The sequence below is a fragment of the Anopheles merus genome, chromosome 2R, assembly GCF_017562075.2.
Source record: "Anopheles merus strain MAF chromosome 2R, AmerM5.1, whole genome shotgun sequence".
Taxonomy (NCBI): Eukaryota; Metazoa; Arthropoda; class Insecta; order Diptera; family Culicidae; genus Anopheles; species Anopheles merus.
This window is the reverse complement of record NC_054082.1, coordinates 15,732,915-15,805,003: the sequence shown is the minus strand read 5'-3', so window position 1 is coordinate 15,805,003 and position 72,089 is coordinate 15,732,915.

Sequence of the window (72,089 nt, the reverse complement as noted above, 5' to 3'; positions counted from 1 at the left end):
ATGGTTGCAACAACACACACAACGAGCGCATCGCTTGACATCGGTTTGACGAAGGACAACAAACACACACACGAAGGCACACACACTCATCCCGCCGGGCCACAACAGCTTCCGGTGCCTTTGGGTGGTGACGGATGCTGGTCAATAAATAAGCGGACTGCAGCGGATACTAGCATCGGCATACGGTGCCGGCAGCATAATTCCTACCATATGGCAGCGCATAATCGAAGAGATTAACACCGATCGACACGAGCGATTGGGCGTTGAAGGGGACGACGGCGACAACGGCGACAACGGTTCGGGTGCCGCGGCAGCAGAATCTATTAGCCATCATTAATGCTCGCAGCGGCCGGAATCGGGACGGAAAGGAACGTTTGTGGCGTTCGATTTATTAACACCCGGCTCGCTGGAAGGTCACCGGGCAGGATGACACTCGGCGCGGGGTGCTAATAATAATATTTTTGCACCTAATTGATCCTAATTGCAAGTGGAGGGGACGTTGGCGCTGGACGGCAGGATGAGACGGAGGGCTGTTGCATCAGCAATAGATTAGATATGCAAATCAGTAGCAGTAAGCTATCCATTTAGGGATGTTTGCGTGAATGGGATTAATATGTTTTGCTTGAGCGATAATGAACAATTATTTCAATTTAGTGCGCATTTCTTAGCTACTGCGAAAAAGAAACTACTTGTTAGCGCCTAAATGGATGCAATCAACTAAACAAACGCCGAATAAAAATCACTTAAAAAAGGGATAACAGACCCACCACAGCCAAGATGCAGCAAAAACACGTGTTTGAGCAATGTATTCGACAGCTCTTGAGCAACAATGTTATCTCACTGGCTGTCCACTGCTCTAATCATCCGTTTCGTCTTGGGCAAGACACATTTCACCTGTACTTTACAAACCTGGACCTTTTCATGACAACCGAATCCGTGTAATCCGTATCAGAAATCATCAATGTTTTTGACATGTTTCGAGTACGCCGGTATAAATCCAAAAAATAAAAGAAACCCAAATGCGACCCTTTCTAGCCAGTCCACTCTCACAGTCCCGCTGGATGATTGATCTGGGGAATAAGGTATTAAGATGAAGCAGTTTAAAAAAAACTGTCCGGCGCCATACTAGAACATTGTCATCATACCTTAGTGTTGTTTCTTCTTTTTGCTTCCTAAACCGAGTGGACCTTCTTTTTTATCCTACATTTTACAAACAAACTCCCCGTCCCTTAACCCGAAGGCTAAGAATACCCAAAACGGATTTTCTCAAACTCAAACCGCTCGCGCGCCGTCACTCGCATTTAATCGATCATCCATCCCCCTTTCACGGCCTGTCGAATGTTCTTAAACCACGCAGCAGACGAAGGCGGGGAAGGCAGGGGTCCCTTGAAATCCTCTTAAACACGACGACGTTGTGCGACGTGCAGCCAGCATGTGCAGCCTTTGGTCACAACACGTAAATAGAGAGAAGAAAGCACGAAAAATGAAAACAAGCATAATGCGTAAATGACGGCTCCAGGAAAACGGGCACGCTCGGTCATGTGCGTAGACGGTTGGTTTGGTTTTCGAGAGGCAGAATTTTCGTAATTTTTACGCTTCGCCAAGCCTGTCTAAGCCTAACCGGAAGTCAGGAATCGGAATGCAAAATAAATAACACTGTGGACGGAAATGAAACTGAGCCCGGGCGGCTTAGTGGAGGTTCTTTTTTTGTTACAGAGAGGGTTTTCTTTTAGAGGGGTGATTTTGTTTGTGGCAGTTACAGTTTGTTGCAAATTGCGTGCTAAATAGCTGCGCTAGAGTTGTGTGCAATGAGGAGATTTTAGGACGCTTCTAAAAATTGCAGACATGCAAGGCTCTAGAAATGTTATTATTTTCTATTTGCTACTTCATACGGCGTTAGATCCTCGCGCGATGAACTCCATTCTGAAAGCAATTTTTAAATTTGAAGCAAATTATTAACTCCCCAAGAAAGGCTCCCTATTCATCACCGCGATTCCAAACGGCGACGAACGCGCTGGAGGCTGGCCGGGAAAGTAGGTTTGCCAATAAATGGCAATAAGGTAGCGACTGGAAGTGATTTTCATTTTTCCCTCGCTCGACCTCACATCGCCCCCAAAATTCACTTAGCTCACATCCAATTTGGCGCACACAGAGCCGTTCTATAGAGAGCGTCGCGAAAGGGCTCCATAACCGGGCTGCCAAGCAACGGTGCTTTTGAATGTATGAAGACCTCGCCAAATTTATGAAGAGAGCCCGCGCGCAAGCAAATTATTGCCCCATGCCGAGTACTTAACCGTTTTGATGGTAAATTGCAAAAAAAAAATGTGAGCCAAATTCATCGCAAAAAAGCTTTGCTTCAAATAGATGAAAAAAGGCCCGTCCTTACCCTTCCCGCGACTTCCCCTAACATTTGTACGGAAAAGCGCTATTCGATCAAACTCATTCGAGCAAAGCCTAGACACATTCGCTTGATGCGTAGGCACCCGGGCCTTTGTCAAGTGTCCCCAATGACGAGACAGAGAGAGAGAGAGAGAGAGAGAGAGAGAGAGAGAGAGAGAGAGAGAGAGAGAGAGAGAGAGAGAGAGAGAGGGAGCGAGAATCCTTGAAGTATGAAAGGCTCAGACCAGGAGAAATGCCGCACACACAGACGCACGGCACGATTGGCATTATAATATTGTATACGCCAAACGGGGCCATACACGGGGACACACAAAAACATCACTCATGCATACCGTACACAGTACGCCAGGAGAGGTTCAATTTTCATAGCATTTGCCGTGTGTGAGTCGGTGTATGCTGCTTTATTTGTCATACTATTCGGCCGGCTTCCCATTTTGCCCAGCTTTTCCCCCACTCTACGGTGGCACGTGTCTAGTGGAGTGTAAATTTCGTAAATTGCGTACACAGGAAAATTGAACCTTTTTTCCCCGGTGGTTTTTTTTCTTGCCATATATTTTTTTCCTCACTTGATACGTCTTTCAAATTCAACCGTAAGAAAATCACGACCGCTCTTTGGGCTGCGTGTGTGTGGTTTTTGCGTCCCCCTCCCCCCTGACCCCCTCTGCAAAAGGTATACAATCAATATTGGGATAATGTATTGGCACGGTATATTTCCTCCGAGTATGGCAAGCTTGTTGATTGTGCGGTGTGCAGGAAGGGAAGAAATGGTTTTGATTTGAAGTACGTTTATTGATAAGAAGGTAAATTTTGATTCTCACCGTGCATACAGATTCATCTTCTCAACACGGTTGCGTGATTTAAGGTCTGCTGCTGCTTTTTCAACGAACAAAAGCGTGTCCCTTCTGTGACTGTTTGGCTTTGCATTAAAAGCGAACAATTTAAGCACAATATTTACCAACGAGAACAATCGCTTTCCATCACCGGTACACGCTGCTGCTAGCTGTTTGAGTTGAGCGTCTCTAGAGAAATTGTATAATTTAACTGCTACACGCGTGTTGCCCAAAAAACACTCGGCAGCGCAAAGTTTTTAATCAAAATCGCACCGTCCCATGGGGAGCAGGCGTACGGCACGCTCTTGCCTACACCGAACGCTCGGCAAAAGCAAACAAATCGAGCTGTAAATCCGATGATGGGAACTCAACCAACTATCAGATGGCGGCGGCGGCGGCGGCGACGGCGTCGTCGTACTGTCGTGCTCCCTTGATTGACACAAATGTGTGCTCAATTATTTGCAGTAGGATTCCGATTTCTGTTGCAACCGCTGCAACCGCTGCAATCGCTGCACTTGGTTAGGGTGCCCGCTTCCCGGGACCTTCGAGCCCCGTCGCTTACAAGGATCACGGCGAAGAGATTCGGAAGCTCATTAAAAGCGTACCACCGCGTACGAAGGGGATGGTCCCGACCGTGTCTCGTTGTTTTGCCTGTTTGCTATTTAGTGGAGTGCAAATATTTGAACAGATGCTGAAAATATCTCGCCTCTCCCGTACCGGAAATCGGGATGCGGGACCACAGCGAGCAGCTTGCCTGCTGCTCAACGATTTGCTTACGAGTGAGCCGATGTTGCGATGCGTGTTTGCTGCCGGTTTGTTGACACCGGGATGTCCTTTGGGTTTCTTGGTGATTTTTCAAAGCGCGTTTTCCGAAAACTCCAACAGAGACGAGCAGCAGCAGCAGCAGCAGTCGGGTGTTTTCTTTTCGGGTTGGAGAAAAATCGAATGTTCGAAATTGGTTCCGCGTTCTCGATGGGGTTAAGTGTGTATTGTGCTGATGATGATCGTTGCGAAAACGTCGATGGCACAGATCGATCGAGGGTGGCGTGATTTGGGCGGAGCCACACGACGACAGCGATTCGTTACGTGACACCCCGTGCGATACTCATTTGCGTCGTTCCGTGCCAGCGTGTGGCAGATTGCCAGCCATCCCGGCGAGCGGTGTAGTTTGAGCAGCGTGAAATGACATTCGAAATAGGAAATAGCTTAAGCGATGTTGCAGCACGTTTGCGCGGGGGTTCGGGGCACCGTTTGCTGTTTGATTAGCGAAATGAGCTCCCGATTGGATGAGTGTTTGGTACATTGCGAATGGTTTGGAAGCTTGTCTCTTATCGGGGTTTGTGCAATGTTGGATACAGTTACAAAGGTACAAGATCTCATTGTAATAAGAAAGCGATTTGTGTGCTGGTTATTCATTAGTTTCTTTAAAATTAAATTTTAATCTAGGGTAAATGTACCAATAGTGGTGCAATTTGTGGTGGTACAGATGTATTTTATTGGATTTAAAGTGTCAGGAAGGACAATTTCTGAATATTTTAACCCATAACAGTTGGAATATATTTTATCTTCGCAATCACAACCATTTTTATCATGAAACACATAAATTTTACGAAAAAATACATATTTTTGTGACTGCTTGGTTTTACCTATAATGGTGGTATGGTTCCTCTATAGTCGTCGTATTGTGTTCCTATAGTGGTGGTAAACAAAGATGCCTTTAAAACAGTGTATAATATCAATGGAACTTAGTTTTGAAGCTGTTTTCGAGTGAATAGTAAGGATTACTGCGATAATAATGATTTCTTTTGTAATTTGATCGTAAAAGATGTATGAATTTGGTTGATGAAAATATTGACTAAAGTACTGAATAACACCTGTCGTCAACCCATACCCAGAAGAGTTTGCTCGATTTGAAGTCGATTTTTCACTCAGCCTAATAAGCGAATTTTGGCCTTTGTTTGGTAAATTACTCACAGAAAGCTCATGTTTGTTGCTTATTTTAATGAAAACAGTACGACATGTCAAAAATGTCGTCGAAAAAAATCTAACATTACCTGTTTTTATTGATTTTAGAACTATGACCACTATAGGAACATACCTGTTTGGTGTACCTATAATGGCACTATCGTAAAAAAACACTTAAAAATACGTAAATATGGTCAAAAGCCAATGAATTAGAATAAATTAATATCATTTGATAACAATTATGTAAAAAAACTAATAACTGGGTTGTTATGTGGTCATTTAGAACGTTAACAAAAATATGAGTATCGTTATGAAATCCTAAGGATTTTGGAAAAATGTTGATACCTTTTACAAAATAATGGATTTTTCGGTCACTAAGAAACGAAATGGATACTAAGGCATTTTTTTAACCAAAATTAATGAAACGATAAAATATTCAATTTTTGATATCGCTCCCTCCTATTATTACAGAATGTAGTGGACAAAAGACTAACTACTTTACTACTAATATCCTCAATTTGATTTAAACAGACCGAATTTGAAAGGAATTCGAACATCTGGTGTAAAGGATTACTGCAACGATGTATCTCAAAACATTCATCAATATTCATCATCATCCATTCCCTTTTAGAGCGTGATGTAATTCTTGGATGAATCCTTAGTAGATAATAATAAGCAAAAAAATAAATAAAATAAAATGCCTTGCAATAGGATATATTAAATATCATATCTTAAATAACACGCCATCCTAAAACGACACACAACAAATCACACAATCGAACCACCGGAAGACCAACATTATCGACGCAATAAATCGTCCTTTTTCCGCAGCACACCTTGGACGGTAAACCATATCCAAGCGAAGCGAAAAACACAAAACTCCTAACAGCTCTATTGACCACCGTTGCTTTCCACACCTTTAAGACTTTCTCTGGTTCTACTGATGCATGAGTTCATGCGAACGCGTTGCGTCGAACGGTGCGTATCCATTTCCCCCCGCTTGCCACAAGAAACGGTGCAACTATTGGCGGCCAAGCCCAAAACGGCGGCAAACGAAACGAAAATGAAGCCATCAACCCGATTCCGGTGTTTCACTGGTGGACTTTTCTCTGGGATTTCACTCTGTAGCAAAACAACAAAAAAGAGCGGCGTTGCCGACAATACAAACAGGTCACAGGAAGGGATATCTTAGCGTTGTAATCCGGGTGACTTGGCACCTTTTCGGCACCTTTCCCATAAATTGTGCCGTTTTCCACGAAGGCACCAAGGGAAGGTAACGGTGGTCAAAGAACGGAAAAATAAATTAACTCAATCCCCGGGTCCTGGGCCTGGTGCGCGAGCAACAGCGCCCACTGCACAAATGGCGTGCACCAAAACAGGTAAGAGACACACACATATACGCTGGTCAGTATCTTCCGAGTCCTGGAGCTGGAGTTGAAGGATCACAAACGGTTTGTAACCCCCTGTACCAATGTCACTTAGGAGCTCGTTATGTTAACAACCTTACAACTTAATAGAACCTTCTCACACCAGGACGACGACAGTCCACAGTGCAGACATTAAAGCGAACCGGCGCCAGCGCTCGTCGTTGGTTGGTGCGTATTTTTGGCCAGGGATTATACCAAACTTCGATCAACACTCGTTCTCTCGCTCCTGCCAAAGAGGTTCACGCGTTGGGCCGAAAGTACTTTTTGCTGGGGGTTAGGTTTGCATGTTTGCTAGGTGTTTGGCACCTTCGACGGCACCACTCGTAAAGGGCCCGAGCTAAAATATGGGCCCACATCAATGGCAAGATGTATGGCATTATTTTATTGCCCCGGTTCAGGAAACGCACCAACGATCCCTGTCACTTGGAATCCGGCTAGGTAGCCTGCGCTACCTACGTCCTTTGGTTGCCGTTTCCCATTAATTCTAGCTGCCACCATTATCTAAACGCAAAACGGGGCCAGAGTTTCGGAAGAATTTAGCCGAGTGGGAGCGGCCGACGCTCTCGCGGGATATCTTTTGCAGCACAGCACTTCCACACATTGCGTATGTCCGTGTTGGGCCCGCTGGTGTGTTACCTGTGTCCTGGGCGTTTGATGTACCAAGTGGTCTGATCCCGAGGCACAGTGGGATGGTTTGGGTGTGAAAAATGTCGGCTTTTGCGTTATCTCTGACACCGGTCGACGGGCAACACTGCTCTTGTAACACCATTGACAGGGACGTCGGATTGAGCTGGGGCGTGTTATATCCTTCAATCGTTAATTAGTGGAAATAGATCGAGGTGTTGGCGCAACGCAGGATCCTTTCTCGGTATAAGAAGAGGAAGTTTAAGGAGCTACCAAGAAGTACCATTTCTCATATGTACAGCGGCAAGGTAAGGATAGAAATAAATAAACTGAAGCTATCAACAGGTTAAATTTGCTTTAATGTGTCTAAGAATAGATAGCAACGCGTGGGAGCCGGAAGACATCGAAGACATTAGCATATCTTAGCGATTAATATCAAACACTAATAGACACTTGGAGTTTTGTGAACAACAGTGTACACCCGGTATGATTACAGAGCCATCTCAATTGCCTATTTCACCTCGAGTGAACTCCTCCAGAAAAGGCTCATACAATAGCATTTTGCTCCTCCTTATCCGGCTGAAACACAAAAACCTTACAATTGCCTCATTTTGAACTGAGGGGTTATTCTGAGAAAATGGGCGTTTACTTGATTCCCCAAAAAATACCGAAACGCCACAGCTTTAACTCAACTGTACTCGCACTGGCACAAACAAAAGCAAAAGGGTGGAGAGAAACATAATTTTCTGCCCCGTTGTGTTCCGCTTCCCGGCCCAGTCTTGGCTGCATCTTGGCCGCACTCGGGTGTTCGTTTTCCAGAGAGACATTAAAACAGCAGTCTAATTATATGTTGCTGGAATTCGAATCACATGGTAGCGGGCTGGTATCCTTTCCACGGTGCACACACAAGTCACGGGAAAGCAACAGGCCAGGGCAGCGGGCTTAATGGTTTCGGTCCGAGAGGTAATTATTCAATTTAACGCAATAGCCTTTTGGCGAATGATGTCTTAATTAGGGAAACGGGTCAGCAGACAATTCCGCAGCGGGCACTGGCGATGCGTGCTGCCCAGTGGATTAGCTCATAAAACAATGACTCCTAGTGGCGAGTGACTTCTACAAAGCGTGTGTGTGTGTGTGTGCCCGTAATGCGTTAAATGCATGCAGTCACGGAAGCGAAATGAAGACATTAGTTTGCGCGTGGAGTTGTTCGCTTCTGACCCCTTTTGCTGTGTTTTTCTTTCTTGTGCGCGTCTGGGCGTTTGAAGGCGCCAACGATGATGGATATCTTGTTTGCGACGGGATCAAATCTAATGTGTCTTTATTTCGGCCCAACTGTCCAGCCTCTCCAAACGACAAACGTCGTCTGCGTCACCCGAAGGTCATGAAAAATGTATCAACTCCAAGGGATGATCTGTGTCAATGTCACTCAACTAGACGCATCTATTATGCAAACGATCTAGGTGTATGTGTGTATCCAGTAACGTCCTTGCTATCTTTCTCACTCTATCTTCCGCATTGTCGTGCAAAAATCGGTGTTTGTTGGAATGTGTTCCTTACACAAAAATGCATACAACTAAGCCCAGAAAAAGTGTATCATCCATCTCTTCCACTTGCCCACGATCTCGTTTTCCCAGCTATGAAGGCAACCGTATGAATAATTTAAACTGATGACACTCCAACGCAACGCACAGACGCAGATGGTTCCCGCGAAATGGATCAGGATCGGGATCGGCAGAGAGCGAAAGCATCTTTGTCCTGTCGGGTCGGGCGACGCAACGGTTGACCGAGTGGGAGGCCAACGCCCATCGAGAAAATCTCGCGAGAACGCCACCGCCATACTATGGCAGTTCCTGGATGAATGCATATATAAAAAAACCAGAACGGTTCCCAGTAGCGCCGTCGCCGTGGTTGACACGGGTTCTGGGACATAAATTTTATGATTGACAGGTTGATTTAGTTAGCCCATTTCAGGGTGGGGGGAGGTCTGGTACGCTATGCCTAACCTTTGCCTTTTCTCTGTCTCGGGAAACGTTTTTGCTTGCTCCCTCCTCCGGACGTGTCGAAAAGTTTGATAAATATTTATAAACGGGACGGTTTTCCGGGAGTTTTATTTCGAACACTTTTTCGTTGGATGATGCTCCATTGCTCCGTTGGAAATCGATCCTGCACTGAAATGGTCCTTTTGGAGCCATTTTTGAGAAATGTATGGGATTGGCATTGTAGAGATTTGATGTTTAAACGGATTCTTCACACTAAAACCTTGAAATAGAACTTTCAACAAAGTAAACTTCCAGCAAATCTGAACTTTATTCTTAACTTCCCTTCAACGAAAAAGAACCAAAACTTTCTTCCTTGGAGAGAAATTCGAAACCAACCCACAAAAGGACGACACTGAGGGTGATAGTGATGCGGATGAGGATGATAATGATGATGATGGGCAGCTCCTGGCAGTGAACGCTACTGTCTCCGGTGCGTTCCGGTGCTTCAACTCTTCGGCTGTGAACGGGAGCGTGTAATTAAGATGTGCAGTTACGGGCAGCCCACAAAACTTATGCCGGAAAAGGTCGCACCCAAGGAAACGTCTCCCCCGATGCACAAACTGCCAGATGATAGTTCAATTTCATTTTGACAGATTATTTAATTACTTTGCGGTTGACGTGCTCAGCTGCCCGATGGCTTAGGGCATTCGAGTTTTCTTTACCGCACTAGCCGGCAGGGCGAGAAGAAGAGGCCAGGGTAAAGTCCTGCCGCTCTAAGTCACTAGGAATGGCACCTTAAATTGCTTCAGGTCATTAATTTTAATCTTCAACTCCCCTCGTGTTCGCCAACGATGGACACAGATCTTGCAAACGGTGGGGATATGATAGTATTGTCGAATGTTTGTTTCATCCACCCCGCACTCGTCCACCGAGGACAAAACGAAGGTACGAGGTACTGATTGAACCGGAACCGGAACACTTTGAAGCATCGATAGCTTTCGTAGCCCTCTCGCTGTCCTCTGCTGGCGATTGCTTGGACAGGAAATGTCATCTTGACTATCTCGTCGTCCGACAGCTCGTCGGGGTACGCACGCTGAAGGGGCTACTTAAGACTTTGGCCCGGTCAGCCATCTTGCAAACTAATTTACATTCCACTCGTTCATCGCTCTCCGTCTCCTCTCCGCTGCTCTATTCCAACATTGGTTGTGTAACATTCGTTACATACACTTCATTCAGTGCTTGTGTGGCACCGGTTGGTGAGACGAAGATGCAATCTTGGCCGCTGGATGCTGCACGATGCAATCAACGCACTTCATTACTGGAAGGGTTAATTGAATAATAAGAGCTCAGGAAGCGCATCAGCACCACCGGCGAGCACACGTGCGTGTCTTGCAAGATGGTCCGGCATGGTTTCGGTCCAAAGTGCGTCCAGCATCTTTTGCTGCTAGTTTGATCCAAATTTGGCTTTGATCTTTTGTGCACGTCTGGCTTTTTGATGTATGCTTTATCATCGCTCGAGATTTAATTATGTTTCAGCTCTTTCAACAGGGTTGAAGAAGTGGCTCCTTTATTAATAATTGCATTAAGGGATAGGAATGGAAAAAGACGTCTGGTGGGTTCACCTCGAGCCGATTGAATGGGCATTGCTGGTGTAAGTGTAATTAAGAGAGATTTTATTGCATTCTTTGTAAAAGTGTGCCACCTTCTGTGGGCAACGCAAATACCAGGCAAACCCTCTCTCCGAATCATCTCTTAGGCAGCTTTCTCGAGCTTATTTACATCTTCCTCCGGGGACGTCCGGGCAAACGCATATTATCGCAGCTGGGCAGCCATAAATACATACGTTCTCGTGATACACCTATCCCAGCGTGATACATCCCGTTCACAACGCCTAAACGCACCTGGAGGGACCAAATCCGGCGGAGATCACGCATGCATTGTGTGCAGTAAGCAACTCCCTTGTCCGCCCTCACCACCCGGGACACGATATCGCTTGTCCGGCGCTCCTAATAATGGTAGTAATAATGATAATAATATAACTCACAACCGGCAACGCAACCCTGGCTGTTTCTCTGCATAGCGTGGCTGGCTGCTCGCTGGGCTCGTTATAGGCTCGTCGGTTGCACACCATGCATCCGTTAGTCGGTCCTGTTGCGGGCAGACAGGGTGCAATACTGACCGTGCCAGAAATGAAACGGTGCATAAACATTCTAATAAAGTCATTATTATTTATTATGAACGATCACCGATTTCACTCCCTCTGCGTGTGTGTGTGTGTGTGTGTGTGTGTTTGTGTGGCAACGGGCAGAAAGGTTGGTCGCTCTCGGTGCAACATTTGCATACCGATTGGTTTTGCGCCTGCCGGCGGGCAGGGAAGGGAATGGATTTCAATAACGACTATACCAGCTCGGTTTTGGGGTTTTGGTTTAGGGCTGGTGTATGGTTGCCCAAGTGCCGGTGTGTGCTTGTACACAACCAAACACACACACAGAGAAATATGCAACCAACACGGGTGTCGACAGTTGACACCGATGGAACGAGCCCCGGCGGGTGAAAGCATCGAGCATCCATTCCTCCCCAACTCGAACACTCATTATGTGTCGATATTTTGCGTGACAAAATGAATTTTCCGGTAATTTGGTCAGCGGGAGACGACTCCGCCCGACCCAGTACGTGTAAATTGGACGCGTGCCCCCGTACCCGTGATCGAGCCGACCGGATCGGATTAGCGACAGTTGCGCCAGTTGCCAGGTGCCGGCCCGGTCATGCAATAGCTAACGATGTTTGCGTGGGTGATGGAATTTATTATTTTTATACACCATTTACACGCTATGGCACTTTTTTTTGTTTTTTTGCTAGTTCAGTCAGAACCAAAGCATAACCAAATGGTGTGCCGGTCGGTCGCTCGAAAACGGTTATTCAATTTTGTCCGCTCATTGTTTTGCTGAGCCTGGGAGAGCATTTTATTTTTGTAGTTATTTTTCACCCCTTTTCCCCTGTTCGCCAGTCCCCACCGCCACCCACAAATGCGATCAATTTCCGCGCAGTTTGCTTACAGCTGCAGTTTAGCGGGTGGCAAGAACCGGCGCGGCGGGTACGGTGCAATCAAATCAACACAAAAATGGCATTTGTCCGCATGGATGCTGTTGGAGCAGTATCGGGCAGCATAGAGAAGGCGCTAGGGGGCGGGAGGGGGGAGGGGGGGGGGATGTTGGGCTAAAAACTGAAGCGTTTAGAATTGTTATTTGAGTACGGGTCGTTCGGGACCCGCGCGTCCCAGGGCTGAGGGCTGCAGTAAATGGGCAAATAATTGAATTCCCGGTACGGTGGTGTTCATCAATCAGGCTGGGATAAACAGATCGTCGCATTACTATAATGGCGCGTGTGTGTGTGTGTGTGTGTGTGTGTGTGTGTGTGTGTGTGTGTGTGTGTGTGTGTCTCTGTGTGTGTGTGTGTCTCTGTGTGGAGATCCATTTTGCGCTTGAGTGCTGTTTTTACAGCTTATTTGCATATGAATAGATGCTTCGCCCAACCACTCTCGCATAAACAACATAATGTGCTTATGAAGCACAGCGCATTTTGAGCGCTTTTATGCAGCAGAGAGAGAGGGAGCTGTTTTTGTGCTGCATCACTGTGCGTAATTAGTGCGAGGTTCGAACTGAACTGTTCAAATAAATAGCCGCGGTGGAAATAATGAGCTTAGATGCTTCAGATAAAACCCTTTTTCTTTCAGTAATGAAACAATGGACGGGTTTTAAAATACTTTATTGCATAAAATTCTTTGACATTGCGATTTTAAAACTCCTCTGCGAGATCATCAACCATAAAACTCATCATAAAATCCTTTCACACACTCGTTGCGCCGTATTGCATGTGCATTTGTTAACCGAACACATGTCACACTCCAGCCAGGCTGTAGCCAACGCGAACTTCCATCGCGATCGATACGGTACGGTTACCTTATTCAACCCGCTAAAAATCTTTATTAAGCCGCCGCCGGCGGCCATTCGGTAGGCCTTAAGATGCAGCGCATCTTCCTACGGGATGCGCCCGCCCTATGCCGCGGTGCTAATGAACATGTGTACGGACACGCGGACAAGGCGAAGGAATGCACCCACCCGCATGCAACATGATAAACGGCCCACGAGATAATCCTTAACTTTGCAATCAACGAAAACGGCCGCCAACCACAAACGCTGCAGCAATGCAGGCCTGTTTCGAGTGAAGATTCCTCTTGCTCCTCTCGAGGATGATTAGTGCACTTGCGGGCAATTTGTGCACACGCTTGATAATCGTTGGATTATTTATTTTATGGACATAAGAATTTAGCTGAGGTTTGATTGCAATTGGTTGGAACAAACTAATCAAACACTTTTCAGCATATCATTTGCGTTGGATGTTAAATTGCCGTTTAAAAAAATATACAAAAAAAACAAGCTCTCTACAGAGCGAAAGGGAAGAGCTCATAACCACATAAGTGGCGGTGAGGGCCCGGTACACTAATCAACATCGCACCGTTGCAATTGTTGCACTCATTGTACGGCAATCATCACGGTACATAAATTTTGATGCTTCAGCACCGCGCGCGCTCCAGCGACGAACGGTGAAGACGACGACCGCGCGCTGGAACGATGCCAACGTTCTGATGTCGTTTCCAGTTTCCAACGTACCACGCGACCGTCTTCGGACGCACACACACACACACACACACACACACACACACACACACACACACACACACACACACACACACACACACACACACCCAGGCACACGGTACGCAAATGCCGGCTAGTTAAAGGTAAGTAGTATCACATTCCACAAAGCGACGATGACGGCAGCCTTTTGGCTGTGATCTCGTTAGCCCATCGTGCCATCCAATGGCCCCGGGGTTGCTCTCTAATCGGACCAGAATTCTATCCAAGGGCCCCCGGAAGCGCCGGTCCCGACACGTGGGCGTTTGAACCGATCGCAAAGGCGTTCGCCAAAGGGCCGCAAAGGGTGGGTGAGGCTGTAGTGGGAGCAAAGGCAGGCCCCGATTATTCGAGAAGGTTGTTTCAATTTAACGAAGCAAATCACCGCCCAGTGGTGCGTTGGCAGTTGGCAGAAAAAATGGTGGCGTGGTTACTGGCTGGTGGACGGGTTGAAGGAGTTGACCCACATTTACGCCTTCCGTTAACCAAATAAATAATGATTAGGACTGGGCGGTAAAGAATTGGAATAGTTTCAATCAGGGTTTAAGCTTGAGGGAAGTGTGTGGGGTAGCGGGATAGAGTTACTCGACTCGATGTTTTCCGTTGTTGGTAGACAATTTATATTTTTGTAAGGTTAAAACCATTAACCCTCTTTTTCAACAGTATTTCTTTATTTCAGTTAATGGTGTGATTCTTCGAACCAACAGATTCTCTACAAACATGCAGTACAGTGTATGCACATTTCATATGTGTCAGCTACAAAGTTTCGATACAAAAATCTTTCGCCCGGAAAGTAAATAAAAACCTCCATCAAACACCGTAATTTCAGGGAAAAAATCCCCAAAACGACCATTGACCAGCGCGGAAAAGGCGCACAGCGTGGATGGGAAAATTAATGTGCGAAATAATCATTCCACGTTACAACGACCATCAATCTCCGGGCCGATGCGTGTGTTGCCGAATGTGGGTGGAATGTTCTGCACTGTCCAATCGTTGCACTCGGCCAGCCCAGCAACATGCGCATTTCCACCCAAGCTGGGTACGCTGCGTACAGGAAGGAAGGGAAAACAAAAACAACCACCCCCAACATGCGGAACCTGGCCGAACCGATATTGGTTCCTGTGTGCCGGGGACATTGTGTTGCAGGCTTCCAATGGAGTTGCAAAAAAAAAAACGCCCATGCACATCCGCACGCACAGACAAATGGCTCCCAATGTGCTGCGCAACATTAATGGAAAAGGATATGAAATTTTCGAAGCGCTGCAAGTACAAAACCATTAAACAGTAGCAAAAAACTAGTACTGCAGCAACAATGAAAAGAAAAAATGGGAAAAACAATGCCAGTAAACGATAAAGCCGCTCCAAACGCTACAAAACGTCTCCGTTACAGCGTGCCCGCGTACGACACGAGCAACAAAACCCGGACGCAATGGTAAACCAAAAAATAGCATTAGTCCTCGTTTATTATTCACGGCTGTGTTGCAGTGGAACCGTGTAGTCTGCTGCCGTTTCCACCCACCACCATTGCACCATTTTCCAGTGGTATCAGTGTGTGTGTGTGTCTCCTTCATTAGTTCAGCAGGTGCAGGTGGTTCGCTTCCCAGCACAGCGCAGCCATAATGTGACTCCGTCCTCCCGTTTGGCCCCGGAAAAAAAACGCATTCAAACCCAGAACAGTGCCGGCCCAACATTACGTGGCGGGATGGGGCAGGAAATTGGCGCGGTTGCACGGTGTAGGCTTAATTTAAAAATTCAGTAAACGTGACCCAGGATCACGGACTTCCGGTCATTCGGGGCTGGTACGGGCAAAGTCCCCGGACCATCATTCATCGATGCAGGCGATGAGCACTGACTGAATTGGGGAGAATTGGGGACAATGGATGCTGGGGTCAATTTTTTCACGCGTAACGGTGGCATTTATTTATGGACGAGAGAGTGAGAAAGAGCATGAAGCTTAATAATGCAGTTTCGGTGAACTTTTTTTTTCAAGAAAAGTTATATTAATCATGTACAACGTTGAGACAATAGGCAAAAAAGCTGACGTTGTGTTCTCATCCATTTTTCATATAGATCTGTGCGAGAATTGATGATGAGGAGCTGTTGCTTTTATTTAAGTGCATAATTATGTGTATCTACTTACTAAGAATTATAATTACACATTGCTTAAAAGTTTCTCAATTTCACGGTCGAGTTGAGAACATTGTACTCAACCCGCATTGTGGAAATCTATACGCTTACTCATGACACTGTTTGACGGGTTGGACAAGGATATGTTTTTCGAGGTACAGTTTGTGATCCAGCAAGCAGCAATGCGAAAAAGCTTAAGATAAATAAACAAAATGGGTAAACCTTTAAACTTTTCACGAAATTTTAGATTGAAGAATAACATACACATTCCTACTAAAACATAAACTTGATTGTTTTTTTTTATAGATTGCTTATCTTTGAAACGTTTATGTCGGTCCCTTCAATTGAGCTGTCACTTGCTAGTGCTCATTTAGGAAGTGGCTACACTTCTGATTTATTAATGAAGCTTGAAGGGGTCCAATAATTCTCTCTCGCAGCAAAGCCACCATCAAAGTCATCAGAGCAAGACAAATCGGTCCCATAATGCGTTTTCTTCCTCGCGCCGTAAATCCAGTGCGCGCACGAGAGTGACCAGACCGAACAGCGCGGCTCGTGATGGACAACTCCTGCACTACACTGCACTACAGGGTTTTCCAGGAGTTCTCATAGCTGTGGGACACTTTATTGACTGCTTCTTACGTGAAATGAACTTAATGTAAGGTGAATTGGACTCTATAGCACCCTTGTTGGACAAATCCAATAGGAATTTCCAATAAGAGCTGTCCAAAAAAGGTGCCATAGAGTCCAATTTCCATCATATGAAGTTCATTTCGCATAAGAAAGAGTCAAGGAAGTGTCCCACAACTATGAGAACCCCTGGAAAACCCTGTAATGGTACTGAGATGAACACACAACCGTCCGCAAACGGATCTCCACACACATACACACATTAGAGCTGTAGCTGTCCGATTTGTCATAGCCGCTAGTGGAACTGGCCGAGTGGCTGGGCAAAATCTGGACACTTTGTAGTGTACCGCCGTGGATGAGATTTTACGGTCGCGAGACAAATAAATCATTTCGTTAAATATTGTGTTGCTCTTGGTTGTTTTTGTTTTTGTTGTTGCCACCACTCCTTTTGCTACCGTTTCTGATCGTGCACCGTCGTGCAGTGCGTCGTCTTGCCCAGCATGGACACATAAAGCACTTGACTGTTCTGTAACTGCGACGAAATGGATCATTTCAATCTCTGTTTGTACCTTGTTTTTTTTTTTTGCTCGTTTCTCGTTGCTGTCCCTGAGTTTGCCATTTCCCCAATCTCAGTATAAACACAGCAAACGAAAGCGAAAACGCCAAACCTCCGCCAAACGCCGGCCTCCCCGAAGGTTTTGGAAAGAGTAATGACTTCGTTTGACAGGAGTAATTGAATAAATTATGATTGAAAGATTTTTATCACGGTGATAGATTACCTAGGAGTCGGTCTCCCTTTGCCCCGGTTGTTTCCCACACTCTGGCGACATTTTGAACGAGACTTCCCTGCGTGACATTCGAGCCAAGCGAAAAAAGGGGTTTCCGATATCAGAAATTTTTTTGGATGTTTCCGCGTTTTGGCTGTTTTTCTATTGCTTCTTTTTTCATCTTTTTTTTTGTCTTTTTTTTTTCGAGGGATCAGGATTTGGTGATCTTTTTTTTTCACATTAAGTCTCGGTGGCACTGGAGCTCTTTAAATGGGCCTGCTCCAATATCGAATGACTCTTTCTACTGCATTGAATTTAGTATTTCTTTTTTTTTTTTTGGGCTTTTTCAACTCTTAAGAAATTCAACCCCCAACGACAGCCGAAGCCTCACGCCCAAAAACTAGCATTGGTGTGGTTGTTTGCGGCGCCATTTAAGGAAGCAGCCGGGAGCCCCCGGCCATCGTTCCTACAGGGTAGGGGAGCTACAGCCAAAACGGTTGAAATATAAAGATTGATTATCGTGTGCCGCGTGTGGCGGGGCGAACAAACTGCCGGACAGGTGATGCTGTTATCGATAATCATAAATTTAGATCAAGATCAATAAAACAATAAAACGCTTTCAATGCCGTTGACCGATGCCCCATCGCGGCGGTGGTGGTGGTGGGCGAAGCGTTTCAACGCGTTTGCTCGCGCGCTAGCTTTATTTTCATTGTTTGCAGGAGAGGTAAAAATCATAAATTTTCATCCCGCAGGCAAGCTTTTGAAGCTGTGATTTAACAAGCGATCGAAACGAAATGCCATTTGCTGGGGTGGTGTATTAATGGTTTGATTGACTCATTCAATAAATAAAATTTTTCCTACGAAGAAAGGGACCCCGTCGGCCTGCACACGGTCAGCGCTTTAATGGGTCAATCGGAAGATAAAAAAGAAGAGATTTTTTATCTACATGGTGGATGTTTTGACACACACAAAAAAAACCCTATGAAAGTAGAACATGTGTCAAAGTGTAGGGAGGTACGGGTGGAGCAATAAATTTCCAAAACATTCTTACTACATCGATAAACAAACACCTTTGCCACAGGGAGAACCCACTGTACGTGGGTGGATAGAAACACAATATTTAGAAAATAACGTTTCACTCCATCGAAAGTGCTTTCCGTAACGTTTTTGTGTATGATTTGTATCACAAGTTTTTTCTTCCACTCTATTTTCACCAATTCGCTTTCAACTCCAATTTGTGTGGTGGCAGAGTTTTGGCTACCAATAGAATTTGAAACCTATTTACTTTGCCATTTGATTCACGATGAAATGATTAGATTATTGATACAGTATCGTCCATCGGTCCATTAGGCCTTTCCCGCACACTGTCACTGGACACTTCAGGGATAGAGCGCTGCTGGATAGGATGAGTCGTTCCATCGTTCGCTCGGAAGGTTCCCCCCCCTAATGTTCGATTATAGCACAGGACCAGCATTTTGCAGCAAACGCCCATGTATTGACCACGACGGGGAAAACCCCGTGTAACATGAATCGTGGAAAATCGAATTTCAACTGCTGCAAAGATCGTTTAGTAAACGGTGAAACATTTATCAGCATGTAAGCTACATTGGGTAGTGAAGGTAATAGGGGCAGGGTCGAACGTCGAATAATAATGAGCTCACATTATCCGTCAAGCTGTTGTAATGGGTGTATTGAAGGACACATTTAGCGTAGCGCCTCTTTTGATGTATCTGTCAGTATGTATGCAAGTTGGTTGCTTGTAGTAACATCACAAAATGGAATTAATAAAAGCTGATAAAGTTTTAACGACCAAATATGCGTTTTTTATGCGTTATCATCTTTGGAAGTTTTGAGCTAAAATTGAACTACCCAAAAACTGTCACTTGATAGTTTTATTGCCATTGCTACTAGCCACATTAAGCAGATCCGACCATCATAAGCGGCTATTTTCACATCATAAAACAACTATAAATGTTTACCTTTCCTTGCCAGAGGCCCGAACGGTTGACGAACGGTTCACTGCGTAAGGTACTTTAGGCAAGCCGTCTCCGTAGCCTACAGGTAGTTTGGTACAGCTGGGACAAACATGCCGATCGGCCCTATCAGCTGCCAACATCAGACCACCGATCGTACAAGATCATTCTAACGCAACTAGAAGATGTAAAGTAGCACCTTTTGCGGGTCAACCACCATCATTTTCATTGCTATCGCTTGCCCGTTTGACGCCAAAATTTATGTCAAATTTCCTTCCTTTCTAGTGTCTGATGGAATGCGGGTCCCATCGAACCCATAATCAAAGGCCCGGCCAAACACGACGCGCTGGGGTTGTTATTTCCGTTCTGTAGTTAAACAACAAAAAATGTTTATTAGAAGTTAAACAACGTCCGACGAGGATGATGGTTGCGATAAAATAATAAAACAACGGATCCCTGTTCCCTTCGCTAAACCGCGAATGAGGTGCTGCCAGTACACGAAACAGCTAAGAACGTTCAAACGCTCACCCCGTTTTGACTGATGATTATAATCATTATAATAGGACAACCCCCCCTCTCTAACACGAAGATAAGACGAACCTTACGGACCCGCTTCGAAACTACTACCCGTCCCACATCATCCCAGAACGTGAAAAAAGACAACGGACAGTTAATGGTCAACACCTGCTTCGAACGAAGCCGGAGATCCCGCGGGGGGGAACCCGAACCAGAAGGCAGAAGAAAATGACTCAATTTCAATGCAGCTCCCTGGGCTGCATGTTGTTTGAGCTTGAGGTTGCAACTGCACCGAGCCAGCCGTGCCAGCATGATTTGTTTCGCCGCCGTGTGCCACTGGTGGTGGTGTATAATTATCTCTCCAGCAGGACGACCGTTCCCAGCTTTGAGCCATTTTTCGGCCTGTCTCGAGGATTTTTTTTTTTTTGTTTTCGGTCAGCAGCACCATTTCCTTCCTTTTGTTCAAAACGCTCCAAGAACACCATTAACCTTTCGTTTGTTTTTCTTTCCCAAAAGGTGCGAAAGGGCCAAGCGAGGATGGCTTGGTTTTCGTATCAGCACCGGTGCAGTGCAGCGCCGATGAAAAGCTGACGAGTCACTCATCGTCATCAGCAGAAGCATCCTCCGCATCCACCCTCGGCTGTGAGGATCGTTAACGTCCTGCGGAAGGTGGGTATCCTTGTTTCCGCTTCCGAGTTTTTGGTCTCACCGGTAAGGCTACATGTTTGCTCAAGTGGAAAATAATCCCATCCGAGGGGCCGAGTACACGCGTTTTTGCTCCCTTCACAATCAAAACCGAGGAACAATCAAACGGTCGAAAAGTGTTTGTCATTTTTGTCCCAGAAAAAAAAACGAGGATATTGCACATGAAGCTTGAGAGTTCGTTTAGTGAGCGTGTACCGACTGTCTTCCCCTGAGTTTGATTCGCCCAGTCCTGAAAGGTATTTGCATTTTAAACAACTCTTCGCAAAGACACACCCTTGTCCAATGAGGGACACTGGGAAACAGTTTACAGCTTCGAGCACAGCGCAAACAACAGAACAGACAGCGTAATGTAAGCAAACCGATTTACCGGCGGCTGTACAGTAGCTAAAGCCAACTTTTTAATGCCGGATCAAACGATTATCGTTTCGCTGACAGCAGCGTGATTGTAGAGGGATTCTGAGGCGGTTCTTTCGAACCCTGACATCCCCTTGATTGTAATGATCTTTAACGAGGATTTATGACTTTTAGTTACAGAAGAAAACGGTATTAATTCTCTTTTAAGGCGCACAGGAGCATGCCGATTTTGAAGCTGGAATCAGAATCGATTAGTGACTTTGTTTCTCTTTTCTTCCGTGTGATTTCAAGCTTAGAGTTTCAAGGATCTGGTCTTGGTAGCAGTGTAATTTTCCGTGTTAACTATAATTCTAAATCAAACTACGGTTGCGGACTGTCGATTTCTTACTTGTCCATATGGTGTGCTTAAACCGGATCTATATCAATTTATCTAATTATGTTTCAATTTGCTTAATCAATGCATCCGATTTGAGAGATCAATATTGTTTCAGTACAAGTCGATCGAAAAGGATCGCTTTACATAGCTGAGTTCCTGTGCTTTCGCTTGTTTGAGATCCGGAACTGGTAAAGGCATCAATTCTGGGGACATATCCTCGTGTGGGATTTAGATAAGGGTTGAGATAAATAATCCCACATAAGATTTAGATAGTGATAAGCATGCCTGTTCCTATTATATTCAAGGCCTTACTTGTTGCTCTCGTAGTCCCAGTTACTACTCTGATTAGTCCTGCTGATTTTAAGTACTATACCCCTTTTCTATTCTTCTCCAGTCTCTCTTTTCCGCATCTCTTTTCAGAATTACGATTTAGTGTCAACTAGTGTTAGTGTCATCGTTGATTCAAGTCCTGTGTCTGACCTCAGCTTTGTTTTGTTTTAGTTCCAATTATCTGGAACAAGTATTCAGTGATAGAACATCAGGAAGAGATTCAAAAGTTTAGATAGTGAAAAGGCTAGGAGCTGCGTCTTACGGACAATAAATTAAAAAAAAAACTAAGCTCTAATCACCAGGAATTCTGGATGCATGTACGCATTGCAGTGCAAAAAAAATTAATGTTATGTCAAAAATGTAGTACCAAACTTATCACAAAACTGTATATTTTAAATTGTTTAATGACGTCAGACACGATTCCACGGCATACAAAATAAAACAAACTATTTTCATCAATTTTATGAACGAAACACTAAGTTGAATCGGCGTTCAAATCGAAGCCTACAATCACACCGTCCTGCTGGCGAACTCGATTGAATGGATGCATTTTTCGAATGTTTCATCGACAGAGCTTGACAAACCGGCACTTTATTATCCCTCGAAGCACTCCTTCGGATCAACCTTTCTGATATTACAAACCAAGCTCTCCTTTACTGCCAGTCCTGCTGGGAAAAGCGAATGCGCGAAAGAAGCGCAAGAAGATGGTTCTGCAACACCAGTCCGCGTCCGTGTCCTACATCGTTAACGATCCATTCGCGTTTCGTCGTTTACATTTCAGCGCAACCAAACGCCCGTCTTCGATTAGATGGGCGCCCTCTACCTGCACCACACAAAACACACACACACAGAATCGACAGAACAATAAATACAAATAAATTACATTAATTCCGCTTAAATAGCGCAATATACATATCATTTGGCTGTGGCTTCGGCACGGAAACGGCCAGCCTGCGCTCGCGTTTTGCGAGTGAGTTTTTGGTGTTTGGCAGCGCTTTTGCAGCCTTGTCGGTGCCTCGACTCTGGTCGACGGTGTGTGCGCCCAGCGTGTTCGAGCACCGACGAGTCCAGAGTGACAGGAAGTGTACCATCACCACCACCACCGCAGCTTTGTTTCCGCGCGTTCCGGTCTCTCGGATGCCACGATTCAACCAGACACAGATTCTCATGCAAAACATTCTCATGCTCGCGTCTTTGCTCTGTCAGTTCGCGCGTTTCGCGAACCCTTGATGTGTGTGTGTGTGTGCAACAGTTTTACATGCACCACCGCAGTTTGGCGGCGGCAAAACCCCAAACCCAGACAGCAGGACAGACGATAGCACAGGCTGGGCCGACAGGGGAACAACCGCTCGTAAACATAAATAAAAATACGAACGTTTTCAGCAAGTCAGCAACTCAATTTAGCGAGCACAAGAATGAGAGTGATTTAACATAACGACATAAATATTCTGGCGGCCCGAATGTGTGACGATCGGCGCTGCACTCACGCTGCAGGCCCGCCGTCCGCCGCCGAGCCGAGGGTGCACCGTGTCGGACGATGTGTCAGAATCGGATTCAGATTCTGCTGACGGTTTCCCGGACAGCGAGACAGGGAGGCGGTTAGGTTGGGTTGCGGTGCGGTTTTGGCCTTTGCCAGTAGAACGACCAAAGCCTGCCCCAGCTCGGTCAGGGATTGGGAGTATCGGCTTCAATGGTTGATGCTGCAGAATGTCTTTAATTTTTACGATAATGTCAATGTGGTCTGTTCTCCAGTAGATACACTTTTTAAAATGTCCAAATGACATTTGAGGCTCAAGTTTTTGGTTAACGCATAGGAATTAAACATTTTTTATTAACAAATTGTGATTTAACTGTATCTTACGTTTATTTAATATTGAACATAAAAAAGAGTTTGAAAAACAACAATTTTCGGGGAATACTATACTTAAAATGTGTTACAGAATCGAATTAAAAGTGCAATAAATTATAGTAGCAAACTAAAATGCAAGTTTCATGGAAATTAATACACTGTAATATTAAACGTTCAGTTCGTCCTATTTATTAATGATATTATATTTGCGCTTCCAAATCAATGTTTGCTTATGTATGCGGACGATATCAAGATTTATGCGATCATTAGAAAGAATTCGGACAGCTGGACACTCCAGCACAGCCTAAAAAAGTAAAAAAGACCCTATTAAGCGAGACTATAATCTTGGCTCGTGGGTAATCCCACGTAACATAGAAACTAAGGACCTCGATACTATTATTGACTCGTCATTCTCCTTCCGTCAACAGTATTCGTACGTCATCGACAAAGCATATCGGCAGCTTGGTTTTATTCATCGTCTGACATCTGATTTTAATGACCCTTTCTGTTTAAAACAGCTTTTCGTCACCTTAGTCCATATCGTCCATAGCCGTCCTCTAACATATCAAACTAGACGGCATCTTCTAGGTTTGCAGTCCTTAGAGAGACGTAGGGAGGTAGCACAAGCAGTTTTTGTAGTAAAGATAATCGAAAGGCGAAATTGATGCTCCCGAGCTTCTTCTTAAGATCAATTTGTATGCTCCTGACCACGCACTACGTCCTCGGAATTTTCTGATCAAAATAGACCACCGGGCCCGTACTTACAGAGGAGCTCATGATCCATTTACCTCAATGTGTAAAGCTTTCAGTAAGTTATAGCAAGTAAGGTTATCTTAAGTTTTATTTTATTTTTAATTTTGCAACAGCTCCTGCGTGCGCAGGCGAAATTATGTTCAATAAATACAATAAATAAACGTAACAGGAATAAAACATTTGAACACAAAAAAAGATACGAGCACACCTTGGCAGTGCTTTCGAATGCAAACAAAACGTTCCACGGAAGCATTAAACATGATCCATTCAATCATCCCAACCTGCAATTGATTGTTATTAATCGTTATTTTGAAATGTATTCACAGAATATCCTTTACCTTTTTTGTGACATGTTGGAACTAATTAAACTAAATAGTCAAATAAAGGTATTTGTTATCATACCAAATATTGCGGCATAATAATATAGAATTTTTTCAAACATCAAGCAATGTTACGGGTCCGTGGGTCTCGCAAACGCGATTATTATTAATTGGAAAATATTTATTTAAAAAAGCCGTATTTATGCATTTCTCTACGTTTAAAAATGTACAAACTGAACTAGTGTATGAAACAAACCATTCTTGCAAATAATATTTGCTTGCCATTGGCGAATTGTTTGTTCAGCAATAGTTTTGACGCTATTATTGATGCCATTGGTATACATTTCTTGAAATATACACCACTACATACTGATAGAAATACAGTTTTTATTTATCCAATTTACAACCTTCAGCATTACCGCTTCTGTGGAAAACATTCGCTCCTTTTTTAAAGCCTAAACCAGCAGCACTGCACGAGGACGTTCGCCTATTGCAGTGAGTAATTTATTACTATTTGCTACAACAAAAATAGATCCATCCCACACTTCTGCAGGCAGCCAATTTTATTTATGGACCTCCTTATCGATACCAAACCAGCTGTCTTCGGGTTGAGTCTATCTTCACCGAACACCTCCTCGCACACGCACACACAAGCCCTTACAAGCAAAAGCAACTCCAACGTCGTCGTCCTCCGCCCTCCGAAGTCCGCTGATAACGCAACATAATTAATAACGTTTATCATACGCCTCGGTGCGTACTGACGCGGGCAGCTGGTCTGGAAACACGGGCCACCGACGCCGGCAAGTGTAAAGCCGAACCAAAAAAAGACGAAGGAATAAATCGCTATCGGAAATGTGACAGATTTCACTCCGCACCATATGGGAAAGGAAAAAGGCAGCCCACCGCGCGCACGCAAGGGCTGGCAAACGAGGCATATTGTTGGCAGGTTTGTTACGATCTTCTTTTTTGTGCTTTGGAACGGTCGTGCGTTTTTTGTTATCGTAACTTCTTTTGCCAAGTGCCAAATGTCACGAAGCGGGAAAGAGGGAACGAAATGAGACGAGGGCGCCTCGTACGCTTGGGCTACAAAATGGATACTAAACGGTTTTCGCTGCGGTGACTGGCACACAATGGTGGAAATTGGCATTCGTAATGGACTTTCATTTTTCACCATCGATTTTCCAGCGCGCATAGGCTTTAGGGCGGTGGCGATGGCAAACCGGTTCGAATGTCCTTAGCCAAAATCCATCATGTTCGGTTTTCGGGGGTGCTGCCGTCCTCTACCAACACAGGCACACACACACACCAACCGTCCTCTGAAATCCTTTCGGCGTAGGGATTTCCCCTGCAGCAAAAAGGGGTAACCGAACGGGGGAAAGGCTGCGAACAAAACTAAAATTAAAGTGTCAAACATAATTCTCAATCATTGCATCATTTCATTTCGCCGTCATCCCCGCTTGATGCTGAACCCTCTGCGTTTTTGTTGGGGTGAGCACAGGATTTGCCGTGTGTGTGTGAGTGTGCGCGCGCGTGTTTTCGGGTAGAAGATAAACAGCGCAGTGGTTTCCCGATCGGAAGTCAATGTGGCCCAGTCGGTGAGTGTGTGTGTGCGTGTTGTTTGGGAGTTGGAAAAATTCATTTCCCTTTCTGTATCGTGCTCACTTTCCCAATCATCATCATCATCATCATCATCATAAGGATTGACGGTAGCGGGATTGGTGTTGATCATGAAGCTTCGGTTAACGCAACCCGACCGAGCGCGCACATGCCAGTGTGTGAGCTAATCAAAAAATCAAGAAATAATAAATTACTATTTTCACCCTTCGTTTGCGAGAGTTCGTTTCCCTTTTCCACACTCACCGTGCAGAATGGTCTGTTTGTTTCCCTGTGCGTGCTACCATTTCGTTAACTTGTACCATCATCCTTTGGCTTAGCTCTCTTTTTTTTTGTTGGTGCGCATTTGGTCCCTTCGTCCAAAACGAACCCAACGAACGGGAGTTGCTTAGTTTGTATCGCTGGCATGCCGGATACAACGCCAGTGAAATGAAATTATTCTTTCACTCCATTTGCTGCGTGAAAGTATGTCTACAAACCGCGCGCGAAAGAATCCTCCGCTTTTGAAGGGGCGCAAAGAAAGGGAGCAGAGAGCAGCGAAATCGTTTCAAAATTCAAATCTAGCTCGGGCGAATGAAACAATAACATTATTACTAGTATCAGTGAGATATGCCCCTCCACCGGCTAATGGTAGTGTGCCGCGCACCGTTCCAGCATCCCCGTCCCCGGTCTAGCGAGTCGCGCGGAAAGCAATTGCTCGAGGGATGCCGTAATGTTTAGGGTGTTAGGCTTTAGGCGCCCCGCCTCATCTATCGTGCAACACTCGACCTGCTAATGCCACCTCGGGCTCACTACACTCAAGCACATCCGGTTCGACACCTAGTCAATTCCGCCCCGGCAAGGACGTTTGTTGAATGAGCCTCCAGAGGGTGAGCGGCGAGTGTAATTTTGAACCTTTGTTGGAACGGGCAATAATGGTGAGGGTTTGTGTTTTTTGTTCGCACTTTGTCTCCCTTGCTCGCTCTGTCTCTCTTTCTGTTGCGCTATTTTTCCATCTAGTTTTTGACAAACACACGACATACACAGACTCACTTACTGAAGAAGAGAGCTCTTCGTATCGTCGAGCCTGGCCGGGGCATTGATTGTGGCAGGGGTGAGCAATTTTTTGCTCATCTGTTTTTTTTTTGTTCTTACACTTTTTTTTATTAAGCTGGCCCTTTCTCCCTGCACGCTGCTGTTGATGTGATGGTTTGGTTTTTCAATCTTCCTTAGTCGGTTTATGAGGTTGTAGTTGTTTTTTGTGTCGGACCCTTTTGTGTTTTTTGAGGGTGTTCGTTTTTTTTGGGGGTTTGTTTCTACCGTAGTCGTTAATATTGTGCACATAGTGGAAATGTAGCATTAGCTGTACCGCCGTACTACTTGGTTTCGGCGAACGGCGAACATTCCCCCGTTTCGTTGTTTTATCTCTTGCACCTTGACGCACGAGACCGGAACAGCGAAGGTGGGGGAGCATTTTAGGGCAGCAGAAGAAAATGTTGTAATGCGATTTTATGCCCTGCCTTTCTTTCAATGGACTTGTAGGTGTAGTGTGTTGGGTGCAGATCAATTTACGTTTTATTTTACTTGTGGTGCTCGGAAAGAAGCTTCACTAGCAGAAGTAATCGGAAACAGGTTAGCCAAAAGGGGTGGGATCGAATTAAATTTTATGAATCTGTGATAGGATTGGAATGTTCAATTCGCAATTGTCTAGGAAGTGTAAGGAAAAGTTATATGATCATTGTTTACGATGTAATTGCACATAAATAGAGAAACTCATTTTATTTGTTTACAGAATTGTTTCGAAAATAATGATTTAAATAAAAAATATTACTTGAATATCTTAATGTATTCAAACTCAATTATAACGGAGCAAGTTAAACTAAACCGTCCAATTGTATTATCAATAGTAGATTATTAGTATTATAGATAGTAGATATAATTTTATCATCATTTTAGATTTTATATTAGTAATTTTCGTTTTATGGGCTCATCCAGTTTTTGATACATTTTTTAAATGAAATTGATGGTTTTGTTTAAAGGTTAATGCATATAAGTTTGGTAAAACGATATTAATGAAGCTGAAAATGTGTTTGTTATGAAGAATTTGATTTATTATACAGTATTGTGACTGTATTTTGACAAAATAATTTTCGACATTTGATAATATCTACATTACATATATTACTTCATATTACAGGCTTTGTAAACTGATGCCTCAATCGCCCTTAGTCGTGGTTTTAATGATGGATAAGCATAAAATTATCCTAAAATTAATTGACTGCCCAAATAACTATAGTTCAAATCTATACTGTAACTGTATATATCCCTACACTTCCCACAAATTTTTAACAACCGCATTTCAAAGCAACATCTTTGCAAACATTATTACCTTTTACTGCTTACCAATAGGCTCAAAACGCACCGAAGCACCGGCACTTGCAATCAATAAGATTTTGCCCCCAAAAAAAACGATAACGACGCAACGGTTGCGGACGAAATTGGACCGTATCTTAAAACAGAGCGTCCAAAAAGGAGAAAAAATCAACCACACCAAAATACACCGAGCCAGCCACCAGTCAATTTGTACCTTTTGCCCAAACAATTGTGTAAATGATGCGTTCATCCAGAAAAGAACCGCAAACCCCGCAGGCCTTATATTCCACCCCGGTACTTGTGCCTTCGTCAGTGGAAGTGTGTCACCTTCGGGGCGTAATGCATAATAATTCGGCTACATGTGACCAAAGCCAATTTCAAAGCTGTGCAATTGTGTTGGACTCTTCCCCCGGGGCTGCATCAGTTCGCAAACGTTTCTACCGATTGAAGTGCAAATCTCTTGCCAGCGGGCTTTTTGTTCGTGTTCCGTTCGTTGAGCAGGATGCGGCAGAGGAGTGAAACAGTTCTTCTCTTTGATTCAGTTCTGTTTTTTTTTTCAACCACACGTACAAGAGGTAGCGGGTTGCGGGAGAAAAAAAAAGAAGCTGACACAAGTCGTCAGTTTCTCATCCGGCAAACAACTGATTACTTCCTTGCGTATTGATTCCTGCCCGAAGGCCAATCCTTACCGTTGAGTTGCTTGGAGAGTTTATCAGTATGCGAAAAATAGAACCACAGGGCATAGAGGCTGAGGGGCTTCTTTAACAGGGTAGCAAACCGCTTGCCAAATCATGGATCACGGTACACACCAAGCACCATGCACCATTAGCCCCGAAGCACTCTATTTCTGGTGCGCCTCGGTGCGGGCAGAGGATCTTGCGAGAAATTACCATTCACCACAACGGCACGGTCTGCGGGAATCTGGCGTGGGGAAGCTAGTATTGCCCATTGTTTTGCTGTGCTGACGAACCGGACGGCGACTTTGATGGGGATGCATCGGGCAAGATTGATTTCTTTGACCATATACGCGCGCGTCGGCTAGCGCAAACTCCAACGGTCACAAGACAGACCGATCCAAAGACGACGACGACGACGACGACAGGCACTGTTTTAATATTAATCCATTCGATTCAAAACGAATCGAACACATTATTCATAAGACTTCCACTCGGCTCACAATCCGGACTCCGGCTCCAGGCTAAGGTCAGCTATGAAACGGAAAATCATTCCTACAGCCACAGCCTTCAAAACTTGCTTCCCAAACTCCCGCGAGGATGGGTCGGCCGCTCAAACTCGAACAAGCTGCCGTAGTTTATAATCCGTTTCGCAAAACTCTCCGGGTAGAGCCGTACGTGGCACACGCAAAAAAAAGGAAGAAGCACAAGCTATGCAACTACAAGAAAAAGATGTATTTATGATGAAAGCACTGATAAATGCAAATTTCGTCCGCCTGCATCCAGCATTCTTCAAAGGAACTTTGAAAACGAACTTCTCCCGCGCGGTAGCATTGCTTGTCTTTCGCTCGTTTATGCCATCTTAACCGCGGCAATATTGTGTGTGTGTGGCTGTGTTTGAAGCAAAACTCCCCTGAGAAGAAGCATCCTAGGCCACGGTGGTCACTGAACCTGGGAAAAAGCGGACCCCGGGACTCGGGATGGATGGACCGCTGACATCTTGAGCGGCCGATCGATTTTGCATTTTCCCAGCAAACCCGCTCGAATTCATGAGCTCTCGACTTTTCATCATCATCATCATCGCAGCAGAAGGCATTGTATGCAATACGAGGGCTGTGGAGTTTTGCCTTGCAGAATATACATTTGTCTGCTTTCGTGTTGCTGCCGCACTCTTTCCCCCGCCAAGCCGTGTGCATTCCTTCCAAGGATGTTTGCGATGTTGCACGGCGATGCTAGGCGAAACAAGTTAATAAACAGGGAGAACGAAAATACCTTCCCTTGCTCCCAAAGGTACAACACCGTTGGTTGCTTTTGTTTGTGAGAAAGGGGGAAAACACACCAAACATGCTTCCTTGCAGTCCTTATTTTTTGCCAGTGTGCCGAGAACAGAGCCGAGAAGATTCCCTCCTTGCTTGCCACATTCCACCAAGCTACGCAAATCACTCTATAGCCTGCTGCCATAAGGAATGAACCTCTTGGGGTTGAATCTAATTGAATTTAAGGTTCGGCGCATTTTTATCACCCTCACTCACCACCGCTCGCCCTTCGGCCTGCGCCCAACTGCGGCGCACTGCACATCGCGCAAACCTGGCTAGTCCGTAAGGAATCGAGGTCTGTTAATATTATGTTTATGCAATCCTCTTGAGGAATTTGAATAATTTATGAAAACAATAGCCGGGAAAGATGAGATGAGAAAGATGCTTTTCCTGCACCGCTGCTTCCCGCGGTTCCCAGCCCGGTTCCGGTTGCTGCGTGGCGACGTTTTATTGCGTTGCTGGTTGCTCCTGATAGTTTCAAATTAAATAATAATATTTAGCTCAGCCTTGGGAGTGTGCGGCCTGAGACTTTCATCTCGACGAAAAACAATAGTAGAGAGGATCAGCATTGCAAAAAAAAAAAAACGGAAAGAACGATAAAATGGAGAGCAAGGATTAAATTCGCCTCAAAGTATGCAACCAGCATGACAAAATTGTCACAATTGGGTTTAATGCTAGCGACATTCAGTTTCAGGCTTGAGTTACTCTTTATTGTAAGACAAGCAAATTGGAAACTACCATTGCGAATGGAATGATCAACCCTCTTCTTGAGGTTTTTTAGTTCAAATACATGTTTACACGTTGCTGTTACTGGAAACACTACTAGGCAATGCGATAAGCTCAGAAATAAGGTTGATTTCGGAGGCGCCATTCTGCGATTCCATTCTATTCTTCTAAAGCACCACACCACCGCAATGGGAGGGTGAATTGACTTCTGCTCTAATAATCCTCCCCCCATCGTTCGTGTTATTTCCACTCCCTGAGAGCCTCTCTAGCACACCGACACTCGCCAAAAACCCTATCATTAAAACCATCCCCCCCACGAATAACCATCCAACCAGAAACCATTCATCATAGCAAATGGTTTTCCGGACCCTGGAGCCGCTGGAACTATTGTGGCGTTCGCGTGCCCCACCCACTCGCGGCCGTGCTACAAGCTCACGAACAGCGATCCCATCGCCTTCCGACAAACAAGATCGCTTGTAGTAATTACAACCGGAAGTGATCATATCGCAAGATCAACGCGATGCCTCGGAAATCGTTGAATTCAAAAAAGTCGCGCTACGAATGTTCAGGCCCGGGAACCGCATACAAACTCCACGGGTAAAAGGATGTTGCGGCACCACAAAACGGGCAAACTCATCGCGACCCATTCACGGCGATTATGTTCCGTTCTGGCACGGCCCAGACGCCACCGGACGAAATGGCTCAATTGGGGTACGCGGGAGAGTGAGTGTTCCATCCCATCCTGCATTTTTCTGCGGCGGTGGTGTGTCTCAACCTGTGCCCGAAAAAAAAAACAAAAGAATTAACCTCAATTTCATTCGCTTTCGGGTTCGTCGCTGCACCATCTTTTGGGTGATGTCTCGAACCGTTTTTCGACCACTTCAGTTGTGCAACCGAGCACATAAATTATCCGGTAGTGGGAACCGGGGAGCCTTGTTGCGGGAAAGCAATAACCACACGATGAGCATTAAGCAGACGCTGGCGTATTGGACAACTATTCCCAGCGACACACACACACACACCCGGGCGCGCCCAGCAGATGAGTAAGCAACATATAGAGCGACAATTTAATGTGGGAAATAAGCGGATCGTCGGAAGGAGCGGTTAGGACGAACATGGCTGCCATTGCGCCTCCGTCGGGTGTATCCGCGCCAAATCTCTGGCGAGGCACACCCGCCCACAGCGTCCCACAGAAGCAACAATTATGCTTACCGTGGGCTGTCGTCGCGTAACGCCAACGATGACGCTCGCCGGTGAGTTGATGGAAAACAAATTTGTTTGTTTTTGACCGTCATGCTTTTAAAAGAGAGTGTAAGCGCGAGTAGGAGTGTGTGTGTGTGTGTTTGTGTTTCTGTGAGAAGGTGTTTCCACTGTAACCGGAGCCAGAGCCGCATGTTTTCGGTGGTGAAATGGAAAATAACAATCGCCACAGCACGCCGGGAGAGTTTTAATGGTGGTTCGGGTGACGTGACGTCTGCGGGATGTAAGAAAATGGTCTAAAATTTCGTCTTTCGGCGGTTGAAGCGAAGGAATGTGCTGTATAATAATGGCAAGCAACGTGGAGGACAAGTGTGGGATGCCTTTTGTGCGGTGTATTTTTAGCATTTTTGCGTCACTTACATGTTTTGCTACGTTCATTTACGATTTCGTATCGTTTCTCAAATCTTTGGACAATGAATCGTTACGGTAGATCAATGAAGTATTAACAAATAAATGTTTTTTTTTTTTATAAAAAAAAATCCGTCCCATTTTTCTCAATTCAATTCTTGAATTTGTATTAAATTTCATATTCAAACTGAATCAGATGCTCGCTAAAGTGCCAGAATATTTTGTAACATAAGTTTGTATAAATTCAATTTAAATATTATATATTTTATCACCAATTTCTGATTAATTTTTGATAATTTTTTTGGTATAAAAAACCCAGTTTTTATTTACTTCATGTTTTTCCAATGAAAATATTCGAAATTTGCCATGAATTATAATGTTTTTTGTTATGACAATGTGCTCTTATAGCCGCTTTTTCAAATATTCTCCTCATAACGCAATGTCACCTTTGTACTGAACTGTCATTTCTCACCAGCACGGATAAACGGAAAGCCGGATAAAAGGTACCCGTATAAACGGCGCTCCACTGTAATAGAAAAACAGAACCAACGCTCCAACATCTTGAAAAAACTCAATACTGATACGTATTGTAATATTTTTAACCCGCTCCTCTTCTCTGTATGCATCCTTAACCCCAGCTCAACGAACTATCGTTTACCTTCAAACATGTTTATTGTTATGCAAATCGTGTACCATCCATGATTACACTTCTTCAAACATCATAATCCAGTTTGCAATGGCCGTCCCGAGATGGGCCGCCGTTTGCTTATCCTTACGCGCGGAAAATGGGAAAATAGAACAAAAACACATCCCTTCACACCAACACTTGGATTCATTTTGCAGTTTTGCGCACACACATACAAACACCAACAGTCCAACAGCCGACCTGCTATCTCCGTTTACCTGATCCGAAGCAACGCCGGCCGTACGGAAGGAAAAGTGAAACTGTACGCTAGACATTTCCCACACCCAAATGCACACCATAAAAACAGGACTAATAAGTGCGCCGTGTACCGACCGTGCCATGGGTTCACGGTGAAAAAGGGAAAGTTGATTCATGTTTCGCTTGCGCTAACGCTTTCCAGCCACCCAGCCCGATCGTCCTTTCCAGGCGGGTCAAACTAGGTAAGCTGTGTGAGCTCCTTTCGTCAGTCCCGTTGTTTCTACTCAGTTCCTTCCTAGTTTTGTAGACTACCATTTTGCCGACCGGTAGTCCCCCTGGATGTCTCGCGTAGTCAGTGGCCCTTTTGTCCCCCTTGCAGCCCCTGCCCGGTCGGGGGCATTTGCATAACAATTCGCAATCGTTATGCAGCGCGGCAGGACGTCTTTGTGTTATCTTGCCGTGCCGTGCCGTGGCAGTGTATGTGTGGGGGGGGGGGGCTTTACAGGCCCGGGTTTTGTTTGTACACAAAACACTAACCTATTCCCCAAGGGAACGGAACGGAAAATGGGGAAATTTTGCCGGCTTTGAAAGTGAGTTTGTGACTTTGACGGTAAGTTTGGGCGCAGGCTACTGTACGATGCCATTTCCAACCAGGGAGTTGGTAAAAATTGGGGTCGACAATTTATGTTTTCTCACATCCCATTGTCTGCCGGGTGATTGCGCAGACGATTGTGCACTTTTGTGCGGTGATGCGCATTTATGACGTCCCCGTTTCCCCCAAGTCACAATAAAAGAGAGTCGTATTTGCGAGGATATTTTAAACGGCAACCAGCATCGTTAGCTAAAGCACAATTTAAACACTCATTTCAGCACACCAACGGAACCGATGCTGGTTTAGATTAATTTCATAGCTCCGCCGATTGTGCAGTTAAGACGCATCACAACCGATTTACAGAATCACCTCCAGTGTCCTCGCGGCCAAAGCTCTCGCTACTTTTAAAACGCCACTGCGGGCCGCTGCGAAAGGCAGCACGATAATGATCTTTTCTTACCTTTTCGGTCACCTTTCGGGCCTGATAGCTCCATCATTACCGTCCAGCGCTGGGAGATTGGGTCCAGGTGCGCGCCGTCGATTCTGTCTGTCTTCGGTCGTATCGCTTAATCTTGTCGCCGCAGAGCGATAGTGGCCGGTCGCGCGTCGGGACCCGCGGAACCAAAACTCGCGGAACCCAGTGAGCCGCGAACCAGATTGGCAGAATAATCACGTCACAAACTTCTGGGACAGTTTTTGGGGACAGAAAACGCTGCCACAATCTTGCCGGTTCAATGCTGTTCCGTTCGTTATCGCTGATCGTTCGGGAGCTCTTTTTCAGACCAGTCAAACTAAATTAGCCTCGTTCTGCTAGCTGATCGCAAGCGAGCAGCAACCGAACAAATGCTCCCGAGCGACGTGAGATCATCCAACTGTCATCCCTGTGATCCTTGCCAGCTCTGTTGCTTCCGATTTTGTGCTGGTGAGTCTCCCCACGCTCAAACGAGGCGTTGAGCTTGGAACCTGTTCAACTAACGATCACCATGCAAAGAAATGGCTTCGGAAAGCGAATACAAATAGCCTCATTACACCAGCCACACACACACACACACACACGCGCTCTTGGCGAGGGAGAAGCGCGGGAGAATAAATTACACCCGATTCGATCGAGACCGATCGATACGATCGGTTTCGGTGCCCGGGCCTTCTTCGCCATCTCGCCACATCCAGATCCAGTCGCCCGATAATCAAACCGATCATCGAAGGCACCAAGACTGTTTTTGCTGCGCGGGAATGGCCCGATCGCTACTACGCAGCTATCGCCGATCCCGATCACGTCCTAACATCTTCTTTCACACACTATTCAAGATTCGCAGCGATCCACCGTCCAATGGGAGTGTGTAGTAGGGGCCCATACGGGGAATCGTTCGACCGAGTACTTAACAAGTTAATTAGTCAAACTCGGGCTGGTGTGCGCGGTGTATCGTGAGCTCATAAAATTGTACCCTCTTTCCCAAAAACAACCAAAAAAAAAAAGCGGCACGATCGGAACCTGCTCGAAACGTTGGTGATGGCTGATGGCATCCAAAACTGCGCAAGCGAGCGAGAAAATTAAGAAATAAAATTAAAATAAATTTGAGCACCTCGTTCTGACCTGCGCCACTCCGCTAATGGGTTCGGCAGGATGGAGTTTGATGAGGTTCAGCTTCCATCAGAACCTCCCCCCCCCCCAGAATGGGGAAAAGGATGGAAATGAGGCTCATTAGGCAGCCGTTTGGCAGCTCGTTTCGTTGGTGCGTTAGTAAAACGGGCAGGTTTCGTTCGGTTTTGTTTTATTGCTGTTTTTGCTTCGTCAATTGGCGATTGCACACACCAGCAGCAGCAGCAGCACGATGTATTCGGATGTACGACAGATTTTAACACAAGCTTGCCTCATCCTGCAATGTTTTAACTCATTTTCTCACAAATGAAAACAAGCGTCCGGCTGTCAGATTTAACTCTATTAGATATTAGCCAAAACGTTTTCAAACGGGCATTAGGTTGAGTGCAGCTTTCATGCTTTATCGTTTCTTATGCATGCAAATGTGCTTAAGATGTTCGCAAGCCGATAGTTACACCCTCGCTGGCCCAGCTCCAACGACCTCCATCGCGGCACATGTTACCGCGCGATGCTAATTACCCTTGAGGGCGTTTTCCAAGAGTGAAATCCTTTCAAGCCTTCACTTGCAACAGCTCCCACTCAAGCTTGAACCTTCCGCTTGTAATCGGATTACCTTTTAATACCTGTCATCAACCCGGCGCTGTGGTTCTTTGCTGGCGGTGGCGGCGAGCAAAACCTGCGGTAGGCAGTACATTAAAAATGTTAAACACGCCAGCTAAGGTTTTCCACCGCTGCTGCCGTTCGCTGCTTGCTTTCTTTCAAATCGTTTATTGCTACTCCCACTAACCCATCAGCGACTTGCCATCACCCACAGCGCATTCTATCTGAGAAGCGTACCCCGGTACGCATCAACTCGGAACGGCGCAACGGAAAATTCGTTCCACAAGCTGCTGACGCTGTAAGCGAACGAGAAACCCGCCGTTGGGATGCACTTGGCGGGGCGAACAATACGTTTCAGTTCCCTGCCAAAACCACTGCCACCCAGACCAACCTGTCAGAGCAGGGAGGTACACTGCCTCGCCGTAGCACGCCGTAGGGGTGTGTGTGTGGAATTAAATACCCGGCGCTCATTGGCAGGGCTAGGGCTGGCAGAAGAGACGCCATTGAAATGTGATATTGCAGTGGTGTATCACATTTCCCGACAGCGGGTCCCCTTCCTACGGGTTTGTACGGAGAAGGAAAAACTATCTTGAGAATCGTTTCGTGGAGAGTTCTTTGGAGAAGCGATATTTTTATTGTTTAAAAAAAGGGAGCATCATACCGTCACAAGACACTGGAGACACACGCCCTTAAGCACGTGTGAGCACACACACACACCCAATCCTTTCGGGCTGGGGTCCCTTACGACAGGTGTGTTTAATTTCTTTGATAATTAAGAACGTAAAACATAACGCCTTTTTAATGGTGGATTTTTGAGCACACACAAAGCGAGTACGAGAAAAGTGCATCCGGTTTGGTGTGGGCACACTGTGGCTTGTGGCGGTACGTTTCCCTCTCGCTGCTGGGAGAAATTAGATCGCAGCTGGCATGCTACTGCAAGCATGGTTTTCAGCAAGTGAACAGTTTTGTGTTGCGTTATGAAACGTCACTGAAGACAGCGGTACTGAAACTCTGTGCCTAATGTCCGTCTCCGTTTGTCTGTAGCAAAGACAGTGTGCGGAATCGGTTCAGTGTCTGCATATCATTGGGAGAGAGTAGAAATTCATTAAAAAATCCTTATTTTCAGTTGCAACAGCTTGTTAAGTTTAATTTCTTTTTGTGGGGGCAAGAATTTTGAAGCAAAGGTTTTGGAAGGAAATGAGCAAGAACACTAGCAACTTTTATAGTATTTCAAACAGTCGCTAGGGGCAAGAAGTTCACCATGTTCAAGAATCTGTGGGAACGGCCAGGCAAATATTGTTGGAGTTTTCTTTTATAGCGCTTAACTTTCCTTTTTCGTTGAATTAAATTTAATTTCTAGCAAAAGTGTTTATTGCTAGAACTGTAGTTATGAACTTTTAAGCCACAAACGTGTGGCAATGAATTCAAGTATTTCCAAGTTAACATCAGAATTTGTAAAATATTATTTCAAATTTGTGAATTTTATGCTTAGTATGAATCGTTTAGTTGGAAAATCTAACAACCTCCACATAAATCAAATTACTATTTACTATTCTAATAACTCTCTTCCTTCTTCAAAATTCCCGGCTGTGTTCACTCTACCGGATAATTCTTCCAGTTGCATACTTTACCATTTAAAAAACGCTGTCCCTTCCAATTTCGTTCGTCATCAAGACATCAAAATTTTGTGAGATTGATCGAAAACGAACAGCAGTCGGCGGCACGTCACAATCCGAACGCCAGCTGTTAAGCACAACCTTACTCCCTAGGCCATCGTACGATCTCCTAAATGAAGACAAACACAGAGCAAACAACACCAACAACAACAACAACAACACCCTCCCCAAATGAGAATGAAAACATTGTTTTTAATAATTTAGTTTTATCTATTTTCCATGTCCGTTTGGAAAGTGCGCGGGACCGGAAACGGGGGACCAGCGCATTAATGACGATGCTAGCTCTCGCGCGCACGCGGGTCGAACAACTGTCGCGCCATTTATGATGGATCGGGCACGGACGGACCACACCGATCGAGAGCAGTCGCTACACCTAGGGAAGCGCGGGCAGACCCTCCTGGAAGCATTCGGAACGAGGCAGCGTTTGTGTGTGTAAATCAACCCGGGCGCGCAGACAACCGGAGACAAGCGGGAAACCCGGGAATATTTTCGACCTCACGACGTCGCGTTGCTGCTGCTGCTTCGTGCTTCGTTGATAAACCCACGACCCAAAAGAGTGACATGTGTCATATTTCATTTACGTAACGTATTGTTTCAGGAACTTCTGGATGGAGCGGTGGAGTCGTCTAATGAACACGGGCGCACGCACGCACGCACGGGGACGGATCTTCCCGAGTCAAGTCTTCTTCCGCGCCACGCGAAGCAAGATGACGAGATCCGCACATTTGTCATAGTGACACACCGGGGTTTGGAATTTCGGAAATTCAACAGCGAAGCGCGGCACACATTCGCACCACCGCATCAAATGTGCAAATGTCGCCGGCGGAGGTCGAGGGTGGTGGGCGGCCAAACCGTTCTCGTACCGCGTAATGAAATCTTGCATTGCAAATCGGGCGCGCACGGTTGCGCAATGTACCATCCAGCATGCTCTCTTTCTCTCCCACTTCACGCGAGAACGGGCACGCCCGAAGCTACACATATTTGTTGCCATTTGTTCGCAGCGTCTCGGGCGAGACAAATGAAGAATTTATTATGCTGGAAATATTTGACATTTTTGCCGCCATCTTAGGGGTTTCGCAAGGGGTGTAGTAGAGGGTCGGCAGGGCAAGGTTAAATATTTCACTTACTTATTTAGAAACTTACTTATATTGTTCGGGGTGTTCCCGTTTTTTTTTTGTTCAACATGTTTCGCGCAACGTCGTAGGGGACTGCCGGCTACACCTTCGCGTACAGCTGGAATTTGTGGAATAAAAAAAACAGCTACCCTTGGACCCTCACATCATACATCGTTCTGGGTGGTTCACAATCAGGCAAACAGGAGAGTGACAGGATGCGAGAGCGCGAACGCTCGCTTATCGGTACGCATCCTTACGGTCATTTAATCAAAGCCATAAATTACGCGAGGGCCGCTTCCTCCCTGAACTGAACCGGGAGTCCCGGGGAGTTCGTCCTCGCGTCAGGGAACGCGTGATGGGCAAAGTATGGCAAATAGGGCGCGCGGAGGGGCAGGTTGAATGTGCTTTATTAAAAACTCAATTAAATAAACAGACGACCGAACAGCCGTGGCGAGGGTGAAAAAATGCTGTTCCGTTCCATTTATGCTTATGACGTTTTTTTGGGTACGGGTTTATACATGCGTATGTGTGGAGATATTTCGTCTATCCTCGTGATCCGTAGGCGGCAGGGTTGTTCGGCGCAATAAATTTTGCCACCGGTCATCCGGATCCTTATCTAAGAATACTAGGAATTGGGAGTGGCAACGGGATGGCACACGGTTGTTGCATCCTTCCGCCCACCCCAAGCGCGGGCAGAGTGTGAAGCAGTGAAGCGTTGCGATCGAAGGCCGGACACGTTGAACACGTGCGCGAGGTTTGGTTGAATTAGATTGGCTGCGTTTAGGAAAGGATATAATTAGCTAGCCCAACTGACACTTCATTTTGGATGGGGTCCTTTTTCATGGGTGAAGTAGCTTGGGCTGCAGGGCAATATGCTTTTGTCATTTGGGGGCTGGTTGATTGAATAAATAAAATTTTGAAATAATTTCTATTGAATGCTTTCAAAATTAATTTAAATCGTTTGGAGAGTACTCAGCACAGTATTGTAACCGGTCTAAGTGTACTAAGTGTAAGTGTTATCTAAAATTCTTCAGCGCCATCTGCTGGAAAACTCACAAATGCTTCACACTTCATAGGAAAAACAACTACACAAACTGCAGTAATAAAGTTATTTGACACAACAAACGAATCTAATGGTGAAATGGTAATTCTTCACCACCTTGACAAATGTTTCTCGCACGCACCGTCGCCGTTTGACACTTCTGTTGTGCGGGCAATTTAGTTCCACAATAGCACAGTTTTCCTCCGTCTTTTGGGAGGTGAAAAGAAACCGTGCGCTTTACGGCTGTTCGCGGTACAATGTAAGTGCGACAAAGCGAACATAACAATTGCCACCGCCATGTTGCCTCGGAATGTGTGGTGGCGTGGCGTATGCCCGCCGCACGTGTGAGTTATTACTTTTTCGCGAAACCACTTCTCCCGGCTGCCACCCCACCCTGCTGGTGGAGTGTCTTCCCGCTCGGGTGTGGCAGCCCGTCACAAGGGAATGCCAATTGTCACCCACGGCAGGATACAGCCCGTGCCATTGTGTGTGTGAGTGTGAAAGCAAAAGCCACCGACGCGTTCCGTCACAAGCTAACCGATTGAACGGTGCGCGTCTGTCAAGTGAAGTTTCAAGCTGTTCTGTCCCTATTGTGTAGTAGCGTATAGAAAGATCGGCAGGTTCATTTATCTTGCCGCTGCCTTATTAGTGCAGGAGTTGAAACCGTTCCAGGCGCTGCTACCGAACCACCGATGCATAGCTACTAAATGGGTAATTTGTTTTGGCAACAAAGCTGCTTGTACGACAATGTTATTTCGCCGTGCATTTTGTAGCTTTTGTGCGCGAAGGGGATTCGTTCTAACAAATTGATTGGTTATTCATGAGTGTGTTGTGGCTTATCTGCACCACCGTGGCCGAGTTGTTTACTCCGTCGACATTTTCCTATCAAAACGCACATGTTGATACAAATCACCATCAGTTCGCGCGAAAATACACTCCGCGCCTTCCCGTTTTTCAGCAGGCTGATCCCGCGGGGAGTAGCTGTTCCATCCGATCAGGGTTCGGTCGGTCCGAACCAGCCGTTCGGTTTTTTTTTTGTGCAATATACAACCGAGGTGACCGCAAGCGACCGAACAATTTCGAAATACTGGTTCTCCTTTCTATTTCCTGAAAGAAAAAAACACGCTCGGACACATGTCCACTTCCATGCACGATGCACAAATATTCAAATTTCATTAGCATTCTGCCACGACCAGCGAGAACAAATTTGCGGAATGTGACGGCACGGAAAAAAAAACAGGCGCGTTCGCGTAGTGCCAACCCAACCGCACCGAACCAAACAAACCCTTTTCGGGTTGGGCCAAGCTAAACCATCGCGCCATCGGGACCCATTCCGAGGGCTCCCCATTTGCCACGGGTCGCCCTTTAGCCCGCACCACGTACCAACTTTACCACCAACATGTCCACAGAACTTTCTGTTTGGGCGTCACCACGCGTCTCGGTCGTAGCACCCGGTCCGGTCGCAATCCGGCCGACAAAAGTTTAAAGCTGAATTTGGGCAAATCTAATTTTCTATTCCCGCCCGCCAAACAATTGCCGCGCGCCCGGGTGTGTGCGCCGGTGCATGTGAATTGTTGTCGGCGATGCCCCGTGTCCGAGCTTTGCGCGAGCCGCAGCGCCTCTAAACTACCCCCCCATTTGTGCACTGGGCGCAGGTGCGCACAGGACGACGAGGTCTGTGCGACGAAGCAGGTCGCCTCAGCCCGGCAAATATGGCCAACTGACCAGCGGTTCGCGGATTGTAAGCAAATATTTGATTAGGGTACAATTTATTTGTCCATAAATAATAAACTTCAGGCTACGGCCGGTACGAGGTCCGTTCGCTACAAACGCGTCTGTTTGCAGTCCCACAACGGTGAGGGGGAAAAAGGTACAAAACACGAAAGCACGGTGCACAACACACGGTGAATTGTCCCTCACTAACGAAGGTAATTTGATTTCTGCAGTGCAAAACAAGGGTCGACGATGCGCGGAATGTAAGGACAATCGCTCGAGAGCCTTGTTATCTAGCTTCTATTGTTTATGTTTTGGGTTGTTTTCTAAACTCTCGGTTGGGTTTATTTGAGTGGCAGTTTTTCTCTCTTTTTGTACAATATTTCTAGTTAACAATCAAGCAAGGCAAGGTTGAAACAAGTGCTACTATATTTCTGGTTGTTGTACGTGCCCTCATTTGCCTAACTTTAACTGCCAACGCCTTGAGCTTGATATTTAACACTGCATTCGTCACAAAACATCAATACTGCCAAGTATCTTAGTAAATTTTTATACACCTTTCCTACTTATCACTCAAAACTATTAAAAAGAAGATAAAAATAAGAAGAAGAAGAAGGAGAAGAAGAAGTCTCGCGTTCATTAAACCCTAGCAGAGCTTTGATAACCTTCCGGTGATTATTTAGATTCTATTGATTTCCTGGACCACTTGAACACTCTGATAGTTTCCTGCGCCCTCTGCTGGAAAACAACATAACGAGTCTACCTTAAGTAAACAGCAATAATTTATGAAAATTTGTAAATTAGTAAAATTTACAAACTTTGAAACAAATCCCTGCCGATTTGTACTTATTTATCACCACACCAAATATCCGTTACTAGCATTTTCATGAAAAAACCATCTCAGCTACTTTGGAGATTGCCTACTAAGCTCCTAATTTTACACTGTGGTTATTCTGCTAACCTAACGTAGCATTTATTTCAAACTCTTATTTATGGTTTAACAATTTAATAATCAATTAAAACGTATTACTCCCATCCAGCAGAATAATGTATTTTAAACATTAAGCAAACTACTCCATCCTCTTGATTATGAGCAATGGCTGCAAACTGCACGAGCCGAAGCAACAACACTCCACCAAACAAATACAAAAAAAAAAAGTTCATCGGAAACCCTATTTTCCATCATGCCGTACACGCTCACAAAATGACTCTCGCTGCACAGATATTAATGTAGCCACAGCAGAATCCTGGCCGGAATGGAGGCACGAATGGAAGCGGTCGGGGTTGTGTTTGTAATCATCCCGCGGTTACTAATGCCCTGACCTAATGCAGTAGCACAACAAAACACCCCCCCCCCCTCGCGATCCCGAACAGAGACGGAAAGTTATCCCGTTTTTGCAGGCGGCAGGAACGCTGCGGTGCACTATAGTTTGCACTTGAAAATCATGCTTCAAACCGTCCCGACCTCACCCTTACCCAAAGGGCCCGCGCGCCTTTCGCACTCCAGTGTGCAAACAAAGCAATCTGCCCTGATGATACCCGCCCCGTTCGGCTCGGCTTCGCACACGAACCGCCGCAGCTCCCACCGCTGATGAGCCGAGCTGAGAATTCGCTGCCAAGAAAAGCGTCAAGAAAAGCGTCAAAAGCATTCCTGGCCCCGGCTAGCCCCGGCTAGTCAACAATCAAAAGTCCCCCCGCCTGGGTTTGTGCTTTCAATTGGCCCAATGTTCCGTGCCACGCCGCGCACTGCCGGAAAAGCGCGGGGGGGTGCGAGCGCAGTTTGCAAAACTTTTCACCACGCTCTTCTCCGCGCTGGAGAAGCTGTCAGCGGGAAGCATGTCGGGCACGGGGCCGGGCGGCAAAGGAAAAGGGGCCCGCGAACGCGGGTTGAAGAACGGGTTGAAGTTTCCATTTCGAAGTTGTAAAAGAAATGAAGAACGAGATGGCTCGGAAAAGATACTGTGTGCGGAAAGTTTTGTAAATAATTCCCCAACAAATTGCTGAATAATAATTCAAAAAAGATGTTTTGCCCCGGCGGGCAGGAGGTGCCGGCGTGGGGGTTCGGAAGTGGTTGCGGGTGTTGCGGTTGTTTCCTTTCGGAGGCAACCCGACACTCGATGCCGGAGCCGGTGGCTGGCAAATTACACTGCTGGACGATATTTTACATCCATTTGCCGGTGGTCGAGCAGAACATCACGTCGTTTCGCTTCATTTCAATCAAAAGCCATGATTAAACTTTGCTATGAAACACAAGCAATATTATGCTAAAAACAATACTCTTAGAGTTGTAATTAATTTAGTGAAGCAAACTGTACATTGCTGATGCAGTGCGCACATGCACACAAGCTCAGCAGAGCCGTGGAAAAGGAACGACATTACTTGCACCCCGAAAAACGAAGCCACACACGTGGCGCATCTCGTTGCGCTCCCGGGAAACTTTCCGGCTCGCAACTGCCACGAGCCACTTTCCGTGCTTATTGTTACGATGCGTTTTGTTGGCTGGCACGCTCGACGGCAGTGAAATTGCACCGGAATGCTGCTTGGCACAACAAACTTGCATCTGAAGCAATTTGTCTTCGGTTTTTGTTATCGTTCATTTGGCGAACCGCAAGCGTAGTGCTTGACATTTCCTGCAGGAAAGTGCGTGTTTGTGTGTTGTGAAAATAGCAAATGCAATTAAAAAGGAGTGTTAAAACAAGTAAGACAACAGCAGAGTACAAGCCAAGGGATATAATTCATTAGAAACAATCCTTCTCAAGAAATCGTGACGATCAATTCCTATTGCTACGAGTGAATGCCAGCTACGCTCATTATCGACAGCTTTGAACCTGCTGCTTCTTCAAATTAACCTCATTATCGACAACTTAACAACGGTTGTCCGAAGGCATGGAAAACAAAACCCCTACATTTCATCCCGAACGATGGAAGCAACCCCGCAATATTGTTAAGCGGGCAGCTTTCATCTCATTTAAATATCTTCCGCACAGGTTTGTCCGCCTTCTAGTTATTCCCACCCCCCTATTTCCCTATCAGCCTGTAAACAGTAACAACCGTAAACAAAATCGAAGCATGGATCGTTAAATTTTTCCCCTTTCGAAATGCTAGCATTGCGCCCAAAAATGGGTGGGCCCCGAGCCCAGGGAAAGCTAGACACTAGATAGTGCGTTTCTGTGTGCGAAGCTTACAAAGCTCCGCCGGAAGGATGCGGGTCTGCCAAAAATCGGAAAATAATCGACAGCCGGTGAAAATCCGGGCAACCGGGCGGTAAAAAGGGTCCACTGCGGCTGGCGTTATGTTCGTTCAGCGCGCCGAACCCGAAATGCTCGTTCAGGTGAAAATCGGAAGATAAATCATATGCTTCGGTGTTGGGGCGGGGAAGGAACAGTTTCAGAACCCAATTTTCCAGTGTGAGTGCGAGAGAGAGAGAGAGAGCTTGCGATATCGATTGGATGCTTCGGCTGAAAGCTTCTGGAAAAAGGTTCGCTTTCCGCACCGGTTCCAGGTGAGTGCTGTTTGCTTTAGTGTGCATGCGTGTGTATGTGTGTGTTTAACGCACAAAAGCGAACAATGTATCATCAAATGAAACAAAATTCCTTCTTTTCATTCAGTAAATGCTATACGAACAGAGCTAGTTCTTTGGAATTTTGGAGAATTTAGCATAGAATTTTCAACCCCCAAAAGGAAAGCCCTTTCCATACACAAGAAGTACAAACATTCAAAAGCGAAACTCTTCCTAGCATTAACAGTTGCAGCATGCGAGCCGAGCTTCTTTCGTCTGTTCAGGGAAGCGTTTCGTTATTTTGTTTTTTTGCATTTTATGCCTGACAAAACTCACAATAAACACGCTACTCGATGTTGCATTACGCCCGGGTGGAAATGCACTCGCGTACAGCGATGCAGTTTGTTTTCGGCCTTTTTTGTTGTTGTTGCTGTTTGGCTTTACCTTCTTCAAGAGCCCCGTGTGCACATCACGCAAATACTCTGCTTCCAAATGCTGGCCACACGTTCCCGTTTGCCGCTCGCTTGCGCTTGCCGCGTAGAGTCATGTTTACTGAAAACTCACTGACTCGTATCAAAGCCAGATTCCTTCAGAATTCGTCGTCGTCTTGGTCGATGCGATGTTTGGTTCTTCGTCAGCAAGTCAGCAAGTGCTGCTACATCGTTGCGATTTCATGCTACATTGCTGATCCGGCATGTGTAAACATTTTTCTCAAACGGCATGTAGCTGTTGTTCTGGTGGCATAGGGAAGTATTCGATTTTTTTTTAAAGATAGTTTTAAAGTTCCGTAGCATCCTTAACCCGTTATTTAGGATGCATTTTAGGTAGGAATAATATAAGTGCCATTTTACACTAAACTAATAAACATTCTTCCGATTGTTGCCTCGCAATCCAGCATGAGTAATCATCACATTGAAAGAACCATTTCCAAGCCCTTGTTTCGATTGGATTCAAATTCTTAGAACAATAATAAGCTCGCTTCCGACGAACAGCATCATAATGCCAAACGCATACCCAAACACACGCACACCCGATTCAATGACAATGCTGTTTTTCGATAGAAAATATTTCAAGACTCTCAAGCGCCCCCTCGAGGGACGACCAATTCCTTTTGCGGAGACAGGACAGGGGCACCAACAGAAAAAAAAACGATGACAGTAATAAAAGTAAGAGCAGCGATAAAGCAAAGGCAAAACTTAACCTCATCCCGTAACCATGAGTCTTCATAAAAAAAGCACTGCCCAACTCAGACAACAGAACCAAGGACCCCTATGGCACGGTATGATATAGGTGAAGCCGGGCAGGGCAGCAGCAACACCAAACCTAACCTTCCACGGAGCGGCCTGCAAGCGAAGCAACAGCCCCGGACGGACCTCGACTTTGATCGAGTGTGTTGTTGTCTACTTATGCTTTTGTCGAGTGTTGTTTATGCTGATTTGATGTGTGTATTCTTATGCTTTTCGTGAATACGCGCGCCCGCGCGCTCGAGTGACCGAAACAATCGGAACGAGGGCCCTTGTCATGCGTCGAGGATGTGTTTCAGACACACACACACACACTGAGAGAGGGAAGACAAGCAAAAAATCCAGCAGACTAAACATAAGGCATCGGTTCGAGCCCGAAAGGACCGAAGGGCGGGGTATGCATTCTTTGACGCCATCAAAGAACGGAGAACGGTTTGTTTGGTCCTGCCGGAGACAATGTATCCGAAGCGGTTGTCGGCCTCCAGCTCAGTGCCCTATTGTGTGTACTGTTGTTGTGGTGCTGGTATCCGTCCAGTAGTTTCGCTTCGCATGTTTGCAGGCGACGAACCTCGTTGCCTCTGTCTAATTTGAAAATTCCCACTTAAGAACGCGCGTTTTGATGATAGCTTTTTTTTTTTGTTCTTTCTTTCGATGGGTTTCACGGTGGGTCTCGTGACCTTGTCCAGTAGTTCCAAGACACCAGCGCGGTGCTTCAGTTCAACAAAAGAAGAGAGAGAGAGAGAGAAAAAAAAACGGATGGGAAAATGCATTCCACTGGCTGGTTGTGGTCTTGTTTTACTTTTTAAATATATTTACATGTTATAAACGATCACCACTCCAAAACAAGCCCTTCGCCAACAACTCCCCCCACTCGCTGTTAGAATGTAGTCAGTTTTTTTCTCTTCTCTCCCTTTGCAGACCATAGAAAGGGAACAAAAATGCCACTCGGTACGTTGGGTGTTCGTGCTTGACTGAGTGACTGGAAAATGCTGCCTGCTAAATACACGGATCCACGGACGGGATGTTTGGGGGGGAACCGGTCAAGTTATGCACTGAATTTATCACCTCGCCGCTAACAACCAACAACAAAAGGGCATTAAATTTCATGCCAAGTGTGACCGCTGAAGAAGACGCTGAGACCGACGTCCGAAAGCTTCGCTCGTCTAGCACGGTGTTATGAATAATCGGCCGGAGAAGTGGAGAAAAACTCTCCCTCCCCCCCCCCCCCCCCGCGACCTGGGGTGTTTCTTTTTTGTAGCATTTTCACGACCCTGCCAAGATTCCTGCCGGCATGACTAATGAATGCACAAAGTGCCAACGACATCCAGAACGCCCCGAAAGTGAGCTCGGCTCGAGAAAAATCGCCCAACTAATCGGATGTGTTTATACATTTTTCATACCCGCGCATACTCGTATATTCATGTGCGAGCTGTTTGTTTATTAAGATATGTAAAGCGTGTGCGAAGCACGGTTTGGCATGAGCCACACCAGAGGGTAAGGTATGTGAGATAATTAAATTTATGTTTTAAATATTCGATTTACTGGGCCGGTGTTACAAGCGCTTCCCGAACGAGTTATTCCATTTAAATGCCACCGGTTTTTCCCCCCCGGTTCCAGCTAGAACCAGTGCTTCTCCCTCGTAACTATGACATCATGACACTTTTTTTTTGTGTGCAACGCTCCTCCCATGTGACACAATCTGCACGCGCTAGTGATGGAGAAAATTGTTTGAAAAAATGAGAAAATGCCACTTAAAACATTCCTGCTACCCCCGTGAGAAGCCAAAGCGAGGTCAAAGCATGAATTTAATATCCTTTACCACAACAGGTGACTATTGTTGTAATTGAAGAATTCCAATTCCGGCACAGCCCAAGGTACGTCACGCAGGGAAGCGTTTAATTTACGACCGACTTCATTATTCAACTTTGGTGAAAAAGGTATCCAACGGTGTGCCCCGGGAACGTTCAGGATGTGAAGGTGATTCATCAAAATTCCTTCCTTTAGCCTGGCCGGGGAGGCAGCAAAAAAACCCCCTCAGCCATCTTCCCCGAAAACTCCTTAAACTGAGAACTCGCAAATTCCCTCGAGTGTCGTAACGGTAGCGGAGACCAGGCGGAGATCGGAGTACCAAACGCATCCCAGCCCAGTACCTTCAGCAGTGTCCCGCGAGACACCTTCTTGCCGAGCGCACAATACGCCAACCTCAGCCCAGCCCTCGGCGCAGTTTTTATTTCTCCCAGCGCAACGTCCATTTCTTCGAGCGTTGCCCGACCCCGGCAGTAGTGACGCTCTTGAAAACGTCCCCGGTCCCGGGGAATAATAACCTGTAATACCCGGGCAAAGGTTGCCATGGATTTGGTTTCCCGTTCCCGGGCCGCACGGCAGACATTAGACGTCACGTCCTTCGGAGACCCATTTCGGCCAGATGGCGTCTCGGGCGGATGCGACATTCGGCGGCTCGCCGTACAACCACTGCCGGAGCAACAACAACAAGTCGCCCTGAGTGCTACAAAAGAAGATTTAAACTGTTCGCAACCATTGATGGGGCAAAGAAGGGCCAAGCGCCGGAACACCCCAGGTAGCGAAATGTTGAGTTCAAAAATAGAAAACGCACTGCGTACGAAAGAGAGCTCGCTAAGCCCCGTTCCAGGGGGTGAAAGTGCGGCCAAACACCCACCGTCGGCTGGTCGGAGTTTTTGTTTGCGAGGGGGAAAATCTTATTAAGTTTTTCGCTAGGATTGTAATAAAGTTGGTTGTTGCGCATTTTCCGTACGACGAAATGGTCAGGGGGGTTTGAGCTGGGCGCAACAAGGATACACAAAAAAAAACCCCTCAGTCACCCCGACGTACACTTCGAGGTGCAGTCGGGGGAAATTTGGTAGCAAAGTTTTCCAAAAACCGTCTGAAGAATGTCTCTACCTCGCTCCCCCTATACCTCGTGTGCAAAATTCGCGAACAGTTGCGTGCAAGGGAAGGTAAGCAACCATTGCACAAATGTACCGCGAGTAAATACTGCCGAGCTGCCGAGTGTGGTGAGTTTATTTCCCCCAAGAACCGTGACAAACATTCGGCCATTTTGGCTCGCTCGCACTGCTTGGCTCGCTGATGGAGTCATTCGGGTGGAAATTATGTTTCCACTTTTACTTTCCCCAGGTGTGGTGTGGTGGGCGTGCGCGGATCGGAATGCTAGGGCTTGCTTGGTGGGATGGTGGGTTTCTCGCTGATAAACAGCAACCTGGTTGACGTTGTTTTGGTGGCGGTGTTGGTTAAATGGTCAAAACAATTCCAGATAATAAGGGCCATCTACGATAATATCGGGGAAGTTTTCCAAGTGCAGGGGAACTGAATGCGATACTGTTTTGTGAAATGCTTTAAATCGCTGTAAGTTAGTATTAATATGATAAACATTCAAGAGCATGTTTGAGAATTGCATAATTAATTGTAAAAAAAACATTTACAAATATGTGAAGAACATATACAGTAGAATGTCGATTATCGGAAGGATAGTCCAAGAAACGTCAAATTCATAGAAATATTATAAAATACACTGGTCATACTAAAATTTCACTCTCATCGATTAATCAATAGTAAAACATTAGTGCAATCAATACTTATAGGTTTAACAATTATTGTACTTGAAGTTCGAAAATGTCACTAAACACTAGAAAGCTGCACAAAAAAATTGTTATCAACTGAACCATCACAGCAAATGTTCACCACGATAGATCAGCTGTCAAATGCATGCGCACGGTAAAGCCGATCGCCGGTTAATCCGTCACCGGATAATCGACATTATACTGTAATACAAAACTGACGAAGAATTATACTTCGATTAAAACATCAGTGATTATAGGCAACAAAACAAAATTTATCTACTTACTTGTTAAACAGCATTTGGACTACAGCTCTTCCCCAATGTACGCTATTAATGCGGGCCGAAGGGAATAGCGTATCTAGAATATTAGCGTAAGTCGAATTTCGATGTTTTCAGTTAAATTATAGCTTATTTTCGTAAAATTTTGCTTGCAATGGTAGGTTTTTAGCCATTAAATTAGTTATTCAATCTGACTTCAACTGAAGATTACAATTTTGTACCTTTTAAAATGGGTTTTAAAAATTCGACAAAAAGGAAGTTTATTTTGCAGTTGACATTTGATGTGTCAAATCTGTCCAATTTGCTCGAAGAACTGTCAAATTTAGAATATAGCGTACAGCGAAATCGCGTATATTGAGTATAGCGTATATCGAGGAATACCTGTAATTATGACATGTTTGTACTATTTTTTTTCATGCTATTAGTTTCTCTCGTAATATTTTATCTGCTTTATGCTTTTTTTTGCTATTGATTTATTTATTGTTTTTTGATATTCATTTAATAATAAATAAATTGTCAGTGTTTTTGTTTTTGGAAATTTCACTTTGATGTTGTTTGTTTTTTTTTCTGCAGTGGCAAATATTTAAGAGATTATTACATTTCCATGTTTCTTCGTTGTTAACTATTCTTTATTGTTCATCGATGTTGTTCCTTATTCTGTTTTTTTTTATCTTCTCTTTTCTATCTTTTTGTATGATTTCACAATGTTTGTTTCATTCCTACAATGAATTTTAAAACGATTCTTTTCTAAAGTCACACAGCTTCATTTCAATTGCTCAACACACAGCTTCAGAGCCTCTTTCTAAGCGTGTACGGCAAACGGTTCCCAAAAACGTAGCACCGTAACACACAGTCTCTAACAAGTGCAACAGAAAAGACGTACAATGCTCCAATGCAGTTCGTACAAAGAACACACTAATGCAGCATAATGAGCAAAGCGGCACGGCGGCTACAGCACCGACAGCCGCCCGAATAAAAAACGCCTCCCGTTCTACGCTCCACTACAATTTGCTTCCCCTTTTGTTTCCCCCAATGTGGTTGTTTTTTTGTTATGTTCTCTCACGACAAAGCCCATACGAAGAGCCCTCTCGGAGCGTTTTGGAGACGGACGGGCAACGCGAAGCAAAAGGTAAAGTATTGCAGTATATTACAAAAACCTCAAACCGTTGCTTCTGGCGCGACACGATTCACGGAAACCGAGCGCGCGCCCGATTTGTGCCCTCCGCACAGTCGGAAAGGAACGGGGTGCATAAATGCGGGAAAATCCATTCCACCGTTCGTCGTTTCGCGTCTTTTCGGACTGCGGGTAAAAATAGCAAATGAAGAGTTTTGCAATATCTCAGGTAGAAGGGTGCACGGAACACCACTGGGGGAAGGGGGTAGGGTGACGCGAAACGTCGGCACACAAAAAAACGGAAAGACGGAACACAAAGCAGATACAAATTAATGTTCGTTTTTGATGTCTTAATTATGAAGTTTAAGTGACTGACTTCGGCTGAGAGGGGTTAAGTCTGACGGACTGGCTTGGAGCTGGTGAACTGACGACGGGTGAGATCCTGCACGTACCAGTTTAGGCGATGGGACGGTTTGTTGTTGTTGCTCATCTTCTCACCACCATTTACTGCCCCAAGGAGGTTGTTACATGTTTTTCAAAAAAAAAAAAAAAAAAGCGAATAGTTATTTGTTAGGGAGATCTCTCTTTGTTGTTGTAGCCAGCCCGCTTTTTGCACACTAAAATTGATTGTGATGAAACAAAAACAAAAGAAAGTACAGCACCTATTTTTTTTGCCGAGTTGCAATGATCTTTAACAATTTGCCATGTAAAAACTCACGTACAAAATGAACTTTTTTTTTGGATTTTAATGCAATGTTAATTACATTTTCTCCTACCGAGTTCCTCGTAAAAGATTACAAAAGTTGTACATCGTTGGTACGAGCCTGTCTGGTGATGGATGCACTCGAGTGTACTGCGACAAAAGTGCTGCAGGGCTGCAACACTCAAAACCGCGATGTATCCCCCATCATTTCCCCCCCTCATTGCATCCATCCATGCATCCTCCAAACTGAGCGAAGAGGATTTCGGTCTGAAGGAAAAACTCTCATTCCCTCGCGGTGGATGCAGTTCGTTTACTTTGTACCTTATTTTGTGAGCTTGTGTGTGTGTGTGTGTGCATATTTCTACCGCGCTCTTCCTACCCTGCCAGCTGCCCGGCCTAATGATGCTGCAAACGTGATGCGGCGGAAGTGCAATGAGTCGTGCACAGCTCACTCCCTCTTCCGCTATCCCCACGCCACACTGCTGGAAAATCGAGTTGATGAATCGTTACGATTCGTGAAATGACGGTTTACGGATTCACAACTTTTCGGCACCGCGCGGCAACGACGAAAACAACGCCGACGACGCCAACGACAGCACACCGTACCGCGCGCACACGACTGTCGTCGACCATGATGATGATGATCCGCAGCCCCGCTACGAAACGGCTGTTAGCGAATCCGAGATCTTAACGATTCGGACAATTGTTTTACAGTTTTCATTTCGAGTGATTTCGCATCATTTAACTAGCGCACCCCGCGCGCACGGTTGGGCCGGGTCGTGCCAGTCCGTGGACGCCAGGAGGGCCAGGAGGAGATGGATTTTACACCGCACCACCAGCAGCCGGCACTTGGGGGCAACATTATAGAATCTGGAATCGTGAAGAAGTTGATGGTATTTTTTGTGTTGGTATTGCTTGTTTTCTTACTTTTCGGGGCAAGATGGTGCTTAGGGCAAGAAGTGGTGCTTTTCACGTTTTGCTGCAACTGATTGCAGTTTAATTTGGTATCGGTAAAGGGTGGCACTTGAGCGTTGCTAATAATGTTGCAGCGGCGTGGTTTGGTCGATGAATGGACGAAATGGGTTTTAGTAAAGTCTTTTTAATGTTTGCATGCTACAGTGTCTGCCAGTGCTATAGTCAAATGTTCAATCAACTTATCGAATGTTATTTGAATTAAGAGTATTGGTATTTTAATGTGTTTGTTTTTGTTTTCAATTTCAATATTTTTTATATGTTTTTATAGCTTCATTTTAATTCATTGTTATTTAATATTGAATTTTTATTCTACTGTTTATGTTGATTTATTTGGTTTAATGTTTTGTTACTGTATTGTATTACTCTTTCTTAAATTTCATCCAATTTTCTCATTATTCTAAGCATGACTATCTTAGTTTCTTAATCAATATTTTTTTCTTGTATTCCATTGTTTTATTTTATTGTTCTTATCGTATTATTGTTTTCGTTCATTTCGTTTATTTTATTTCATGTTTGTATATTTTTTTAATCTAGCTTTACCGTCTTTACTGTTTACTGTCATTTTGAATACATTCAAGATTTACGTTTATTTTTAGACAGTTCGCAATCTTCCTTAATTATTTGTAACACGCCAATAAACCTTTCTCCCTCGTTTCTATGTCATTTGTGGATTTTCTGATGTTTGATTGATGTATTATGAAAATATTTTGAAAACCTAGATTGACAGATCAATTCAAATCACACCGATGCATGCAAGATGCATGAAACCTATATCACGAGAACAAAATGTAAATAAAAACCACCAAAAATGAAGAACAAGAGCATATTATCAAGAGATATGCAAAAAGTGCAAACGATCGAAAAAATTGGCGATAAACTCTGTTTTCACCTCGCGCCCATACACTGTTCCCAGAGCACGGCTAAAGCGACCAAAGGACGCACCTTTTTTTTCCTGACAAAGTTGAGTCATTGTCGGAGGGTTTGGTTGGTGCACAGCACTGTTCATGTGCATTAATCCTTCCGACTCCGTTCCGCAAACATGTAATCAACCAAAATGGTCGTAAATATTCATAAGATGAGATTTTCGCCCTCGGAAAGAAACCCGCCAATGGGTTAAGGGCAGAAATACTCAAATACACATACACACACACACACAGATTCGCCAACGTTACCCCCGGCGGGGAGATTATGCCAAAAGTTGATCCTTTCCAATCATCGCGCAAGAGCGAGTAAGGACGCGAGCGATAGGGCAACTACACCTTCATACAAGGGTTCACCGGCAAGGTGTAATATCATACCCCGAAACGGTGTTGTCGGCCAGCGGTTGACAACGTTTTGGGGCATCACCAAGTGGTACAAATATGTCTCCTACTCTCCCTTTAAAAAGACACACACACACACCCATTTCGGCGGCCATGGATGCCACGGCCCAGGGCCAGACCTCGACCAACGGAAGTTGGCCACGATGGGAAGCAATTTAAAATGCAAATTTTTGCACCACACAACAATTAAGTGTGATTATTCACATTTAACTCCAAAACGCTCTGTGCCACGATCCCGGGCAACCGATCCGACGGTGCCCTTGCGCTCGTTCTCTTTCTGTCTGGCTGGGATCCTCTTTCTGTCCTTCTGGCCCACTCCGGCACCGGTATCCCTCGGCCCAAAATGACAGTCTCGGCGTAATGACAGCACAGCCGAGCCCTCGGTGTGAGAAACGACCCCTCTCTCATGCTTCATGGGAGGTTAGGGGAGTAATTTTCTTGTCAGAAACACTTGGGTGCGAGACAAACGGGCCCGATCGCCCGACCCTTGACGTCTCAATCGAGCGGCGCGCGTGTACCATCGTGCGTATGTAATGGCGGTATGGATGACGTTCGCGCCAAGATAAACCGTTCACCGTTCGCCCAATTGCAAGGTGCGATCGGTTCAGAGTGTCGCCGTTTGCGTGATTGTAACATTTTTTTTTTTTTTTTGCTAGAAATGCCAATCCATCAAAAATGTGCTTCATAAATACATGCCGAAGTTGATGCTACAGGAACGTCTCGTACATGCAAAAGCTGTCGTCTCGTGTGAATCTTCTGATTCATCGGCCCATTACTACACACCATCAGGCGAGGCTTTTACGCGCATAAACGCTCACGGAACCACTCTGCGTGCTTTCGGCCTGCTTCGACATAATAATAATGGTGTATGACAAAAAAAATCACTGCCACCCTGTGCCCTGTTCCGCCCAAAGGCCCAAACGAGATGTGTATAACCAGCGTGGAACAACTCGCGGAACAAACGGATCGGCGAGCACACGTGCGTGATTTGTGTATGAATGCAACATACACACACACCACACTTTCGCGCTCTCATTTTCAACCCGCAACGTGCCGACAAGTGGTGCGAACACGAGTAGCGGTCCGGATGTCCTGCCAACCATGGCCACACGACGACGACGACGACGACGACGACAGCGAAACCCGGACGCTGGTCGACGGCATCCGCGTCGAGTGGGTGTCGGTATTTGAATAATAAAAGATAATCATCGGCGATTAGTGGATCGCACTCGCATACGAAATTATGCGCCGTCCACGCGCACGATTCCTGCGTCCATCAGCAGCACTGTCTGGCGCAGAGGGGACCGCTGGAAGAAGGGTACTTGTAAAAGTGATTAAAACGAGCGAGCCCCAGTACAATTTTCGGCCGCACCATCCGGGTGCGGATCTTTGAATGGCCGCCCGGGGACCACCGGGTTGGTGCGTGGTCCACCCAAATCCCAGCGACGTTTTTGGCAGGGACAGGCAGGAAGGAAGTGCAAAAAAAAAACGACACCACCTCTGACCAAAAATCTCAAGCCTCCAAATAGCCGCGGGTAGTTTCAGGGGCTTAGCCGGGGCTTTAGCGGCCACCACGGATCAGCACGGTGCGATGGTTGCTGCCGCCGCTGCTGCGACGGCAAATTATGAGCGGGGTAAGCTGCCAGGAGGCCGGCAGGACCGGCCAGACATACGGGGACCGCGGTATGAATAGACAGTATTTATGTTGCCGAAACAGCCCCCAAAATGTGTACACTTTCGAAATGATCCGATTAATGTTGATAGGATTTCACTGACAATGGGATTCCCATCGCCTAGGTTTTGTAACATCATTTGCTGGGCGCGGAGGTTGGTTTTTGTGGATGTATGTATGGAAATAGTCACGCGCAGGATGGAGGACAGAACGTCCAAAGCGAGACGATGTTGCTTGTGTCCGTTCCGTTCTGAAGGATAAGCTAAACTGAAGCCCGCGTAGGAGGCAATGTAAATGTTGCGGATTAGCAGAGCTGGCAGAACATGGTTGGTGGTTGTTTGCGGCGCGTGCGGTAGACGGGTAGAAAGTTTTCGCACTTTTTAGTGATTGCATTTAATGTAAGCTTGCTGTAACGGTTCAGAGTGTCGATGCCGAAAATGGTATCGTTTTATTAGGCATTAAATTGCAGTGGTTAGATTTAAGCGATTTGAATTTGAGTTCAGTTGTTGCATTTAATTGCATTTACTATAGCATTTCCAACTACAATTGATTGATGATTTCAAAATATGGATGAAACATTTGTTAAAAATAAAGAAAGTTTTAAAGCTTCGGGAAATCCTGTTAGTGATATATATTATATTTATTCTGATTTGGTCCTTCAAAATGATAATTGGCAAGAAAACATACCGCCAAATACCAAAACTTTCTTCTAAACTGTCTCTGAATTGGTGCTTCAAACCAGAATTTGAGAGTAAGTTTTTATTAATAATAATGAACAAAAAAGCACATTTCTTTAATGGAAATATAGAGAAAAGGTTAAAGAACAGAGTTTGTTATACCTGAATGCGTCACTTTGCTGCGTTATTCTTACAATGTGCTTTATTTCCTAATCATCCGCCACGTGTAACCAGTTTTGGTCCTTCGAACCGGATTTCGATCATCAAAAGTATAGCATAATAAAATATTGTATAAATAGGTTCCCAACAGCTGTGAAATATGCGTTTTCTTATAAAAAAAACCTCTACACACTAAAATAAATGTTTTATTAGCACTGGTCACAGCAAAAGTGTTGCCCGTGCCTCCCTAGTCCAATGCGCCACAAGTTAAGCAATAAACTCTATCCGCCAAAGCTAATGAAGCTGCTTTGCCACTTCGCTTGCAAAAGGTTTCGCTCTCCGCCATCCACCAGATCAATTACAATTTTATCGACTTTTTTTTGCCTCTAATGAGCTGAAACTGCACTGGATCATAAAAATCAAATATTACTTAAACTGGGTTCGCTTTCCTGCTGTCCGCTGCCCTCCACCCTTATCGATCCGGTCGTAATCGATTTCCAGCTGTTGATACACTTACACTAGCAACCGTGCCAGGCGGGACCGTTTAGGAACCTCGGCGTATAAAACGAGGTCGATTTGAACGGAGGAAGATTGAATGATTTTATTTGCACCAAAACGTCATCGGCACCATCAAGACAGGAAGATGGCTCGTCTCGAAAGTGTAAGTACTCGGTGCGGTATCTGCCACACTTTAATCGGATACAGTGGGGGAGAGGTTCGTTCGTTCGCTCCAGCCAAGACTCGTCGCGACCAGACGGACAAAGTGGGAAGGGAGAAAAAACAACCGTGCAATGTTCGATTTTTTAATGCTGCTCCATCAAGCTTTTTATTTGCTCATCAATCTTAATTCACCCTCCTAATCGATGGACCATCTAGGGCTGCGGGTCGCGCTGAACTTCGCGTAGCCGCATCTTCACCGCGAACGCTACGAAATGCATTATCTGTGTTTTTGCCTTCGCTCTAATTTTTATGTGATCTGCACTTAGAGGGACGCTTTCCACTTCCTCCCACTTTCAGTGACCGGACAGGACACTCAGATGGCACAATTCCCAGCCACGTCCGAGGGGATTGGCCCCTGGGAACCCCGGGGGAAAATAAGGAAAGTGCTCCCGTGTCCTACGCGTGCCCGGACGGGGACGCTTCGTGTGGGGGAGAAAGTGTGAGTTTTAGGACACTTGTTTTCCATTTGATTAACTTCAAACCTTCCGAGATTTGGTGCAGGGTGGGGTGTAACGCACGCTTCGTTTCCTTTCTATTAACTCTGAACTTCCTCTGGCACGGACGGTGGTGATACAGTCGAGTGGCACGACGCTGTTGAACGAGATGCTTTGACCTGTACAGGAGAAGATGTTTTCTGCCCTCGATTTTCTGTGATAGGAATCTTGCAACCCTCCACAGCTCTAGTGCGTAATGCTTATCTTATTCACTAGGAGAGCCCTAAGCATGATGTAATGCGGAGTTCATTGCCACTCGACTCGTCCGGTTGGATGTGTAATCTAGTATTAAGGATATTATGTTGTGTTGCTTACGCTCGGAGTCGGAGATGGTTAGCAAACTATACAGATTAAGATTGAATTAATCTTACATTTGGATTTAGTTTTTATAAGGTAAGACGGTTGCTAAAATGTTAGGTAAAGTTTTCAGAGACAAGACTAATATTCAAGACTCCCAAATTTAATTTCTTTCAAATTGAGTGTCTGCAGTCCAGAAATCGTGTTTGCGCTTACATTCCATGCCCTCGTCAAAATGATAGATGTAGAGCTTGCTTCAACCTTTACACCACACTTGCACACCTTCGAACCATCATTAAACGGTGTCTGGAAGTCCCGGTTCATTTGGCGTTAACCTGGATTCAGATCCCAAAAACCAGCCTCCAGCATGGGCGAAACACCCCAATTCTCGCCCGGGCAGTGCGGTTTGAATAGAGATCAATTTTCACCACCACCCTTGCCCGTGTGCCCAGTATCATTGTTCACGTTCAGAATTTTGACAGTTGATCTTTTGCCGAAAATAACTAGCCATGTGATCATCATTCGTCTTCGAGGCCACGGAATGCGCCTGACGTGCGCCGCTTCGCACCAACGGCGAACCACCGCGGTTCGGGACTCCGCGGTGCTGGAGACGAGGTACACTGAAACCGCCAAAAAAGTACCAACCAATCAAACGAGCCACAGCGCCAAAGGTGCCGAGCGAAGGTTGGAAAGGTGCCGTGTGCACGGATCGGATAATGTCTAGGACGCGTTCGAACGCGCGGAAAACGGACGCGCTTGAGCCCAAAGAATGGGTCCATTTGATCACCGGAGGTACCAATTGTACCCGGGACCCGGGGGTTGTCTAGGCAGTGTTTTTTCCCATTCTTTGTTTCCGCAAACCCCCTCACCCGTTTGTAGGTGATTCGTTTCTATCACTACACAATGTGTGAGCGCGCGCGTGTGGATGGATGGTGAAAAATGGTAATGATTGCCTTCCCGGCGTCATTAATCTTATTCTCATTCGAACTGTAATAATGGAGTGAAAAATGTCTTTATTAAGCGATCGAACGGTGTGCCGCTGGTGTGGTGCCTCCACGCGTCCCAATGTGTGCTAGGATTGGGTGCACAATAGGGAATACGAATCATCGGGACAGGAAAATATTGATCAATTCTCTCGTACATGGAAACCGACCGAGCGGCGCAGCTGAAATACAAGCTACGAATTAGGGAGTTTTGTCGGCAGATACACCCTAGCGCACACCTGGGGACGTCCAAAGTACCTGCGAAGGTGTCTTCTTTTGTTCAGTTGCTTTACTGTGCTGTCCGGATTCTTGGGAAGAAGTTAATGAGCAAAGCTTTCAGTGTTGGAGTTGCTAGAAATTGCTTTTTGCGTAGATCAATTCTTTCCCAAAAAAAAAAAAAAAAAGTGTTACCAGATGGGGTTGTACTTCATCACCCTGCTGGGTCGTTGTACCACCAAGCTCTACAAATCCCATAAATCCCACCACACCCACCGTCCATTAGCCAGAACCTGTCGGAACACATCCCTCCCCGGTCCGGCTTTCCGGCGTCTTAGATAAATTTCGCCAAGAAGGCATGAAAACCCACGCGAGGTCGGGAGATAAATTAAAGTTTACAACCCTATCTTATCTCATCGATTAAATTTTATCGCCCATTTTCATCGAACCGCAACCATTCGGAATGCTGCCGCAGCAGCAGCAGCAGCGAATGCAGCACGGCCATCGCGGAGAAATGACTCAACCGACGTCACGCAAACGACAGCACCACGTTCACGCCAATCACGTACGCGCCAGTACGGAGAGCTGGCACACAGCACCGAGCGCTCTACCGCTGAGGCTGATGGATTATCTGTCGAGTTGTTTTCGAAGTAGTAGTAGACCCAGAGTTTCTTGGAGTTGAGCGGCGGCGGTGGGCTGGGTGCGCTCGAGAAGGTTATGATATTAGACAACTGCTAAACTGGTGGCGGGTTGGTTGCTTGGTTTGGGGGTTGGATGGTGGAACGAGTCATAAAATTTGCGTTACCCGCTACACTCCGAGGTGGGGGAATCCGACGGCCTAGACGGGTAATGTCCAGCGAAACACCTTCGCCGGAGTACGGTTCAATAAATCCATGAAAAACGGGTCTTGCACAGTTGTGCGCGACTCCTGGCAGTGGTGTGGCAGAGTTGCGTCGGTGAGACTGGCGACCCGCAAGTACGCAGGCACTGCTGCTGCAGCCTGCATGCTGACGATGTCATTAAGTTTAATAGATCTCGAATGCTAATATATACCAACGGCTTGCGCAATCACATGTGTTTGCTCGGCCAACAGGTCCACCGATGTCTGGTGGACTAGTTTAGTCTGGTATTGTTTTTACAGTCATTCGGATGAATAAACGTTTAGTTTGTATTCATAGCGTGTATTAAGATAAAAGTAAATAGTTTAAAAGAAAACGAATAGGGCAATAAAATAGACACCTTAGAACGTCTGAGTCCCATTGTAGCTATCATTTCCTTGGTTTGAGTATATTAAATGTCAGTTTAAATAATCAATGTAATATAATAACTCTGGAGATTCAAGGAATATTTATGGCAGGAGGGATGAGGGCATTATGATGCAATTACCAATACCAAGATAAGATTTGATTCAATATGTTTGTGCCGTACATTCGAATAAATACCCCAAAAAGATGTAAAGAGTGCCCTAGGCCTTGGATTGCTATCAAACTTGTTCTGAAGAAGAGCAAACCAAAAAAGAATCGGAATTTGCAGTTGTTGAACCACAACTCTTGATTAGCATCATAGAAACACACATCCACAGCACCAACAAATCGAACACCAAGTAAATGTCGATCTTAATCTCGTCTCACAAACATTCAACTATTCATTCTCACCATCATCTTGCAATGTCAGCTCTTCCAATTGGTCCTCTGCTATGATAGCCAATGTTATTGGACTGGGATTATGATCACCGACAACATCAATTCACGAACGATTCGATTGCTGCATTGTTTGCCGATTATTACCACAAGCAGCGAGCTCAAATTAAAGTCATCCACTGTTGTCTCTTGCTGTGGTTGCTCTCCGTCTCACTCTCTCTCTCTCTTCTCTCATCTCTTACACCCATGTTCCGAGCGTTCCCCGCAAAGAAAAAAGAGCTACGTAACGTTATCCTCCATAAACATTGGCTTCCTGCCGCGTGCTATCATCAATCAACAATCTAATTACAATGTCTAACATTCGGGGCCAGCCCGAACGGCCAGCCCCCTAGCATATGTTGATAAGGGCCAGCTGCCTTACCGAGCGGGAACGCTAGCCAGCTGGACAAAGTCAATCACCACCCGAGCCCGATATCTCACCGGGGATCATCACTCGCGATGGGTTTGTGGGGAAAATGAGAAAATTCATCCCAATCGACTCTAAACGATACCTTACGTGTGGAGGTTCAATTTAGGTTTCCCTGTTGTTTCCAGACCCCTCAATATTAACCGTGAGATTGCAACATTGTACCTTCCTTCCCTTCTATGTCTCTCTTTTGCTCTTGGCTTTCGGCACAGTAAAAAGGGTTAGTGTTGGTTAGTTTAACTAATGCACTGTGTCCTCCCATCAGGGTGTCCGAAAAGGGTACCGTGGTGCCCCTCCTTTCCGTATCGCGATCTGAAGCGCTTGTTCCGTGGAGCGTTGATCTGATTTTCATTTCGAAGGAACAAAACTGTAGGGAAAGGTGAGCCAGAACGCTCGCTGCAAGACGGCATGTTGTTCGCATCGTGCTTCGTGCTGATGGTGTTGATAGAAGCGATTACAAAAATAGATCCCTCCGTGCCTTCTGCCAGCAGAGCCACCCACATTGGTTTGGTAGATGGTTTCCAGCCCGGCGGACGGGGGTGGGGCACGGCGAGGTGGTGACATTATGAGAGTTTGATCGATTCCGATTCCGGGCATCACGCGCCCTTGAACGTGATGCTAGCAATCCATCGGTGGGTTGTACTTGTTCGCTGGTTGACACAAAAGTTTTCGATCGATTGAGATGACAGTAACGGCCCACATGCTGCTGGAACACGACACACGTCCCCATGGCGACACTTGAAGCCGTGCATGCAGTGCATCGAGGGGAGGAAGTAGTGAACACTCTCAGTGATCCTCGCCAACGGGATCTGCGTGGGTAGAGCACGAACGTTGCCCGACCCGTGCAAGAAGCGTCCTCGTTGGCGAGACTTCATAATTCGCTTACCCATTTTGCGCCGTGGCACGCCGCCGTTTGACAAGCCGGCCAGTTCGCTCAACACTGTGTCCTTCCTCCACCCGTTCGCTCCGATCCGATACGATCTTCTTGAACTTCAGCTGCTCGTGCGCTTGGCCGAGGGTGCATGCAGCTCCACGCCACGCTTGATCGGCATCGCAAAGGCTTCCCCGTTGGAGAGCCTTCGGCCCGACCCTCGACTCGAGTTGATGCCGTCAAAAGCTTAATAATCGTCTGTTGTGATGAGAAACGATTATCGGCCATTGAAAAAGTCACACCATTTCAACGAGGGAGTGGAGAGGAAGTCGAACTACGGATGAATGGGGCCCCCAAGCGCAACAACAACGGCGCAATAAGATTGTGATTATGATGTTAGCCGGAGAAGAATATGCCGATGAAGTCGCCGATTAAGGGTGAATGTCTTACGATGCTCGTTCGAGAGGGTTTGCATACGGTTCGGTTGGATTGTATTTCGCGAACCTTCAAGGAGGGAGATGGGGCGAGAAAAAGGAATGGGAAAGAAAACTGAAGGTGAATAGGTGATTAGAACGCGTTTCTTCTGTGTGTGGTTTGGTTTTTTTTCCTTCCTGCATCCTCTATAATGGTTGTTCTGCTATGCAAATTTCTATCCCAATCAAATTTAAGCACGAACAGCACCACACCGAAGCGATGAGTGATCGCCAACAAACTGCGGCCGCCCCAAGATTCCATCCATCGGAAACTACACCCCAGCTACACAGTTGATTAGTCAATTTATTGCACCCAAAACCTAGCCTTTATGTCAGTCTCTATCTCTCTCTCTCTCTCGCCTCTTCTCTTGTGCAATAAAACTCAAGTTTCTTCCCCCTGCTCCGCCATGGCTTTTAACCGAGCCAGCTGTGGACAATAAAGTGCAAATCATATTAACATATTTTGTTGTCCACCATGTCCACCGCGGTACAAAACATTTGATTTATGATGCACGGGACCGAGAACCGCGAGACGAATTCCACCTTCGCGGTCGCCGCGAGTGCTCCGGGGGTTGCTGCACATTCCACTCACATGTTGCCCGGCCCGGCTAGCATACGCGTCTAGACGGTTGGACAAGCGTACGTTTTGGGGCCAGCCAACTAGCTTAGGCTAGCTTTAGGGGAGGGGTTGAAAGAGTTGAATTTCGATGTCCAGAAAAATGCTGGTAATTTGACTATGTGGGAGAGCACTAGCACACAACGGGGCCCTGTAGGACACCCGCTGCTCATGCGACCCGGCCCTCCTCCCCAAAAACGCTAGAAACTTGAGCCTGCCTTCGCTTTGGCTCATTCGCAAAGTCATCGCGCGGGCAACGATTCTTGCTGTAATGAGAAGCAGAAACACACATAAATGTCGGCTGAATGTGGTGTGGCACACGCTGTCCAATCAATGGCAATGGAGATGAAATGACCGTGTGTGTGATGGGTTGTGTGATAACATAAAAGATGAAGCTGTTGATTTCATAGATGCCGATTGAACTGTTTTGGAAATGGGGTTGTTGCATTCCAGACATAGAATAATAGCAATGGGGCCCTTTCCATTTTAAGTTCGCAGGCTGAAATTTAACCCTGTCAGCTGTTTGCATTGTATAGCAGTTTTCGAGCAGCTATCTAAGTGAGTATAATATACAGGTGGGCTTATCCCAAGGTGTATGAATTTAGAAGGCTGATTTTTATCGCTACTGCTTCTGAATGAAGATTTAAAGAGTGTTTTGAGTATTCGTCAAGCCTCAAGGAAGCTTGATTGATCAAAAAATTTGACCCATGCTGTCAAAAAGTGATATTCAAATTGGGTTATAAAAAACATACTATGAGACCATCTGGACTACATACACTTTGATTCTAGATTCCACCACCTGATCTCTTTAATGCACCTTGGGATAAATGTAAACAATACCGTGTTTTCGAGCAGGTACTCGAATCTAATTCTAGCTTTGTGGCTAGAATAATCTGGACTGAAAATTGCAGGCTAGTTTTTTGTGTGCTTTTGTACGGAGTGTTTACATGATTTCAGCCTCCAACTGTCAAACTCCATACAAAAAACTAACTAGAATCGTGAAGGCCCCCAATAATAATAGGCAAAAAGTGCGTTTAATGTGCGTTTTCACGTACATTAAACTACTGCAATAAATCATAAAAAAATGTCACAAATCTGTACAACTACCAAGTAAATGTGTATCAATTTACGCTTCTGAGTTAAACATTGTTAACTGACAGACAAAAATAGGCATTTTATAGACAAAAATTGATACGCACTGTTAAAACTTGATATCTTAGAAGGAAAAGTTGATGCAAACTGTAAGAAAAATTGTACACAAATTTGAAACCGCTTATGGCAACGCTTATTTCCAAGCAAATTTCTCTTTAATGAACAGTATCGAATCTTATTTATCGAAACTTTTTAAATCTACTTTTCCTTTTCCACAACAAAACAACTTGGTTGAAAACTGGCAACTCACAGTCAACCGTCGACATCTCGGGCATTGAAAGGATTGACTCGATCGGGCAGCTGCTCAATCAACAGCAAGCACTAGGCGCTAGCAAATTAAAAAGAATAGCACAGCAGCGCCATGTTTCAAAAACTTAACCATAAAGTATCCTCATCTATCGATAGCGCAGCATAACCGAATCACCCAAACACCACCTCACCCATCCATGTGAGCGGCACCCGAAAAGGAAACCATTAAACAAAAAAAATATCCCCACAATAATGGCCCATCCAGTGATTTAATGATCTGACCTGCAGCTGCAAATGGTTGTGTTTGGCGAATGTACGCTTTCCCGTGCCTGTCTGCCTACTTGCACGCTTTTTTTTACAACCCCAGAGAGAGGCCCGGTTTGGGGTACTACAAGGGGTGCATTGGGTGGTCAGACGCACACACGCACACGCACACAGACATCATGCTCGCAACGCTCGGCCGGTATGATTTTGCATCCCATATCGCTGATTTATTAATAGGCATAAATATTTTAAACACAGTAAATCATCCGATAGCCTCCAGTGTCGGTGTGTGTTTGTGTGTGTGTGTGAGAGAGTATCGGTCTCGTCTTGTCTGGGGTTCGATTTTTAAAAATAATATATACATTTTTATAAAGCCGATAGCCGGGCGTTTGAAGCTTGTTTTCCCATTTTTTGTTGTTGTGTGTGTGCACATTTTTACCCTCCCCTTGAAACGGTGTTGATGCACTGCATGCTTCACTTTCAAACGAGCCAGCAGCGAATGGGTTGTGCAGCGCACGCAGCAGATAATATGCTGTTCTCGTTTTAATGAATTATTTTTTTTTCGTCCTCCCTTCGCTTGCATGCGCCTGGCATGCACCGCCATGCAGAGTTTGTCACAATTTCATCAATACTGGTTGGTGTGCTCGCAAAAAAAAAAACGGTTCGATTTCGTTAAAAATAAACACACACACACGCACACACGAACGGAGTGAACGGAAGGACATAATGCTGGGTAGCGGTAAGGTCGCTAAGGAGACCGAATGCGAAAAACAATTTCCATCAAGGATCATCTTATAACGAGCGGACAGCTTTTAAATAAATCACACATCGCCCGATTCCGCCAGTGTCGCGGGTTGCGCGATAGACGCGCCAGCCGATGCCCGTGCTGCGCAGGTACTTAATTAAACTCAATAAATGTATTGAAACGATTCACAGTCACTAATGAATAAACCTCTCCGGCGGACGCTTTCAGGCTTTTTTTTTTGCTACGCTATTTTGATGATAAATAAAAACACACACAATAACGAAGAGTTGCATCGAGTGCACGAGTGGCTGAATACGACTCTCCCATGCCCAATCGCGCTGCTTGGTTTTGTATACCCGTGCGCGTGGAAGCTGAACATTATAATGGTTGGAATAAAATTTGCATTTTCGATTCTCGATGGGGGGAGGGGGGAACCAAACAGCCTCGGGGTAAATATTTTAGGGCGCTTCTGTTAAAAATTCATTGCACTTGCGCCCGTTCCAACAAGTGCCAGCAGTGCTGCTGGAGAAAGGTTTGGACGGAGTGTGAGTGTGTGCGTGTGAAGTGTTGAAATTGAACAAAATTACATATCGCTGGTTCGGGGTAGCAGGTGGGGGAAGGTAGCGCGGATATGCTATTGAAATTGGCGACACATACGCAAATCATGAAACACAAATTGTTTGATTGCATTGCATGAATTTAATGAGCGCTCTGAGGCCGGATATGAAAGCATCGATCTGCCGCAGCATGCCATCGTTAGGGAGTGACGAAAGTGTTCCGATATTGTGTTGATGGTGATCATATTCTCGTCGTTGTTTTTATTACCAATTTATTATTATTTTTTTTTTTGTATGTTTTGAAGAGATTTTACTAGAAAATCGAATTATTTCTCTGCTACAACTGCCACTTTTCCACTCCTGTAATATTCTTCCTTTCGTTTCTCGTTTATCGTTTATTTTGGGACAATCTATGCTTGGTTTTGATCGATCGACCGCTATCATTCGGCACGATTTTCTTTCCAGACGGGTAAAACATGCTTCTCATTGTTTGATCTAAAAGATCTTCAACAAGTTCCAAGAAATTGGAGAAACATTTTATATACATTCCTTGACCGCAACAGTATCTTCATCGCTTGTTACCTCGCATACAATAGAAAGGAGATCTTGACGCCCAAAAAAAAAAAAAAACGTCCCACGTACGAATGATGAATTATTGATCAATTATGCTTCGCTAATTGATGTGCGGTGGAATGTAGTTTAGGGCTTCCCGCTCACTATTCAGCTTTCTTTCGCTCCTGAGCAAGAAAACGGATCAATCACACGCACCCAAAAAGCATACGGCGCAAGGCATCCCCATTCCGGGCACGCACGCAGCACAACGAGCAAAAGGGGTTTGCATTCCTCTAGTGCCGTTTTGGAAAATAGATGACCCCGGCACAAATGTGAGGCAAGGCATTTTAAAACAATCAAAAACACAATATTTTTCCCTTCCCCCTCCCCCTTGCCGTAGCGCCACGTTGGCACGTAGTTAGCGCGCGCGACAGCAAGGCAGCAGGCGAGGCGGCAGGCTGCCGAAAAAGGCGCTGGATATTAAGCTATTTAAGCGTTATTCAACCGCCGTTTGTTTTATCTCCACCTCCTGCGGCGGTTGTTGGTTGGTGGCGTTGACGAGCTACGATTAAAACGCTGACGGATGCCATCAGCACACCGGGCCGGGATTTAAGCCCGCCTCAAAACGTTCCCCGGTCGGTCTCTTTTTTTCCCCCCCGAGAAGGGGAAACTGACAACGGCACCGCTGGCATGTTTGATAGATTTTAGAAATCCCGCACCGGCAGGCATGTTTGGCGGCATTGCTCTATCGGTGCCGCGGCTGCGGTTATTAAAATGATTTCCGAACATCGTAAATATCGGATTAGTGAATGTTAATTCCTGCCGTTAAGGTGAAACACCCTGTGCCCGGATGAGAGGTGGTGGAGATGGCGTGCTTCATTCATCGGTCGCACGTCGCAGGGAAAATATTTGTTTCCAAACGCTCCTTTTCTTTCCTATCTCGCTGGCATGCTATATGGTTTCACCACAGTCATGCGACAAACAACGATTGGAGCTAATTTTTTAGCGGATTCATTAATTAATGGCACACACTCACACGTACTACGCTGGTTTGATGCGTTTCTGCTTTGTGGCGGGGGGGGGGGGGAGTTGTCACAGGCTTCGTATTTCAGACCAACCACCCATTTGCATGTTTATCGTGACATATTAAATGAAACTTTGTCTTCGCAGAGTGTCCTCGCAGCCTGGGGACGCATGGGTGCCACGTTTTGGGGCGCGCAGACAAAGCCCCGTCGAAGAAGGGATATAAATTTGGGCAAGTTTATTATAATGACGCTGAAACCGCTTTATTTTAATAGCTTCAAACCGCCCGCTTTGCTGACGAGTCTCCGGTCGAGGGCGGTCGGAGCCTGGGATGAGGGGGAATGGCAGCTTTTCACCCATAGAGCACATGGGCGAAAGGTGTATTGATGAGTTTGGGTTGAAATTGATTTTTCCAATACCTATACCGTTAGCACATTAATGTGTCATAACTGTGTGCTTGTGTGTGTTGGTGTGGTCTAGTGTGTGTGTTTTTTTTTTGAGGATTTATTTTAACGACGTGTTGACTCATCGACCAACAGAGAGCTTATGCTTTGCGATGCCTACGCAAAGGCTTGGAGGGGTTTGTTAATGATGTTTCGACGATAGAGAGAGAGAGAGAGAGGATGTAATGGTTAATAAATTACGCTTCATGCAGCAAATTGAGCTCTAGGATGAAAGGTAGACTCAGTTTTAAGCATTTTATATGATGTAAATTGTTTAGTCTTATTATGAGTCAGTAAAGCACTGAAGACATTTATTTTGCAGATCCGGGATTTCTGCTTTTTATACTTATGGAGTATACAGGCACATCCCAAGACCCCGATTTCTACATTCTTCTTCAGATACGAGACTTTCGTTTGAATCAAAACGGCAACTATTACCAATCAATTTAAAATATTCCAAAACACTCTCTAACTTATCCGGAACAACGAATGATTCGCAGAACAATCCACTTCAGGTGTATCTTAGACTTTTTGCGAATTAGGGTAGTATTTTATCAATTTATTATCGCTGCCTTTGGAGTAGATGAGTTCATTTCAACTAAGAGCTAAAACTTGATAGTCAAAGTCTATTCCATTGCCTGAATTAATTGTACGAGGCAAGTCATCCGATTCCTTGGAAATGAAATTGGAAATTCCACATGTTCTAGTACATAACACAATCTTCATTACGACGAGATCACCATTGTAACAACATTTTCGCTATTCTTTTGAATGGATATCCAAGTATCTTATTTCAAACGATTGGCCACTACGTAAGAATTTGAATAATCAATGTTAGATTTTTGGATTGTTAGTACTTTAACAAAAAAGTATAAATTATCTTTTCGGGCCAACTTCAGATTCAGATCAATCAATCGAGATCAGATCAGTCGGCTCGGAGAAACAGAAGATTCCAAAAAAGTTAAAACTAATCTTGTTTGGAAAAGTGAAAGCTCTTGATTTTATTCTTTTATTATACCTTGAAATTTCAATAATAATTACCCCAAATCGGTACACAAATATGCAGCAAACATTGTAACTCGTCAGCCACGACAGCGTCAGAAACAGGCAGAAAAATTAGCTTCCACCCTAATGCATCGATAAATGATTAATGTACCTTCAGTATCAATGTAAACGCAAATGTCCCACCCACCTACCAGCTCTCTTTTCGTGCCACCATGCACCGGCAAAACGTTTACAACCTCTGCCTCACCTACAGCCCTTTGCGCAATGATCTGCGCCGAACCGCCGCGATCGTACACCACCGGGCGGTCGGGCACCCGGCACACCGGCATCACAGCGCTGTTACAGCTCCATTAAATGGGGGTTCAGGTGTCAAATTAGATCAGTGCAAAATTATTTCAATTATGCAGCAGCCGAATGCACCCTCGATAGGGACAGGATCACCGCGGTGATCGTGGCGCAGTTCGCTATTTCTTCATGTTTAGCCAGCGCAGCGCCCCAACTTTAACTTCACAACGTGCCGGAGCCTCCGAAATGCAGTCCAAAAGGGAGCAACTGCATGCACAGCTTCAGTTCGTGTGGCATATTGCCGTCATTGCGTTTTTCCCTCCCTTCATCGCGGTGCATAATGCAATCGCTCACCCAAGCCACACGATCGATACTGATCAACTTGAAGTGCCACGAGTTTTTTTTTTTGCATCGCTTTTCGTCCTCCCTTTTTTTGCTTTGCTGCTGCTGCTGCTCCGAACCACCGATCAGCTCAATTGAGACATTAATATGTGAGTGGTTAATAGAGTGCTTGATGCCGGCGGGTGTCGGTAATAGCCGGCCAAACTACCTAGACTGCGGTACCTTTCCTCCTCCTCCTACTTCTTCTTTCAACAAGCTTTTCTTTTTTGCTCAATTTATAAATGCCTTTGCCCATGTTTACGATCACGAACGCCCTCCACGAACGACCGATCGTCCGAATGATCAGGCGTGCACGACGCGCTTGACGGAGGTCCATTGGTAGGGCCGGGGGTCTTGCTTTTGATCGGAAAATCGCATCGTGAAGCACTCCAACGGCACGGAGATAGACCTACCTTCTCTGCATCTTCCCCTCGCCCACCCCGAACACCTTTCAATGGTGTGCACGTGATGCTCGTGCACCTCGGTGCAGCAGGCACCAGCAAGCACCAGGGAAACGTATTAATCTATCTGGAAATGTGTAAATGCATAATATCTTTTATTACACATGCACATGCTTTGGGTGTGTGCGCATATACGGGTGCAGGGTGTTGCTTCGCCATCCCAGGGCCGAGCGTTCGTTCCCACCGAAAGGCTTCGCGTGCTTTCGATTCCGTTTACGTACGTGTGAATGGTTTTGTTTTCTGTTCGGGGCATTTTAGGCTTCGTTCGATTTTTGCTATTGCTGGTCGGAAACCGGTGCTTGCTCAGCTCGCAATCAGCTAAATCGAACGGAACAGCGTACTCGGCGTAGACACAATTTAATCTCCATAAGTGCATCAAGAGTTTCCCGAGTAGGCAGTTTCATCAGCAGGGTTTCACTGCAGGGGGGGCACTGTGAAGATCCTGGTCGCTTTATAACACTTTCCCGAGCACGTGTTTCGATACGAACTTTGAATTTAAATTATTTTTCCTTAATAATGTTTTTGTATTTTTACATCTTTTTGCACAACATTGAAGTAACTCATGGACATTTTCCACCGTATTCAGAATTATCCCTTTTCGCAAAAAAGCATAATTCTACCTCGTTATCTTCCATCGCTAAATAAGTTGTCCAATCTTGAAATGCACTCCACCCGGCACTGTACCATCCCTGTACCGTGTCCTGGAACCCTTGCTCCATCGACCCGTTCCCTTCGTCCTCAGCATCACCGAGCAGTAAACAGCTGCCAAGCTTACTTTGAATTGCAAATTGCATGCATGTTTGGATTGCGCCTGGCACACGGGGGTAAAC